This window comes from Clarias gariepinus, chromosome 9 (genome assembly GCF_024256425.1).
Source record: "Clarias gariepinus isolate MV-2021 ecotype Netherlands chromosome 9, CGAR_prim_01v2, whole genome shotgun sequence".
In the NCBI taxonomy this organism is placed as follows: Eukaryota; Metazoa; Chordata; class Actinopteri; order Siluriformes; family Clariidae; genus Clarias; species Clarias gariepinus.
In genome coordinates this window covers 3,615,771-3,673,931 of record NC_071108.1, presented here as the reverse complement: position 1 = coordinate 3,673,931, position 58,161 = coordinate 3,615,771, and the positions used below count along the sequence as shown (strand labels likewise).

Genomic DNA, 58,161 nt, shown 5'->3' with positions numbered 1-58,161 from the left:
AACTGTGAGGGTGCAAATAATTTTGAAACAAGTGTTTCACAAGTTAATAAAAGAGAGAGAGAAAGAGAAAGAGAGAGAGAGACTATAACTCATAAATGAATGAATAAACCTGACCATTGTTGTGCATATTAACATAAGATATAATATGATATATTATTTTAAAAAAAGTTCTATTTAATCACCTTACATGTATGTATATTACTGTTGTATTACAATCCTGTTAAGACTACTCTATACACCACAGACTGTATAAGCAAAGGTTACATCACAAATACCTCCTTGTTAATTAGTTATGGCACTAAATATGGAGCACAGAATTTCATTTTCAGTATAATTAAGGGTACAGAGGTAGGGAATACGAATCTATTTGAGATCGAGCCGTAACCAAGAATCCGGGCCAACCCTTGCCAAATACCGGTTACTGAGTAGGGAAGTCCCGCCTCCTAAATCTTTTGATTGGCTTAAGTTCAAAGATGCTTCGTTCTGATTGGTTTGACGCGCTGTCGTTTAGTCGCGTGCGAGTCAGGAGTGAAGGAAAGTGGGTGAAAAGGGGGGAGGGAAGAAAAATGGCCGTGCCTGCTTCCGGTTTTTCTTTCTTTTCTTTTTTTTTCGGGGGGCTGAAACTGACACAATGAGTCGGGAGGAACAACGGCCTGAGATAACACACGGCTTCTGTAGATAAACACAGGGATCAGGGGCGAGCCGGGGAACATGGAGGATCAGGTAATGACTAGCGGGGGTTTGCGTTTTCTCCACTTTTACAAAAGGTTTGTTTGGGAGTCTACAGTCGGGGCTGGGTGTAATGTAATGGGTGAAAACGAGTCTCTTTCCTACACTCTCTCTCTCTCTCACTCACTCACTCACTCACACACACACACACACACACCCTGCAGCCAACCGTGCCTGTTCAGCATTAACACTCGCTCGCGCACAATATCGTAAACCTGATGTAAACACAGACGTGCATGTTGTTTTTTTTGGCCTGGCCTCTAAAAGCCGAGACATGAATGTGTTTAAGTGTGTGTGTGTGAGAGAGAGAGAGAGAGAGTATATGTGTGTAAAACAGAGGGAGGCATGCGTAGGGTTGCAAAGACTTTTATTTTGTACATAAACAATACTTAAATACATAATAATAGTGATAATAAATCGGTTCTAACCGACGTGCGGAGTGCCAAACGCCTCGTTATCCAATGTGTAGTGCACTACTCAGTGCGCTTACGTCATTATCCCGCGCGCGATGCAGTGCGCATCCTCGTGCGCCGTTGACGCGGATTGGAACGCGCCCCATTGCCTGCTGCGTTTTTCCCTCGGTGCGTCCCAATCCGACTGCACACTATAGCGCTGAGCACCCAGGTTAGCAGGAGATTTGTATTTGTTCACACCTTGTCTTTCTTTTCTTTTAATTGAACCTCCTTTACAAATTTTCCCCTCCTGACACTGTCGCCTTGCACGTCCAGGGTCGAGGGTTCGATTCGGTGCACGTTCTCTCCTTGCTTGGTGGGTTTCCTTCAGGTACTCCGGTTTCCTCCCATAGTTCAAAGACATGCAGATCAGTCTAATTGGCGTTCCCAGATTGCCCCCGCGGTGTGTGAATGCGCATGTGAATGTTGACTGGAGGTCACGCCACGGTCGTAAAAATGGGAATAAATACAATGGTAATCACCACTGGACTCCACGGCCCCTAGTTGGCCTACAGAGGTTCCTACGTAAATGGATGGATGGATGGATGAGTACATTTTGCATCTTAAATAAAAGCAACAATGATTGGGCCCAAGCACCAGCACTATTGCCACCCGAGCGCACCAAAAAGACAGTGGCCACATGCATTTAAAGGGGAAATACCGATACCATTATAACATAATGTATAACTCTATAATTATATATAACTAAGGAAGTTATTAGCCACTTTTCGCCATAGGTTTAAAGCCTCACCCTGGCTAAATTGTTTGAGAGATCATTGATACCCTCAATGTCTTGAGAGCGTATTGGAACTAGTTTAGTGGCAATCGTATAAATCCCCTAGGAGGAGTATATCAAATTCCATTGTGTGCATTTAGCAAACAACCCAAAATAACTGACTTCCTGTTGAGTAGAGCCCATGACATGCATAGCGAAAGTTGTTCAAATCAACTAGATCTAAATGTGTACCAGGTATTACATGTATACATTCAAGTGTGTATGAGCTATACAGCAAAACTTCCTATGAACGCTCAGGTGTCTCAATGGCAGCAGATTCCAAACTGTTGATTCAGCCAGGGTGAGGCTTTTTTGAGACCTCCCAAAAAAAAAAAAAAAGAATCATAAGAACAAGAGGGACCTTTGCACACTGTCAAAGCACTTGGGTCCTTTTAATTCTTACACTATGATTGATATAATTTGGCGTCAAAAGCGTCCTGCGTCTTGAGTCTTCTGTATTCTTTGCTAGCCATTTTATTTAATTCACACTTTAATACCTGACAAAATTTTCAGGTCAATGTATAAACAGTTGTCAGGATTTTGGGTTGAAAAAACAACAACAAAAATGATGTGGTTTCAGGACGTTACTGTGTACCATCAGATGATTACAGAACATTCTTTCTCTTGTGGTACTTGTTCGGTTTGACTTTAACTCCTGAAAACTTTGCAAAACGCTCAGAAACGAGCTTCATTTCTCTGCATGGTTGCACGAAACACCTTTCGGCATTATCCTTAAAAACAAGTTTCATCTGCTTTCGCTTACGGCATCGCTAAATCAAACTGGTTCGGATCACTAAACAAAAATGTTTTAAGGATTGCAACAAAATCGGGAGGAAATTTTACTGTCATAACAGGATATTTATAAATAAAATGGAATCGACGCGTGGGTTTTGTGATAATATAGATCTAGAGTGATCTCTGGTGTCTAATCAACATTTCATACTTTTACGTGATTCTTTTTTCAGTTGATGATAGCAATGTGATGTACGCCGGTGGGGAGCTTTTTATGTTAATTTTGTTAGCCAAAAAAAGATCAATTAACGGGTTTAATTCTTTATTTAGTTTTTTTTTTTAACATACGATTTAAGACAAATTGTGCTGTACAGTTAATCACGTAAAAATTTTAATTGCGATATGAAGTTGTAATTTTTTTAAATACTTTTCAGGTCATTAAATGAATATTGGCAAATATCCTCTTAATAAGATAATTTATATAATATGATATGTATACCTATATGCCTTGATATATATACGTTTAAATACAAAATGGTCCATTTTAAGTTTCAGTCGCAATGTGTGTGAGAATTATCACAGTGTCATGTGTTTGATCAAATTATGCAACCCTACAAAAAGGGGAAATGTAACTTTAAATATTAATAATTTGTAAATAAGCCATACATTTAGGATTAAAAAAATATAAATTTCTTTATATTTTCACCCTGGACTTTTTCTTTGGACTTTGGTGATGCTTTTAGATCCCCAAAGGTTGCTGGTGTTTAGCTCGGGGTTTTATTCAGAGCACGATTCCTGGTTGAGTAAGAACATGTTGTGTCAAACATTTTGATTTGCGTCACAATTTCTTTAAATGACGAAAAGTAAAACACGAGCAGTCAACAATTTTTATACTTTTTTTTTTACTTATTCGTTTTTTAAAAAACAAATAAAAACATGTTTATTTTTTAATCATAATGTTTATCATGAACATTCAGGTAGCCAATGGGAAAGGGTTGCTATATTATATACTATGTGTAATGTGCTTTAGAATTTTTAAAAACAAACAAAAGGAAAAATATAAATATATGAAAATTTAAAGTGATCTTTATGTTAATTGGACTAACTCGCTATAAATATAGTGTGCATGTTTAAATGCGACTTGCTTAATACGCCGTAACTGTTCGCCTATTAGGTCTCGCCACCTGCTTCACTGCACACATGGCTGATCTTACACGACAGGTTTTAATTAGGAGGAGATGACACCAGGGACAGACAGGTATGTGGGAACATCAACAGATACGAATATCTTGTCAATGTGATGTGAGGACCCAACACCATCTCATCAAAGACTTAATAATATGATGGTTTAAATAATCAGAACAAAGGATTCACTTCAGCCTGCGCGTAAGACGATTCTGAACACGTGGAACTTTAACTACATAAATATTGATGCAACCACCTTTCTTGCATCATAGCATATTTGGCTGCACAATCTGAGAAAAAAAATTACATTGTGATTTTCGACAAACATTGCGATTGCGATTTGAACTGCGATAGATAAGTATTAGATTTGCCATTTTGTGTTTATTAAGCCTAACAATTAAACAATTAAAGGGACAAATGATTCCCAGTAAGAGGATGTTTGCCAATTTTTATGTCATCAAATGTAAATTATTTAAAAAGTAATATAAATGCTTAAATTATGGACAAACTCTACATGAGTTCCTAGCACACTAATAACATGGGTGAAAGCATTTGTCCTCTCACAACTTTAACAAATTGAAAAAATGATGCTAAGCCATGTTTTAAACAGAACCCCACAGCTCAACAAAATTATCATCAAGAGAGCAAATATACCGTGCTACGCAATTATTATTATTATATACCTTTTCAAAGAATAGTGATTAAAGATCACCCAATATGATATCACGATATTCAAGTGCTGATTCGATCTGTATTGCGCTTCTGAAAATCGACCCCACAAAGTCGTGGTTCAGAGTTCGTGGTCTCAGTCATTTGTGGATTTGTTTATTTATATATATTTTTAGAACTTTACTAATAACTGTCCACAGAAACCTCCACAATTTCTTGGAAACCGCAAATATTTTCTGCAATTCTTTTCTGGCTTTTTTCATAAATATATTTTTACGTATAGTATATAATATATTTAATATTTACACATAGTTAAATAAAAAAAAATTAAATTATATTGTTACTTATATTATATTGTAACTTAATAGATTTTACAAATTTTGTAATATAAATATTAATGTGAATTCAGCAAAATTTCCATATAAAATATAATACTGTATAAATTTTTTTAGTATTGTAAAGAGAACACAAACGCAGCTTGTGATGGTGAATTATTATCATATTTACTCTACAAAAAACGTGCTTGCATGAATTACAGTACATATAGAGTGGTAACATCTGTATTTTACATTCTAGCACTGCAGGAGACACAACAGTACTGTACAGTACACGGGTTTATCTTTACATTCTGTTTTTTTAAGGGTAATGTATTCAGCCAAGTTTGAAATGAATTTAAAGTGTTTTTGGAGAATATTCAGGGTTTAGACTATTAAAACAGGCATTTATAGACTTTATTTATTTATTTGTTTTTGACCTCATCCAAAATTTGTTCATGGTGCTCTAGGAACGTGATCCCCGGAAACTTCTGGGGTCAAATGTATCACGATTTTGGTGTTAATATTTAAAAATTCCTCCAATTTTTTTTGTTTCAGTTTGCAAAAATCATTCGCTCCTACCAAGTTGAACGCAGTGCTTTCTGCCAACATGTGACTAGTTTATAGGTTTATAGAGGAACTGCAACATTTTACCACCACAAATGCGAAAATAAATAAATTAGGAAATAATACATTAAGTCATTGTAGAGGTGTATGCATTTTCACACAAAAGAATCATGATGCATAACTGAACCACCCCTCCCCTTTTCAATCTCTGGTATTAATACGCCATACGTAGCTAACTAGCTGATGCTATGTTACTATTTCGTGCTAATTTGTCATATTTAGACTCACTTTTAGGTTTCCCAGTAATAAAACGCCGGACTGAAGCGTTTTTTAAACCACAGTCGGCACCTAGGTATCGTGACATTGTATCAGGTGGTCTCAAATTAATATTCTAAAAAATATATTATTATTTCGCTCCTGTAAAGAAAGAACAGTACTTGTCCAAAAATGTTGGAAGATGAAAAAAAAAAACGATAGCCTGTGATTTATCTTTTTTTTTTGTCTTGTTTTTTGATGCAATCAGAAACGCTCTAGTTTATTACCCCCAACAGCCACGTTTTCGAGGAAAGTCTCTGGGTTGCGAAAGCTGCCTTCTTCAGATCTCTTTGATTGTAGTGAAGATGAGACAAAGACAGAGAGGTACGAATCGCATATTTTTAAGAAAGAACTTCTGAGGAAACTCAACATGCTTTGATGTTTGGGGAAGAAAAAAAAACGTTCGGCGTTCGTCACATCAGCTTGCGGTGTGTCGTGGGTTAATCTGTTGTCACACACCTGCGTTAAAGAAGATAATCAGAAGGAAAAAAAAAGCAAACTGCACACTTTCCATGGCGTATCGGTTACAACACGCAGCTCTGTCACAAGAGCAGTGCTTAGAGTTTAAGATTAGATTCGATTCCTCAATGCAACATGTTTGTTTATTTGCATTATCTGAGATGTGAGGAAGTCAGTGATTACATTTTAAAGAAATAGCAGTATACAGAGCCATCGAATAAAGCACTTCGTTATAAGGAGCATGTTGTCATAGGAAAGTAATAAACGTGTTACAGCTGTTTCTATTATTGAAGAGTCATTGTTATTCGTTTATAGCAGGGTGATGGTGCCCAAAACTTTCTGACCATTTGTCAACTACAGATTAAAATTCTTCACATCCCCTACAGCTTTACTGACCTCACTCCGAGCCATTTTCACATGTTAAAGGAGTTCCTGGGAGGCTAGGGTTTCAGGCATGAAGCAGGCAGTCTGTTGGATCATGGCTCTGGCGTACGTTCATGGTGAGAGAACTTTCTACCTTAATGGAATCTATGGATAAGTGCATTAGTGTAGCATGGGATTAGAAAAGCAAAGGAAGGTTTTATCTATAAAAATATAATAGTTTACGGGTATCACCTTGGAAATGTTTTTTAACTATGAGAATATAAGCCCTATAGTTTAAACACTGGTAGCTTAATAGCTAATGCTTTTATTATTATTTTTTACCCGTAGTTTTTAAGCGTTCATGGTCAAGCCATAAGTCAGGTGTGAACTCAACCATGCACATCAATAGAAACACACAAATGATTCAAGAAACTCTTTTCATCACCCTAAAAGTTGATGATAATAGTAGCACGGATTTGTGGGCGTGGCGTTAAAGTAGTGAAATGTGATGTATTTGTTTGTAATGCGCTTGGGTAGGACAAATTTACAGACGAATGATGCGACTGATACTGGAGACTCCTTCCATAGACTTTACCATTACTGTCTCACTACGGGAACCATCATCGTGAAGTTCTCGCTCGACAGGCGCCTACGGTCTCTCATCGTTCTCACGCTGTCCTCGTGTCCGCGCTGTCTCGTTTCACTTTTCACTTCCTGATCTTTCATCTCCTGGATTAGCGAGGTCACATTAGCGATTCAGCACTAATCCACAGAGAAGAGAAAAGAAACCTGATGGGATTTTTAATAAACATTATTCAATACAAGCAAATGAAAATTAATTTTGTTGACTTGCTTGACAAAATAAAAAAACAAACACAAAAATTATTTAATATCTGAAACTGCACAATTGTTAATATATATATATTTTTTTCAGGCACTGTTTTTAATCAAGAAAATTTTTACAAAATAATTTAGACATTGGTCATTTTTCCCCCAGATATTACAACAAATTGCATGTCAGTAGTCTTTGATATTTTAGACATGGTTATGGGAGAGTGTGTGTTTGCGCGCGCACAGTAGACGCTAATTAGGTTTATTTCCGTCCTTGTATCATTTTGAGATTATCGTTAACATGATAGCTCCACAACGAGAGCTTGATTAGTTTGGAGTTGTTATCCTAATTGGCAGGTGAACTGATCCAATTTTGGGAATTATTGAAACATTGTCAAGGTCACAGCAAGGTCAAATGCCCGAAATTTTTGTTTGTTTGTTTGTTTTTTTGAAGAAGTTTTTTTTTCTTAAAAAAATTTGAGGGTACAAGCAAATGACAACCATGATTTTGTATATTTTTCCTCCTTTTTAAAGTTTTAAGGGAAGTAATTGTGTGTAAAGGTGATTGGTGCTTGGGCCCGGCTATATGCGATTATAATAATAATATTGGGATTAATTATGTCGCAGTATGTTTTTCTAAAATATCGTGATAGCTTATGCTTTTCTTTTTTTATAAGGAAAAACACACAAATTAGCTATATTCTTCTCAGTCGCGTGTCCTTTTTCCTACTTATCTCACTCTGCGGCTCTTCACACTTTAGTTTGCTTAGCCACGCCCCTTCATCACAGACTCGATCTGAACATCTTAAAGCTTTAATTAATAATAATAATTTTATTGCTGTGATGTTGCATTTCCTTGGATTTTCATTGGGGAAGTTCATTAAAAGATGTATTTAATTGTTAGTTACAACTTTTTAGCTAAATATAAAAGCTGATCGCAAAATAAGAGCTGTTAAGTAAATCTGCAATCCGTTTAATTGTTTTAACAATCGATAAATTAATCAATTATTAATTATCAATAATTGATTATCGGAATAATCAATAGTTGCAGCCCAACCAGGCAGAGTTAGTTTAAAATATAAACAAGTACAGTGTCCTTGCAAAAATATTCACCCCCTTAATTTTTTTTTTACACATTTTGGTGCGTGCGTGCGTGCGTGCGTGCGTGCGTGCGTGCGTGCGTGTGTGTGTGTGTATATATATATATATATATATATATATATATATATATATATATATATATAAATATTTTTTTTTTTTATTAATTTTTTTTTTTATGGGGATTTTATGTGACAGACCAACACAAAGTGGCACATAATTGGGAAGTGGATAAAAATAAAAAAGTAAATAAATGAGACAATCCTTTTGCATAACCACTTTTCACTACAATTACAGCTGCAGGTCTTTTTGGGGTGAATTAGGTGGGGTGTGTCTCTACAAACTTTGCACATTTAGAGAGTGAAATTTTTACCTATTTTTCCTTGATTCAAAATAGCTCAAACTCGGTCAGATTGAATCGTAAGCGTCTGTAAACAGCATTTTTCAAGTTTCGCCACAGATTCTCAGTTGGATTCAGGTCTGGACTTTGACTGGGCCGTTCTAACACATGGAAGTGCTTTGATCTAAACCATTCCATTGTAGCTTTTAAATACTTAAAGAGTATTTGCACTTTTTATTTTTTGTTTATATTTGTCACACTTCAGTGATTGAGGTCATCAAACAGTTTTTAATCTTAGATAACCAGAGTAAAAAAAAATGAGCAGTTTTAAATGATCATTTCATTTATGAAGGTTCAAACCTACTTGTCCTATGTGGTAAAAGTAATTGCCCTATTGCTAATTCTTGAATGAACTTGGATGAACCACTTTTTTTTTTTTTTTTTTTTTGGAAAGCTGAGTTAAATTTCACTTGCCACGCCCAGGCAAAATTGCTGCAAGACCTGTTGAATCAGGAAATCAGTTAAATAGACCCTGTCTGACAAAGTGAAGTATGCTTAAAGATCTTAAAAAGCAGCACGATCTAAAGAAATTTAAGAAAATTTTAATCACGCCATACATATTATATATACTTATATTTTTAATCTAACATAATAAGTTAAAAAAGTGTTTAAAAAGTAACAATATTAACTATATGATACACTATAACAGTAATTTTATATATATATATATATATATATATATATATATATATATATATATATATATATATGATTTTATTTTATAATTTTTTTTTTTACTGTTGCTGTGCTTTTTTTTTTTTTATTCGGCACATGGTTATCACTGAATGTAAACATGTTTGTACAAAAAATTTTTATTGTGCAGATCACATTCAATCTTTTAACGGCTTGACTTTGTGTGTGTGTGTGTGTGTGCAGTGCACAGTACAGGTGAAGCTGGAACTGGGCCACCGCGCTCAGCTGCGGAAAAAGGCCACGTCCGAAGGCTTCACGCACGACTGGATGGTGTTTGTGCGAGGGCCCGAAAACAGCGACATCCAGCACTTCGTAGACAAAGTCATCTTCCGCCTGCACGATAGCTTCCCCAAACCCAAGAGAGGTGCGTGTGTCCGCTCGCAACGCCTCATCATGTCTCCCAGAGCTTTTTTCATCTTTCAGTTTGGAGATATTCCTTTTAACATCAGTAGTGTGTTGTATATTAGAAGATTGAGAGCTGAATTCAAAAAGAAAGGGGGCGTGGCCTCTAGCACTGTAACCGGACTTTGATCTCAAAGAAGTGGGCGGAGTCAAACATTCTCTCTAGCCACTGTGAGAGCCTGAGTAATTCCAGAAATGACAAGGATTTGATATTACATACATTTCCACATTTTCCCTTCGATTTGGTCCAAATTTTTAATGTTTTAAGAATAATTTTCAAGAATAATTAAATCTCACCCGTTCCTTTTAACATTCGTTTTCTCACTAAGCGTAGCATTTAAACAATACTACCTGACTTAATATACAAGATTTTAACATTTAACTTCATATTAAATTAAACAAAAAGTTAACATTTATAAAAGTTACACAGGTTTGTGTCAAACTTAGCAAATACCAGACTTAGCACTTAGCAAAACTTAGCACTCCTACCACAAAAATGTGTAAATATTTCAGTCGGATTATACAGAAACAGCGACGTTTTAACACTTCAGACGCCTCCAAAGTCGCAAAACTCAATTCGACAGCGAGCACGCAAATTGAGCCGCTTCCAACACGGCCACACAGTATTGGAATAATTATCGCTCGCGGTGTTTTGAGACCGGTGTAAGTGTGTGTGTAATGAGTGGGTTTGAGACTAATTCGCTCACACAGAAACAAGGGGGGAAAAAGCTAATCGGTTGATTTAACACGTGAGGTATTTTGATAACGTAGCGCCATTAAAAATGCGTTTCTTTTGCGCCACTCGGTAGCTTCTGCTCTTTCGGTTATACATATCGGTTATACATATCGGTTATACGGTTTGCGTCAAATTATACAGTACTGAAACTCGCGCGCCTCGGACGTGCATTTGCGTTTGGCGACAGAGCATATCTCCAGACGCACGTGCTCCCAGTAATGGAAAGGAAGTTGTGTTGTCCAGTTGGTCATGGGTCTCTCGATGGGAGTAAAAGTATTATTTCCGCTCATACGGAAGCGGTCGTGAACAGACGGGTTTAGAAAAGGTGACCGAGCTCATTTCTTCCCGTACCCGTCTCATTCCTCCGATCCTACACCACCTGAAGCCTGCTTGTGAAGCCTGCCACTGTCCTCTTGACCGGTTCATCCCTATTATAAATATACAACTTTGTTTTGTTTGGGTTTTTTTTTTTGGTTTTTTTAATCTATTTTGGAGTGAATTGCCACGGAAAGTCATGATTCATAACTAAATCTTTGTCTTTTTTCCCCCCTCATCTCTAGTGCTTAATGGTCTAGTGTTGATGACAGTGTTGTAGTAAATGGAGTAGTATGTGTAACAGTAGTAGGGGGCAAAGGTGACGGTACTCGTTAATGTGGGTGACAGTACTCGGTAGTATAGTTAACAGTACTGGTAATGGTTAGCGGTAGTGAGTAGCATAGGTGACGGTACTCGCTAGTATGGGTGACGGTGATTCAGGTTAATCAGGTGGTGATTCATTTTCAGTACATTGCAGTTCAGTACCTAAAACTAACCAAAGAGTTTATGATATTACACACAAGCTGCTTCTGGGGATCCTACTGCCTTTAGTTTCTAATCGTAATATTAATGTGCACACACACACACATGTACTGTATTCATCATTGTCAGACCTCAGCGGTGTGTGAATATTTGAGTCAGGTGTGTTAGATTGTAAGTTGTAACTAAACTCAGTAGGACAGACGAGTTTGAAGGCTCGGGGCAAAGGTGAGCTGTGTCGACCTGTGACATGGAAAACAGCAGACTAATTATGTGTGTGTGTGTGTGTGTGGGTGTGTGCTTTGATTGCAGTGTGTAAGGAGCCTCCGTATAAAGTAGAAGAGTCGGGATATGCAGGATTTCTAATGCCTATAGAAGTCTACTTTAAAAACAAGGTGAGTGCACATGGTCTGGATCTACTTCATTCTCTCTCTCTCTCTCTCTCTCTCTCTCTCTCTCTCTCTCTCTCTCCCCCCCCTCCCTGCCTTCCCTCCCCCTCTCTCTCTGTCTCTCTCTCTCTGTCTCTCTCTCCCTTTGTTGCTTCCCATCCCCCTCTCTGTCTCTTGCTATCTCTCTCTCTCTCTCTCTCTCTCTCTCTCTCTCTCTCTCTCTCTCTCTCTCTCTTACTCTCTCTCACATACACACACTCGCACACCCACCCACACATCTGTTTCACACAGTTTCCCCTCCTTTCAGGGTCATAGGTTCTTCCTTTTGCCCACATATTGAAGTATTTTATCTCCAGCAGTGTGTATAGAGAGCTCATTGAGATGACACACACACACACACACCGCACATGTACTCACAGGGTGTGTTTGAGTAGAGAGATGAGATGTAAGCGGCTGATAAACACTGGCCTGAAACACAGTTGTACAGGCCACGTGGTCTCTCTCGCTCTGTGTGTCTCTCTCTCTCTCTGTATCTGTGTGTGTCTCTCTCTCGCGCGCGCGCGCTCTCTCTCCCTCCAGCACTTCTTATCTGCAACACTTCCTTCCGGACCGTATCACTTACAGCAGCTTGAGAAAGAGAACTTTGTTAAATTATTATTAAAAAGCTCCGGTGGTCAGTTTCCCGTTGTGCTCGGACAAAAGCGTCTGGAGCGACTCATTTCACCCAGAGCGCCTTCCCTTTGTCTAAACATTCACCCTTTTTTTTTTTTTTTTTTAAACCCCTACAGACTTCCTTTCTTTCTTCATCACTGTGACATGTAGAACTCCCTCCTTCCAAATTTCTTTCCTCACGTTTTCAAACTTGTCCTGTGCCTTTTTCTTACAAACGTCCACCTCTTTTCCCTTCAGACTTTTATCTCCTAATCCGACTTTCCTCCTTTCTATCAAACGGCCTTCTTCCAGATTTCTCTCCATCCTTACTTCCAAACTCTCATCCTCCTTTCATGTTTCTATTTATCACATCCTTTATTTCAGCTTTTTCGTCCCAAACCATCTTCCTCTAATCCAAACTTTTTTTCTGTCAGTTCCTCCATTTCTTTTTTTTTTCTTTCCTTTTCTCTCCCTCTATTTTCTCCCTATTTTAGTCTTTTTCAATTCCCACCCGCTCCCACGTTAAGCGCTAAGTGTTTCCCATTTTACCAATCAAGAGCGGGGCCAATCACCTCTCACCCGGGAATCAAACTAGCGATCTCCTGATGATAGGGCGAGCACTTTACCACTGCGCCCTTTTTTCCAAACTCCCTCATTTTCGTCTGTTTTATTTCTAAAACCACCACTGTTCTCCTAAACTTCTTACCTTCAGTTTAAATCAGCATCTCACCACCATAATAATTTATTTCCTCCTGTTATCCGACACTTCCATCCTTACGAATGTTCCTCCTTCCTCTTTGCTCTCTCTTCCTTGCATACCACTCACTTTATCCCTTTCTCTCTCCCCTTACTTTTTTATACATAATGTCCTGTCTACTGTCCCCTCGTCCTTCCTTGCTTCTAAACTCACTTTTTTATTTCCAATTTTTTCCCGTACTTTTTTCTCTCTTCCTTACAGAATGTCAGAACTTCCTATTTTCCGTTTAAACTTTCCTGTTATATTTTCAAACCTCCATCCTCTTTTTTTTTCCTGCTTTTCAAACCTCTTTCATTCCGAACCTTGTTCGTTTTTGCCTGCAACCTTTTTTTGTCCCCTTCCACTTTCCGTACTTTCTTCCTCTGTTCCGTACTTTCTCGTGAACTTCCCAAGCGCATTACATTCGAACGCACTTTCTCCTTATAGATTTTAAAGGATTTATTCTTTTTCTAAACATTTATCTTCACCTTCCTCTGTTCTCTCCAAGCATTCTTTCTCATTTTCAAACTCTCTAACCTGCTGCAAAGTTGTTTGTGCAGTATGTGGTGGTGGTTGTTGTTTTCACGTATTTAGACTTCTTTCTCTCTTTTACTCGCTTTCCTTTTCCTCCTACAGTCATGTGTAAAAAGTTAAATCTGTTTTTTTTTTTTTGTGTTTTTGTGTGTTCTTTTAGGTCTTGTTTTTGTTAAATAAATAACAGTAACTTTTTTCACTTTGTCATTATTTATTTAACAAAAATGAGGTCTAAAACAACTAAAAAAAACACTGAAACAAACAGTAGCAGTGGACCAGTAGAAAGTCGTACTGATTTATTTTTTATTTTTGTTAAATAAATACTGGCACGGAGGAAAAAATATACACGTTGCTGGTTATCCAAAGTCATATTTTCCTAATACTAAGATCCGCTACGATGAGATAATTTTTATTATTTTTTCTCAATAAACGAGGGGGTACTAACTTTTACACGAGTGTAGGTCTTTTTCGTTTGTTTCTGTCTCCTACTTTTAGACATTACCAACTTTTTCTGTTAAAATTTAATATAATCTATGTTTTATCATCCTCGTGTGTGTGTATGTATATAAGTATATATGTGTGTGTGTGTGTGTATATATAAGCATGAATATCGTCCTGACCCTGAATCTAAATTCGTTGCAGGAGGAGCCGAAGAAGGTTCTCTTTAACTACGACCTCTTCCTGAACCTGGAGGGCAACCCGCCTGTCAATCACCTGCGCTGTGAGAAACTCACCTTCAACAACCCGACCCGAGACTTCCGCAAGAAACTGGTCAGAGCCGGAGGAGTGAGTAAAGGGCTGAGGGGGACCAACGACTTTATACATAGTGTAGAACTACATGTGACCATAAAGTGGTACATTTCAAATCATGGTATTATTACGAATCGTTAACGAATATGAAATAGTCGGCATGGTGGCGTAGTGGATGTCCACGCTTTTAATTGTGAGTAATTTTCTCGTTACAATGACATTATTTCCCTTTTCAGTTTTTGTTCTTTTACTTTTTTATACACTAAGGTGTATAAAAAAGTAAAAGAACAAAAACAAAGGTAAAAGTTCTACTGGTTCTGTGCTACCGTAATGAACTCCAAACATTCATTCATGCACCATTTTTGACCGAAATCGCATTCAAGCATTAGCTTAGCAGCTTGCTAGCTGGCTAATATTAGTTTTTTTTTTTTTTTAATAATTAAATCACAAAAATTACAGTTGCAATATTGAACATATTAAAGTAAAAGATTGAATTATATAAATATCTATCCGCAGTTAAATATAAGATGTATACGATATACGCAAACTTAACAGAAATATGCAAATAATTAATAACAGTACACAGAGTAAACTAACACATAAACAGGTAAACAAAATCACTAAAAAAAAGGAAAATAAAGAGCAGAAAGAAGGGCGGATAATATTAGTGATGACTCTAATGTCACATGTTTTGACGTCAGGGAAGGAATTGGTAGCTGGGGAGACTAGCTTGAGTCGAGGCGGCGTTTTTTTTTGTGTGTGTGTGGTTTTTACCAGCTGTAGGTGGGAAAGTTCAGGTTTCAGAATCACGTCAGATGAGGCATGACTTACTGGTTATTAACACTCACGGGGACTGACTCGGGTAAGTATTTTGGAAATGTGTATAAAAAGTTACTTTTATTTTAGTTTGTGCTTCAGTTAAAGAAATAAAAGCTTCGTAGCTTTTAATAGGGAGAGAAACATCGCTGGTTTTGGAATGATATTCATCGTTGTGCTATCAAAAAAATAAAATAAATAAATATATACTTTTCGGATTCTGCAAACGTCTTAAATACTAAACAGGAAAAGGCGCCAAGCTGAATGTAAAGGGTGTTTTTTCGAGGAACTCTCCTTATTCATGCTCTGCTTTCTTTCCCAGATCATCGTGTTGCCCGAGGGGGCGGAGTTAGTGTCCAGGCCGAGTCCAGACTACCCCATGCTTCCCACAATCCCCCTGTCTGCCTTCTCCGACCCCAAGAAGAGCAAAAGCTCCCAAGGCCCCAAGGTCCATCCCAGCCACACCTTCCTGCTTTGTTTTTATTATTTATTTATATAAAACTATTAAATGCAGAATTTTCACTTTCTCTCTCAGAATTTTCACCAAAACCACCAGCTAAGTTAAATCTCCCTCTCTCTTTCTCTCTCTCTCTCTCTGCAGGAGCTCACTAAAGATAACAGCGGCATTTCCAAAGCCCCAAAACCTCACAAGCTGGCCAAGGAGCACCGCGAGCGTCCACGGAAAGACTCGGAGAGCAAGAGCTCGTCCAAGGGAGACGCTGAACGAGACAGCAGCAGCAAAGGCGCCCGCGAGCCTTCGTCGTTCTCCTCGTCATCTTCCTCTTCGAAGAAGCCAGAGATCAAAGTAAAAGAAGAGAGCAAAGCTCCTCCCAAAGCTGCTTTCAAAGAGCCCAAGCTGACGCTCAAGGAGCCCAAGATGGAAGGAACGAGTCCTAAAGGAGGAGGTCCGGGTGGAGGAGGTGGTGGAGGAGGAGGAGGAGGTGGTGGTGGCGGCGTAGTGGGAGGGGGAGGGGCCGAGAGCAAATCGGCGAGCAAGCGCCCTTCGAACGCCGACTCGCCCAAATCCAGCATTAAGAAACCCAAAAAGGGAGGCGGAGAAAGTCAAAAAAGTTCGGGGGCCGGGGTTTTTCCAGGCACCTCCCCCCGGGTCTCGTCCTCTTCGTCCTCCTCGTCCATGGCTCCAGCTGCGGGTTTCGTAGACAAGAAGAGCTCGAAGCAAAGAGGGTGCTGGATGAAGGGCAAACCCGAGACCCCGGAGGTCAAAGAGCAGAAGAAGCCGCTCGAGTCGGACGAGTCGAACTCTGACGACGAGCTCTCGTCCAAGTCTGAGGTCAGAGCGAGATCAGCGCTGCAGATGGTGAAGACTGAGCGTTAAGACACGCACTTTCATTTATAAACCGTTCACATTCGCATTAATTGTCCACTTCTGTCTTTTGCATGAAGCGAACAAGTTTCATATCGATCGTTATCGATCAAGAGTCATTAACTCTCTCTCTCTTTCTCTCTCTCTCCCTCCCCTCACCCCCCCACTCCACCCCACCCGTACCTACAGCAGTCGGCTCCCTCCAGTCCGTCGAACTCCAGCTCCAGTTCGGAGTCCAGCTCTGACTCAGACTTTGAGCCGAAACAGAAACAAGGCCAAGGTGAGAAACTGGGTGTGGCAGTCAGTCAGGAGATACACACGGGGCCGATTAATGGTTTTTGCGTTTAATGTAACGTTGTTATATAATTTGAACGTTTTTAACTTTCTGACTTTTTTTTTCTCTCTCTCTCAGTTCAGTGTATAAATGTTAACAAAAATATTATATTGTTTTAAAAGCAATTATAAATCATTAATAAACATATGTAAACATTATAAACATATTAGATATAAAAGAATATCATAGTAGGTACACAACAGTAACAAAAAAACTAAAAGATGTACAATGTCAATATTAATAACAATAACTACAGCTATTTGAACAGTAGTGATATTAAATAGTAGTTAGTTAGGGTTATTTAAGGTGTGTGTACGCTGTCTCTCTCTCTTTCTCTCTATCTGCCTGCTCATCATCCTTCCTGATGCTCATACACTCTCTCTCCCTTTTTACTTCCCATGCTATTTATTTCTCTGTTTTTTTTTATCTCCCTCACTAGACTTCTCTCTCTCTGTTTATTTTTTCTCATGCTTATACACTCTCGCTCTCTCTTTCCCTTACATTTTATTTCTCCCTCACTCTTATGCTATCATTGTTTTCTCTCTCTGTCTCGCACACTTTTTCTGTCTCACTTTCATTTCCATCTTTTGCTTTCAAGATTCAAAGCTGCTTTATTGGCATGACAAATATTTATAATATAAAGCAAAAAAAAAAATCGGGTCCCAATCTATTTCTCTTTCTCTCTCTCTCTCTCTCTCTCTCTCTCTCTCTCTCTCCCTTGTTTTTTAATTCCTTCTTGTGGTGTCCCTCAGGACCTTTGCGCTCCATGGTGGAGGACATGCAGTCTGAGGAGTCTGACGAAGACGACAGCAGCTCGGATGACGAGACGCCGGTGAAGAACAACCCCCCTAACCGTGACGCCAGGTCTCTTTTACTCCATATCTGTTTTTCCTTCTCTCTCTCTTTCTCTGAGAGTCACTGAGTTGATCTGTAAGCCCCACTATTGCACAGGGAAGAGATACAGAAAAGATTTGTTTGCTTAGTGTAAACATTGACCCGAGTGATCTGATCACCGCTCCTCGTGTCGCAATGCGTAGCGGCGGTTACACATTCCTCAGCTGATCTCGCGCCGCTAACCTGCGGCAACACTGTGACCGAGACGAGCTATGATCATACAGTTGACCTTTGACCTCTTTCCATCTTTAGGCTAAGTTTAGACAGCGAGAGCGACAGCAGTGACGGACCTCATCGACCCAGCAGAGACCCGCCGCCCCCTGCGCCCAAACACACCCCCGCCTCCAATAATAACAACAACAACAAGGTGAATCAATCAGTCGAGGGCCAATCAGTGAGCTCCGTTTATGAGACACTCTGGCATTGTGGGAAATTTAACTAAACGTGTATCCATCTGTTCCTGTCTGGGTCTTTCCTCTGCGGATGCGTAGATGGATGAGGGTTGGATGTGTAGATGGATGGATGAATGGATGGGTGGGTGGGTGGGTGGATGGGTGGGTGGGTGGTTGGGTGAATGGATATTTCATTGATCATGGAAAAAATTGCAATTACTTTCTCTCAGTTTGTTTTTCTCTCTCTGGTCATATTCTTTCTCATCTTCCTCTTAACTCTGATTTTATTTTACTTTCTCTCACCTGATAATCCACTATCTGCTTTCCTTTTTTTTCCCCAGAACCTCTCTCTTTCTTTCGGTCTCTCTCTTTCTCTTTATTGATTTTAATTCCTCTAATTTTTAGCACAATGTTGGATTACTAAATCCCCTCTTACACATAACACACGTACAACAATATATTTGTATTATTTTTAAAAGCTCTGTCTGTTGTTTAGGTAACCGGGAGGAAAAGTCCCGACCCGTGTTTGAGGCAGGAGAAGGTTCTGAAGAAGGGATACGACAAGGTAGGAAGGGTAAATCCACATTTTCATTCTGCACTTTACACTTTTTACGCACTGTTTACGATCACAGGACGTTTTACATCACACGCAGGGCCTCATTTGTGTATTATTTGCATCCTGTCCGGTGATTGGTCAGGAGTGTCAATTCGCATAGAGCACAAGCTCAAGGGCAAACCAGTCTCCTTGATTTGGTTAGATTAAAAAAAATCTCAACAACAACAAAATGTTTGTTTTTTGGGACTTTAAAATAAATCTTTATAAAACACCATTCTGTGTAAATCCTGAACACAAACATCCGTATAATGAAGTGATTTCATTTTAAACCTTGACTTTCAACCTCTACAGTACAATTTCATCTCGGAGTAAAAACCATGAATCATAAAACATTTCTTAATTAGAACTGATCTTTAATTATTTTTTCCTTTTGTATGCAGCAGGCTGTACGCATCCCGAGGACGGAACGCAAGTTTCATTTCATTTCATTCAGTCGTTATCATAAAAAAATATATATATTAATCATAGATCTGCGCCTGGTGGGTGGAGGAAGCTGAAATTTGGTGTACTTTTTTTTTCTTTCTAAAAACTATTTTGCATTGCTGGCTTGAAATATGATCTGGACCAATGAACAAACACGGCCGCCAGCAGTAAATCAGTATTTAGCAGCTTATGAATTTCCATCACTTATAAGCTTGGTGTTACTAGGCGTATTTTTAAGCCTCATTACATGAAAGGGAGTGCTGTTGTGCTGGATATCAGCACGGCTGTGATGCGGATATCCAGTACAACAGCATGGGCTCGAGTGTGATATCGCTTTTACACAACAGTTCAGCAAACACCATTTATTATGAACAGATTATAATTCGTTTGTTTGTTCAACCAGTTATTTTGTGGAACACGATTTACTTTATATTTCCACTTATTCAACTTTAGAATACCTGCCTCGTTAACTTATGGGTTCCGGGGATGAATCCCAAATAGAAAGCTAGCACACTATGTAGGGTGTACAGTCTCTTGTTCCACACTCCAAGTAGGAGTGATCTTACTTCCTAAAATCTGAATAAGAAAACTTTCTTATTTCTCAAATTTCTTTTGAAAATGGAGAGTGGAAACTGAGATATAAACGTTTTATATTGATATTTAATTAAAGAAAAAATGAATCAGCCTCGAATTTCATCAGTTTCTTTATTTTATGACTTCATAGTCCAGCATTAGAGATATGTAATAATCATTTAATTTTTAATGTACTATTATTTATTTATCTAATTGATAGGATTTTTTTTTGTCCCTTTTTATGGTGGCCAAAAAGTGCAAAACAAATTAACTAAATAACAAAACGGTAAACACAACGACATGTTCAGAAACAAAATGCCGAATGAGAAAACGATGACAAACGTTATCACATACGGAAGAAAACATTCTTACCACTGATTGGACGAGACATCTGTTGCAGCCTCACGGACAATTAAATGCAATTTCATTTGTGGATTCAGTTCAGTATTTGATGGTACTTCTTGTATGTCTTGAGTGAAGCATGTGTCTAAGAATTTTATCCGCAAGCTGCACCCATCCATTCTGGTTAGACTGAATTGTCTTTGTGTTTTCTCATTCAGTATTTTGTTGTTTCGTTGTGTTTTCTGATTTATGTTGTTGTTGTTTTTTTGGTTTTATTTTGTTTTTGAATTTATTTCGTTTTCGTTTTTATGTTTTTTTGGTTTTGTTTTTATTTAGTTTTTTTCGATTTTGTTTAAAAATATTTGTTTTTGAATTTATTGCCGGATGCAAGCCTTGTTGCATCCGGAAATGTTCACAAGCCGCCAGTAAACAACGACAAAGAAGAAGCATTTACGTCACCCACAAAGCGGAAGGAGACGCAAGCAGTTAGCTGTGTATTGATCTGAGGGAGCGTTCTGTTGCGGGCTGCAAAATGGAAGGGAGCGATAAAAATATATTCAGATTTATTTCAATGTGTGCCTTAGTTTTTTTGATACTTACTTCTTTAGTTTTTGCATCTGAGAAAGGCTTTAAAATAAGTATGTATGGCACTGTAATGCACTTAATTCATCTCAGTCAACTTTAAGCTATTTCTTGTATTGAGAATAATGACTGGTTATTAAAAAAAAAACATTAGTCTTTGTTTCTCTTATATATTTTACATGGCTGTTTAATTAAGCAAAAGTAAATTATATCCGATTACTCAATTAATCGATAACATTTTTGCCAAAATACTCGATTACTAAAATATTCGATGGCTACAGCCCTAGTTACACCTGCACATAAGGTGACCCTTTCGGTTAGCAAGCTGATTTAATCGGTGAAAGCTAATGTTGAAAACTCACTGATGGAGACATCTGGTTCACATCTCTCTCCGTCTCTCTTTCTCTGTCCCTCAGGCTTACACAGAAGAGTTAGTGGACCTCCATCGCAGACTAATGGCACTGAGAGAGCGTAATGTCCTACAGCAGGTGTGTGTGTGTGTGAGAGACAATGTTTGATAACCTGGTTAAGGGCTTGAGAGAGCAGTACTTATCCCCTTGCAGTGTGCGTGTTGTGGTGTGTGTGTGTGTGTTTGAAGCTGATGGGATTCTCTGTCCTCTGTCTCAGATCGTGAACCTGATTGAGGAAACGGGCCACTTCAATGTCACCAACACCACCTTCGACTTCGACCTGTTCTCGCTGGACGAGTCGACCGTGCGCAAACTGCAGAGCTACCTCGAGGCCACGGCCACGTGACAGGAAGCGGGGCGGGTCAGAGGGGGGAGGGGCGGAGCTTGCCCTCATTCTCCGCATTCGGGCTTGGGGGTAGGCTCGAAGGCGCGGCTGGAGGAAAAAAGAAAAGCGGTGGCGTGAACAGACTCCACAGCGACATGTCGTGAAGACGAAGCGGCACGGAGAGAGGATGAGGAGGAGGAGGAAGGGACGACGTGACGGCGTCGGAGCAGCGCTTCCTGTCGACGTGACGATCTCCTGGGAGCCGTGTGACGTAAAGCACGGTCGTCCTCCCTGCTTTTCAGTTTGCTCATCATGCAAACCACAGCCTGCTAAACAGTTACGAGTGTGTGAAGTGTCTGTGTGTGTGTGTGTGTGTGTCCTGTCCTTTTCATGCTTCCTTCTCTCTTCTTCCTCCAGCACTCGAGCATTCGTCCTGGAAGTAGCCATGCTCTCTCACATCCGGCTCTTTTTCTAATATTTTTTTATTTTTGTACGGAAGTATTTTTGACAGAGGGAGACGCGAACAAGACGTGAGAGTTGTACGTCGCGAATGTACGTTTTTGTCGCCTAGGGCTAGCGCTTAGTGCCTTCTACCACCAACCAGCCGACTGGAGCAGGATCGAAAGCGACGTGTGGCCCTCGGTGTTGCTAACGAAGCACACAAACACACACCTACACACACGTATACACGCAAACACACACACGCTTACACCTCCTTCCTTTTTTCACATCTGACACCTGCGAAACTAGTGTTTCCCTCCGACCGCGCCCTCATTAGACCCGGAGCATGGCGTCTCCAGGGTTTCCGCCAGTGAGTATTAACGACTGTGTCTGCCAAGTAGGCCTTTTTTAGAGACTCCTTGAATATTGTACATAGATGTGTGCAATGAGTGTGGAAGTATTCGGGGATCATTTTCTTTTTTCTATTTTTATTTTATTTGTTTTCATCTCGTCATGTCTGGATCGTGCTTAAACAAAAGAGAAAGAGACAGAATGATTGGACAAAGATGTGTGATGCGTAACGGTGAAGTGTGGGCGGATGTCCAGAGAGGCCGGGCGGTCCTGTGATATCATCTCGCTATCCAAAAGGAAAAAAAATAAATTTAAGAGAGCTAAATTTTGTTAATAATTAATAAATGAGTTCCAGCAAAGTGTTGGTGGGTGCCAAAACTTTTGCACCTTCAACTTTGAGCTGCTTGATGCATCCTTATTTAAATGAGATATTTGGAACAAAAAGAAGGAAAGAAAAAACTTTAGTATTTTACATAAGCATCCATTCATTTGTTTGTTTTTTGTTAAATTTTTAAAGTTTCTTATAATCTAATATTAATTAAATTAAGGCGAATTCCCCCCGCATCAGCAGAAAAGTCGACCATATAGTATATAATGTCATCGCTATGGTTACATCTCACCAGGACCTTTTTGATCCATGATATCGCTTTTACTTTTAGACTATAAATACTGTATGACGTCCTTTTTTGCAGCAGCAAAGCCTAAAAAAAAAAAAAAAAATACTGTTTGCTGATGTCGTCATGGTTACAACGTTCAAACGTGGTGCTGTGTTATACTAGACATCCATTTGTGTTTAAGGTGTTTTAAAAGACGACCCAGAAAGCTGATCAAAGGAGACGAGTGTTTTCCAACGTAAGCCGGCGTTGCTGTCTCACGAATCGCATCATGTGACCTAATAAAATATTTATTTTAACAGTTTTGACTGAGGCTTCATTAGCACTAGCGAGCAACTGCTGGTTTTCTGCGGACATCCGTAACAAGGAGCGGCTTTTTAGGGTTTTATGAAATTTTACAAAATGACAGTTAAACACAACAAAACCAAACGATTGGTTCAAACACTTCGCTGGATAATATGTCGTCTAAATATTGTACGCGTTAAGGTTTTTATGTCTATTTACTGTTTGTTTAATGTATCGAGGCGTTCCGAATGATATTCAATCATTTTTAGGAGAAATTCTCTCCGATGAGCATACATATCTACTAGCGTTAGCTAGCGTGCTTAATTTACTATAATTTGGCTTTAAACGCTGTATCTAACGTCACATATCATTCACATGGCTAGACAGGCACGCTACATCAGCAACAAGCCCCACCCCTTCTGTCCTGTCCAGCATTATGATGTCGTCCACTGTTTACATCCACACATACACACACTGTAGCCACATACACTGTGGCTACATTCACATTATTCTCACGCCACACTGTTCAATTCCAGATTAGTTTTTTTTTTTTTTACACATCTTTGATCAGATTTACAAGTCATGACGGTTCACGTTCATAATTACACGTTTGATGTTTTCGCAGCTGTTCTGCTGCCATGAAATCTCTGCATAAAGTCGTGTAAAATCTGATCTGCCCGTTCTGATTCAAGTCACATGACACACGTATGTAACTCCGATCCGATCTGGTGATGTAAACGTAGCCTTCTAAACTCTACCTTTATCTCTTACTGTACACCTGATAGTCTGTGTGTGTATGTATGTACGTGTGTGTGTGTGTGTAATGTATATAATATACTTTTGCACACACGCTTGTCTGGAAAGTGTGTGACTTTAAACACAGCTTGAGACTGATAAACGTTTTTTACGCGTCGAGCAGACGATAGCAGGTGGTTACATCATGATGTGAGGATAACGAGATAACGCAGCCTCTCTGGACGTCCACAGCGAAGCCGTTACGCTCACGTCTCCTTTAAGAGCAACGAGAAATCTTGAGTCAGGGTTTTTTTTTGTTTTGTTATTTTCTCTTCCTTCGTCGTAGCCGTCGTGTTTGTCTTCTTTATTCTCCATGCCCGGCGTCCGGCTTTCTGATGCTAATAGCTTTGGGAAGCTCGACAGACCCCCACGCCTTTTCCTTACCCCTGTGTGTGTGCGCGTGTGTGTGTGTGAATGTGTGTATGTATAAAGAGAGAGATTGCTTGTGTGTGTGTGTGTGTGCACAAATCATTCAGTCCTCTATTGTGCATGAACTTTTGACTCCCCCAAGTCCGAGTTCATGAACTCTTTAACTTTTGACCGGACGCTCTGAATCCTAAAAGGGGCTGGGTCGTGGGAGGGAGGGGGGGGTGTCAGAACTGGGCGGAGCTATGCACGGTTCAATCGACGTCCCCCCCACCCCTGTGTAAGAAGTGTGACCCGAGACCCGTCAGCGTGTTTTATGTCATGTTAAATATTAGGTTTTTTTTGTATACCTCTGCACTTTTTGGCTGTGGTGACTCGAGTACTTAATTATCTGAACTGTATTTTTAAAGAAAATTTATACGATATTTACATGCAATATGCTTTTTAATTTGTTTGTTTTGTTTTCCTCACTATTATTTCACCTCGGCATGTATGTGACTGCAGGTTAGGCCCTGAGACTGTTATTTTATTTTATTTTATTTTATTTTATTTGGTTTTTATGTTGGAATTCTTCCTGCGGCGCCTCAGAATCCACTACGAGCCTCGAAGAGCAAAACGTTTCCTCGAGTGACGGAGCGTAACGCCGCCACCGCCACACTGTGCACCACTCATCCATACCTACACGTGTGAAGGATGCTAAAGGAGCATTAAACACTAATCCTTTTTTTCTTCCCACATTCACCCGGACTTGACTCTTCTTAAGGATTCGCATCGTGGGATCTGAACTCGCGACCTTCTGATGTCACTCCGCTTCACGTTCCCATCTACATGTACTGTATATACAGTTAACATCCAGGACATCCTTATTCTACTCACCAATCAATAATCGTAACGGTTGCTCCTTCCTCTCCGAACGCTCTCGGTGCATTATGGGATAATAGAGACTGAGAGAGAGTTTTTATTTTATTTTATTTTATTATTTTTTTTATTTCTCGTGCCAGTCAGTGCTTGTATGTTTTTGTGTTTAAGGATTAAACACACTTGGACGATTTAATTTTATTTTATTTTTTAATAAAAATAAAACGGCCGCATGGAACAAAGTCGAAGCTTTGTGGGGGAATTTCAGTGCCACCATGTGGTCATTTAATGCAAGCGGGACACGCTAGGATGAACGAGGTTACCTTTGTAATGTTTTTATCGCATTAAAAAAAAAAGTCATATGAATAAACTCATGGAGTCGTATACTCGTTCAGTGTTTCCGCTCGTCCTGTTCACACACTCCCTCGTGTACGTGGTGGATTTAAAGGTACAATAAATAATTTTTTTCCGAGTTTAAGGTGTCTATCACTGGCTTGCGTTGGTAGAATTTTATTTTTTTATTTTTTTTATATATATTACTGACGAGCCAATATGATTAGTGTTGGTGTTGCATCATCGTAAACAGAGGTGGGAAAAGTACACAAATCCTGCACTTGAGTAAATGTAGAGATTCTCTAGAGCAAATGTTACTCGGGTGAAAGTAAAAGTTCTCCATTTATTGGAATAAAATGTACACTTGAGAAAAAGTTTAAAAAATAGTATATATATATATATATATATATATATATATATATGTATATATATATATATATATATATATATATATATACTGACATTAGCTCACAGTAGGGTTTTTTACAATAAACTTTCTTGGAGGACGTAGTGGAATAAAATAAATATCCTTTAATAAATCTACTCAAGTAAAGTACAGATAAATAAAATATGGAAAGAAGTCAAACTTATCTAAAACATTGTTAGTGTGGGATTTTTTAACATTTTTTTAATATTAAAACAGTAAATGAAATGCTGAATGAAAACAACTGATAAGATATATTAAAAATATTTATAAAAACAGTGATTTTACAAATATCTGTTCTTATTAATTTTTATTTTTTATTATCATTTTTAACTCATCAGTGCTTAATTTTTGCAGTTTCAATACAGTCTTTGTTTATCTTGTTAACTAAATCATTTATCAAGATGCATATCGTGCACGGATACTTCCGTGATATATTTTCATCATAGCACTGAGCCCTGTTTTAAATCGCATTAGACACACCATTCTCCATTTCAGTAGAAAACAAAACCTTGCATTAGACCCAGTTGGGAGGCGTGGCCTGTCCTCTGAAGCAGAGACAAACCCATGATAGTCAAATCTCTCTCAGTATTTGCACTGTGGAAATTTTCACCTTTAAAAGTTTGAAGGTGTGTCCATGCCTTGGACTCCGAGTGTGTAGCGTTGATTTGATTCTCTCAGTAATTTTAAATAAAATGATGCTTATCATTACAAAAATAATTGAAGCACCAAATTTACTAAAGTGTAAAAAAAAACACTTTCCAGCAACGTCCGCGTCTGAAAAGTGAGAAAACTATTTGTTGGTGGGAAAAGTGGTTTGCTGGGGAGCATATAGTTTGGACGTTGGAGCAATGGGCAAAGGTCGTGTGACTCATCTGAAGAGTCCAGGGATGAAGCGATGCTCCCATCATGCATAGTGTCCACTGTACAGTACAAGCTTCTGGACACACTGTTACGATCTGGGGTTGATCAGTTGCTCAGGTCTAGACTCAGTAACGTTATGTGGCAATAAAATGAAGTCAGCTGACGACCTGAATGAGCAGGTTATCACATCTATGGAAACTGTTGGATAAAAATTAATGCACCTCTGGCTGGCATTATACATCATGTTTAACAAATCTCTGGACATTAAAGTGATCTGAAAAGAGTCTGTACTGATCTATCTCGTGCTGTACACTGAGCACAGTGGGATCTGACAAAACCTCTAAACAGGAAAACCAAAGCAACTGTCGTGCTACTGTTTTTGGAGCCATTTCTCAGCATGCAAAAAGGGTTTCTTTTCCCCCATGCTTAAAAAAATCTTTCCTAATTAAAATATATTTTCTGTAGTGCACATGTTTTAAACCCTAATTATTTATAAATTAATGTACTTAGGATGGCTAGTTTTAATAAAATAAACTAGAAGTATATTCGACTTCATGTATGAATTTTTGTGCGGATAAAATTGCCTTTAGTGCGGATGAACGAACATCATGTGAGCGCCCAGTTCACCGGTGTTGTTCTCTGCCTCACAAACTTCAAATCTGACCTTCTGATCAGGTGTGGGTCTCCTAATGAGCGCCCGATGTGCTTCCTTCACTTGATTTGAACCATGCATGCAGATGTTTAAAATCTCTGAATAAAAACATGTGGCCTGTTAGTAACAGCTGAACCTCTATGGTATTTAACCAATTTTGAAATACAGTACCAATCAAAAGTTTGGACACAAGAGTTAGAAGGCGGGATTTATTTTTTTCCATTCTTTAACCAGAGCTGGAGATTTTTCCTTTTGTTTAATTTAACTTTACTCTGTATACTAACAGTACACACACACACACACTGTTTTTTCGAGGTAAGGTTTAAGTTAAAAGTTTAAAGTTAAAAGTGTGAAGTTGTGCATTTTCCTGTTATTACCTTCTGCGGCCATGTTGGATTGATGTCACTTGCTAAAATACAAGTGTGTTCCTGAGTATGGCATTTCGCATTAAGGGTGAATTACTTTAGTTTATCAAAATACAAAATTTCTAGTAAGGAAGTAGAGGAACTGCTACTCATAAATAATAATTTTTAAAAAACGGGTTCTGGGTGCACATCTGGATACAAGAACAAAAGAAATTGTCCTCTTATGTAATGATGTGTGCAAACATGTTTTGCGTCATCTTTTTGTGGTACATACCAACACAAATATGAAATCTTTGTTCAAGCGCAATGTGTGTTTGTGTTGGTTCACATCATAAATACTAATAATCTCACGAGTTGGATTAAACTCGCTCTTTCTACACCAACAAGACAAAAACATCAAAGAAAAGCTTCAATATGCAAAATGTTTATTTCTTCGTACTGTACACACTTATTTAATTATTTTATATCTCACACTGCTAAAGAACACATGCCGAATTATCAAAAGCCGAATCGTATCATTTACGAGTTTGATTTCTTGAAGCCGATAATTAAACGTCACGAGAGCAGCTGTTTAATCTGCTCACATGACGAGAGGAAAAAACAAACAAACCACAAGACAAATCAAGCGATAAGTATTTACAATATGTAACAAATACACAGCAATCTGTTAGATATTATATTATAATATAACAATAATATTAACACAAATCAGAACTGCATATGAACAATTTAACATTTCAACAATGAATATGGCTGAAATGAAAAGAAAAAAAAAACAAAAGTTAAAAAAAAAAAAACATTCATGGCTTAACCGTGTAACTTCTTGCCTTTTCTATCTGCAGCTGGAAAAAAAAAAATCAACGAAACCAGACCAGCGCATGAGAGAGGCGACAAATAGTGCAAAAAAATAAAAAATAAAGCATCAGCTGACCTGAAAATCCTTGCTGCTGATTTCACTGGCATGAGCTCAGAGAACCAGAATGCTTTTCGTTCTCTACGCTGCTCTCAATGCCTTCACGTTCACTAGAACCTCTTCACCGTCTTCAAACAGGGAGGAAGCAGAACGACAATCATTAGGATTAAAGTGACGATGGTTTGGGTTCTTTGTGTTAAAAACGTCCTGTTTTGATTTACTCGTCACGCTGAGCTTTAAGGAGGACGACGACAAGTTCCTCGTGGGTTCTTTGGTTCGTTCCTTCTTCCTTTTTTTTTGTTTTCTACAAGGAACACTTTCACACCAGAAATTCAACTAATTCAGAACGTTTCTAAAGAGAACCCCTACAACCCTGCAGAACCCTAATCCTACACTAAACCTGGTCCCTTCCTCAACGGTTCATACAAGGTTCTTTGGATCGCTAATGATGTCAGCTTTCTAACTGGTTCCTACCTGGAACCTTTCTTTCAAAGTTTTCTCCTTTCTGAAAATATGGTCTGAATTCGGTTCTACTTGAAACAATTCTTAAACTCAGTTATAAACTGTCTTCCCTTTCAAAAATTGTCAGAGTTGAAGCCTACACTCAAGGGTTCCTCAAAGGGCTCTTAGGATTGGACACGGTTCTAGCTTCCTCCAAAATCATCCAAAGTTTAACCCAAAGCAATTCTATAGAAGCACAAAGTGCTTTTTTTCCCCTTTTTGGTAAAGAACACAAAAGGTTCCCGTTTTGTAGTGTGGGGTTCATCTGGGAACTTTTCTGAAAGTCCATACATCATCTACAGAACCCTTAACCAAAGTTTCCTCAAGGGTTATTTGGATTTGTCAGTTTGTATCTTCCTAAATGAGTCTTTGGAACCTACATTTGTGTAAGGCTTTATAGAAATGTCCTAGGTTCTCCAAGAAGTGCAAACCGATGAACCCTTTTAGGGTGCTAGATCGAAGATTGGAATGTCTTCGAGAACCTCAGCATCTCAGGTCTGGTTTTCTTTAAATCTAGAACGTTGAATTATTCCAAACTTCGCGGCAACGAGAGCACACGGAGACTGAAAAACACTCCAGCTACAAACTTTTACAAACTCTTTTTTTTTTTTCTTCTTCTTCTCCCGTTTCAATTCTCATGCTTTGGCACGAACACAGAAAACATAAATAAGCAATTTATAAATAGATCCATCGGGTAAACACGAGCAGCTCTTATTCCTGAAGGTTCCTGATGTATCGGCACTAAGACTACGGCGTTCCTACTGAACTTCTTCACAAGTCGGAAATAAATAAAGAACCGACACTACGCTCGAGCAGAACTTCATGACGCTGTTTGTGGCAAAAGTCACTCAGATTTTTCTTCATCACTGAGCTTGAAAATGTAAACAATAGCAAAAAGCACAATGAAAAAAGGAAACAAAATTACAAACAGAGGAGAGAATTAGCTGGAAACTAACAACCCTCCCACCCCCCGTGCGCGCGCGCACACACACACCCATACACACAGTTGTTTACATGACAAGTGACAGATACAGATAAAAGGATTGTGTGTGTGCGTGTGTGTCTTTGCCCTTTGGTATGGATCTTATTTAGGAGGCAGCGGGTTCTCAGGGTTACTCGGGGTCACGGCATCTTTGTAGAAGTTCTCGATTTGCTCTTTGTACATCTTCATCACCACCGGCCTCTTCAGCTTCATTGTGGGACCTGAGAGTGAGACAGCCAAAGAGTGAGACAGAAAGAGAGAAGACATTCTTAATTAGCCCATGCCTCGTGATTCATATTTATTCTTCTGCAACAATCACTAAAAAGAAATGACTTTATTTAGTGGTGAAATGCTGCCATCTGGTGAACTGCAAAGGTAGTGCGGAAAAGAAAGAAAAATCTTTTAAATGAATTCCTATAAATTGCAGAGCTAAAAACATAAATAATAATAATGAAAATAATAATAAGGTATAACATGTAAATCTGGTTCAAAGGTCGAGCGGTGCTCAGGTTCCTGTCTGTGCTGTTACTTCCACCTCTCCTAAACATGCCTGTACCTGGAAAGATTATTCTAGGTATGTGGTATATGTTATATGTTATAATGCAATGACATATCGAGTACAGGAACCGTCTCACTGGATCACTGCAACTGGTCATGTATGAGTTTATTTACATTTTTATACAATGCTTTATTATTTAAAAGCATGGGGAAGAAAAGTAGAACAACATTACTGAGGGTAGAGTGGCAAGAGCAGCAGCTTGAATAGGAAAGGGAATAGTCTTCACACACACACACACACACACACACACACACACGTATTACACACACACACAGAGACACTGACCGAGCTCTCCTCCGGAGATGGAGAAGTCTTTCTCGAGCACGGTGAACTTCTGGATGCGCTGGGCGTTGGACGTCGCCCTCTCGTTCACTCTGTTAATCCCATCCTGGATGGCGGAGTGGACGAGACGGTCGCGTCCCCCGCAGATCTCCGACACACGCGTGGACGAGCTGCCCAACTTCCTGCACCACTCCACAGCCTCGGGGGTGAGTTCGTCCTCCGGGGCGCCTGTCTCACCGTTTACCTGGCTCTGAGAGAGAGATAAGAAAGAGAAAGACAAGGACACAAGGGAAAACAAAAGAAAGGAAAAAGAGACAGACAGACAGAAATGTTAGACATGATCGCTTTAATGACAAACCACAAACCTTACAACAGATTTATATTTATACCTAATATATCTGTTTTAGGGCGTCAAAACTTTCAGTCTTCCTGTAATGTAGTGTTTATGTAGTCGAAAACTTTTAAACTGCAAAGTCTACAGGATTACCTTAACCCAAATATGCGTTATATTTTAAAAAAATTAAAAAGGTATGTTTTTTAAAAAAAATTAACACACTATTAGATTTAATAAGTCTTAGGACAAAGACAAATGTCTATTAATAATAAATAATAAATTATTTTAAGTAAACTGAGATGAAGTGAAGGCATTCCCAGTCTTTATAAGGAAAATGCAGTTCCTAAAATCCACCAGCAGGTGGAGACACATCACAGACACTGTGTAGATTTGAGGCTTTACAGCGTAACTTTTTAAAAAATATACTTTTCGGTTTAATTAATCACTATGCAGGACACATTTTCATCTCCAATACAAAGATCTCATTTAATAAATCATATCATAAGACAGAAATCACAGACGCTGTAAAGTTCATCAGCTTCTCTCATATCGACAGCAGGAGATTTTATGGCCGCCCTAATGGCTGTAATGACCGTCCATACAGATGAGATAAGTGCACAGTATTACAGTTCTCATTAGGTTTATTGAAGCGCCATAAAGCTTTGGGGTAAACAGATTTTTTTTGCCGTATCAGGAGCTTGAAAAATTGAGCGAGGACATCCGGAGCAGGGACGACTTACATTGAAAACACAGACACACATGGAGAGGATGTGCTTTGAGGAAATGAATGAAAATGAATCAACTTTCTTTTTATGAAACACATTCAGAACCGTGACCAGATGGCGCCCTGGAAACGCTGTTCTTCTGGTTCTACAAATAAACGTCGTTCGTTCGCTGTTCTTCTGGTTCTACAGCGGTTGCCGTCCAATAATTTGCTTCACCAACACCTTCTGATCTTAATCTCGCTCGTCTTCCTTTAAGGTTAAATCCTCTTTTCCCAACTTCCTATACCTTTCACAGTGTACTCAACCTTTCCAAATCCCCATTGCCCCTCCCCTGAAGGACAGAGCTGACAAACGAATGTCTTCTTCCTCTTCTTCTTGACCGGAGGGACATTAAGAGACAGCAACTCATGCTTTTATAACCTCAGGACTGGACTATTGTAATGCTTTGTATTATGGCATCAGTCAGTCCTCCCCCTCCATCGCATTTAACTCATCTTTTCTCCAGGCTTTTACTGGATTCACTGTTGTCCAATTTTACAGTTTTTCTTCTGGCTCAAACTGACGGTTGTTGTTTTTGTGCTTGATGAATAGTTTTGAAGTTGAAGTTCTTCATCATTGCTTAAAAGAGGCTGAAACCAGCAAATTGGATTCCCACCGGCCGAAAGTTAAAAGAGCATCACTAACTAACATTCCCATCAACTGTAGGTCTTCCCTGTCTCTTACAGACGATTACTTTGTCTAGCCTTCCTTAAACAATGTTAAATGCTTCCTTTCCTGATCTTGTCTGGTTTTGTTCCCGAACTCTCCGTCTGCTTTTATCGGGCACGTCCACACACTCGTCTTCTTGCTTTGGTTGGAATCCTGTAGGTTTTAGATCTCGCGCTCCCTCAACTTCCCCGTCCTTTACAGCCGACTTCACGTCTTCTTGTTTTTACGACGGTTGGCGTCCAGCTAGTCGCATTACCGGCACTTTAGTAAACTTCACTCAACCTCTGTTTCCTGTTTCGTTTATTCCAAAATGCTCCGTTACCATGACGACCACCATGGACCGTCACTTTATACAGTAAGTATACAGTAAATTACACACACACACTGTATATAAGGCGAAACATCAGAGCAGCGTGAGGAGCGGCAGCGAGTTGACCGCGCACTCATTTTTTAGTCACTTAAGTCTTCAGCATGGGACACTTCACGCTTCAGTTTTATCAAGGAGTGGGTGTTTACTGTGGGGAACGGGAACTAACAGCCTGTTCCTGAGCAGTGTGTGTGTGTGTGTGTGTGTGTGTGTGTACGTACCTTGATGGTGAGAAGCATGGACAGGAACTTGCGCTTGTCTCCGATCAGCATGGCATTGCTGATGATGGGCACGGCTTCCTTCACCGCGTCCTCGATGGGCACAGGCGGGATGTTCTCTCCTCCAGCAGTGATAATCAGCTCTGTTTCACACACACACACACACATTACTAACATGCTTCACATTTATAAACATACATCTGTAAATAGAGGACTGGTTTTATATTTAGTGTTATAATACCATGTGTGTGTGTGTGTGTGTGCAGGCTACTGTACCTTTGATGCGTCCTGTAATGTAGAGAAAGTCGTCCTTGTCGTGTTTGCCCAGGTCTCCCGAGTGCAGCCAGCCGTCTGCGTCCAGCGCCTCCTCTGTCTTGTCCGGCATGTTCAGGTAACCCATGAAGACGTGGCGACCCCAGAAGCAGATCTCGCCGTTTTCTTCCGAGTCGGGGTTGAAGATCTTCGTCTGGCAACCTGCGATCACTTTACCACAGCTGGCGGGAAAAAGCGAAGTCCGGATTAGCAAGCAGTGGTGAATTACAAGTGTGTAATGATACGTTATCGTTTTTATAGTAACAGCTTATTCTATTTTGATTTTTTTTTTCTGTATTTAATATTGATGGAAGGAGTCTCCAGTTTCAGTTCAAAAGCAGTTAAATACAGACACAGGGGACACAATTTGAAGTTGCTGTAATACAGGTGAAAACGAGTTTATTTACACATAGATATAAATAAAGAGAAAAAAAAGAATGACCTGATAAATTTTTTATCAGGTTTTTTATAATTTTTTTAAATAATTATAATAATGTTTGGCAACTTGTAACGAGACCTAGACATAAAGTGCTTAAGATGAACAATGGATTGAGAGTGTGTATGTGTGTGTGTGTACCTGGTGAGTCTGAGGGCCTCGGCCTTGGACATGCTGTGTGGTCCGGTGCTCTCGCTCATGCCGTACAGCTCGTACAGCGGGATGTCCAGGCTGAAGAAGAACTCCAGCGTGTCCTTGGTGATGGGCGCGGCTCCCGTGAAGCAGAGCGTACAGCGGTCCAACCCCAGCGCCTTCCTGACTTTCCTGAACACTAAACGCTTCGCCAGGCGGTAGTTCAGCGGCCTGTGGGTCATCACGCCGTTCCTAAAACAGAGCAGGACAAAACTCTTCAACGTCATGAGTCAAAATACAAACAACAATAACGATAATAAGCACCTGTGCAATAACGGGCCCAAGCATCTGTGCAATCACCAACCAATGCACCAGGAAGACAGCGGGCACTCGCATTTAAAGGGGAAATGTATCATAATGTGACCTAAAAGTAGCCCATACCGTGAGCGTATCACAGGCGTTACTAACAACTTTAACGTTAGGCAGCGTCATCACCAATTTTTATATAACGACGGAAATTATTAGCCACTTTCCATCATAAGCTTAAGGCCTCACCACAGCTGAACCGTCTGAGATATCAAAACTCCCTTCGCAATTTTGCATCTTCCGTGTCTCAGGATTATACTGACCCGGTTTGGTGGCGATCGTATAAATCCCCTAGGAGGAGTATATCAAATTGCATTGGAAGCCATTTGCAAACAACCGAAAATACCCGACTACCTGTTGAGTAGAGCCAATGACATGCATAGCGAAAGTGAGGCCGCTCTGGTGTCCTAATGGTTGCAGATTTAAAACGTGTTGAAATTTTCAGGACTCTTTGTGCATGTTAAGACTTTCAAAAAGCTTAAGAAGTTAAAAGAAGAAAAAAAAGAACAATAATACGGCCCTTAGCTACTACGTAGTGCTTGGGCCCTAAATAACGAACATTAAATCGTTAGGTCAGGGGTAGCTCAGTGGTTAAGGCATTGGACTATGGTTCGGAAGATCCCAGGTTCAAACCCCACAACCGCCAAGTTGCCACTGTTGGGCCCTTGAGCAAGGCCCTTAACCCTCAACTGCTCAGATGTATAATGAGATAAAAATGTAAGTCGCTCTGGATAAGAGCGTCTGCCAAATGACTAAATGTAAATGTAAATCTATAAGTGTGCCCCCAATTTGTGTGTGTGTGTGTGTGTAGGTGTGTGTATATATACAGTATATTATATACATACTGCTCCATCTTGCTCATGTTGGTCTTCAGACCCACGTCTTTGGCCCAGGACGCCACTTTCCGGCGCACGGTGGACGACTTGGCTCCAACTGCCTTCATGCTCTCCTGCATTTTCTCCCAGACGCGGGGAACTCCCAGGAACGCCGTGGGACGCACCTCACGCAGGGTGTTCACCAACGAGCCCTGAGACAGCGACAGGATCGCGACACACGTCAGACATATCGGACATAACGCAAGACCTGCTGGAATTTCCAGATGTGTGCAGTTGTTGTTCTTATATGTATGTGTGTGCGAGCATTAACAAAAAGCACTTGATCTTTTTTTTAAATAAGCATTCTTAACGCAGTGACTCGCACACTTCAGACACACTAGCGCTGATGCACACACACCTTGAGGGCGTCAGGCTGGGCGAAGTACGCGGCTCCTCCGACCCTCATGGTGATCCAGATGTCGACCATCTGGGCGGCGATGTGGCTGAGGGGCAGGTAGCTCACCACCACCTGTTGAGTCTCTTCTGTTAGGTTGAGGGTGCGAGCTGTCGCAAACGCCGTCCATGTCAACTGGAACGAGAGCAAAAGTTTTAGCGCCCTGCACCGAAACCACCACTTTATATTGATATTAATATTAAAATAGAAAAGTGTGTGTGTAAGTGTGATGAGTCAGCTCACGTTATCATGGCTCAGCATGACCCCTTTCGGCTGCCCGGTAGTTCCGGAGGTGTAGATCAGCGTGCAGCACTGATTGGGTTTCTGGGACGTGATGATGTCATCGAGTGGCGCATCTGGCTCGTTGCGGCCCAGTTCCATAAACTCCTCCCACTTTAAAAAGCACATAATAAAATTTTGTTGGTTGGAACCAACAATCATCTTAAAAGTGTGTGTGTGTGTGTGTGTGTCTGTGTGTGTGTGTTGTTAGTACTGTGTAAAGATTCGGCTTCTTCTCCTTCAGGGCGCCTTTGTACTGGATGATGGCTTTCAGGTGAGGCAGCTGGTCCTGGACCTGAAACACACACACACACACACACACACACACACACACACAGAGAAAATGATATACATCACGTCTCATGAAACAGGCACAAGCACACACTTAATTATCCATTAGTGTGTGGGTGTGTAATTAGCAGAATTACAGTACTGCTGTGCTTTGCAAAAGTTTTCACCCCCCAGTGGTTCTTGTTTCCTATGATTTTATGTAAAAAAAAAAAAAAAAAAAAAAAGAATTTAAAACCTGTGTTGAAAGTAACGCTGTGCGATACGAGCGTTGATTCAGGAATCATAATATACAGGGGCCGTTCAAGTCAAAGCGAGACTTTTGATTGTACAGAATAACAGAACACAGTTATGAGAGTAAAAACTCTCTCCCGTTATTTCTCTATATAATCTGCTGATACACTAATGCGCTCATGGCAGTGTTTCACTAGTGCTTGGACGCCGTCCAGGTAGAAAGATTTCTCAGTGTGCTTGAGACATGATCTGACTTCCTGCTTCATGTCTGAAACCCCGGCCTCCCGAGATTTAACTCCCTTTAATGCCCCAAACATGTGTAAACGTCAGGACTAGGGATTTGTTGCGATAACTCATCAAAGGTTTCGATAAATGATTGTGTTTACAGTTCACACAGACAGACGATGATTTTCAAGGAGGGGGTGTCTCATTTGCTAAATGTTTCAGAGAAAAATAAATAAAGAAATAAAATGCAGTGAGCTCCAGGCAACCTCGGCCGAGATGGTCGTTCACAGACATGCGGCCTTCTTTAAAAGGTTTGCACCGTTCAGATGTTTTACTGCCGCTAAGGGTCTCATCACCGCAGCGTGCTTAAAGTCTTCCGTAAATGTTAAATCGCATTTATGCCTTGATTGACCAAAAAGTTCATCAGAGGTCCCTCCATGTCGTAGTATAAATAAAGTGCGGAGACCGAAAAACAAGTTTGCATGTAAGACTATTACACGGAGCGAGATAAATGATGTGATGCACTTTGATATGACACGGTTCTGTTGCTGGTTAAACCAAAAAAAAAAAAAAAAAGAAAAAAAAAAACTTATCACTATAATAAAAACAAAACGTGGTACTAATGAAAAGGTCGATGAACTAACAAATACGCTTCAGTGTAGACGGACCCGATGATGATGATGATGATGATGATGTGTGTAAAGTAAAGTCAACCAACGCAGCTTGAGATTGTACCAGGCTTTACCTTCAGGATCTTCTCCAGCTGTTTGTGGTTCTCCACCACCAGGATGTTGGCTTGGCAGTTCTCAGCCACGTATTGACACGCCTCCGGGGAGTTGGTGGTGTAGATGCCCACAGCGAAACCTCTGTAAGATCAACACGAGGCTGCGTGAGTAACTCTCTTCAGGAAATACAAGGTTCATAAAAGGCACTTTTGTTTTTGTTCAAAAGATAGCAGACCACATACTCCTATGTACATAAACAAACAAACAAACTAATAAATAAATATCCCTTCAATTGTCTAAAATAAACATGAGCAACATTTGAGGGGGAAGATCGAAAAATCTGTTTTGACCAACAGAAAAATCAATCTAATTTACCACTACAGTATTATTATTATTATTATTATTTATCATTAGTACTAATAGTAATAATAGGAGCAATATTGGGGAGATGCTGTTACAGGAAAAAAATCACCAACAGAGTGGTGGTGATCCGAGCTACTATTACCCCCTGTGGATGATTGTTTTCCTGAAACAGCGCGTCCTGCAGCGTTTTATTCATTTTATTTATTCATAAAAAATTTCTTCATAGCTGAGCGACATCTTGTTCTCTTGCACCATATTTTGTGAAATACTGAGATGCATTAGAGCATAATTATATAAACTAATTAATTCATTAACTAACCCAGCCAAAATGGCTCCGATGTCGGAGATGAACCACTCGACGGAGTTGAAGCCCAGGATGCCGACTCCATGGTAGCGCTGAAGCCCGAGCTGTAAAAACAAACAAAGCACAAATTAGCACATGCTCGCGCTCACACACACACACACAATTTAAAACGTGTATTGGTTTCATTAGAGTCTGTGATTGACAATTAAACATTAGACGGAGCTCGAGTGAAGACTGGAGCGTTCTAAGTTTACGCGACTCCGCGTGTGTGTGTGTGTGTGAAGCAGCTGAGCGGAAAAGCGAACGTGTAAAGTACATCCTTTGAGGCCACGTTTTTAATACACACTCGACATCTCTGAGGTTTCCTCTCGAAGCATGACCCGATGGGTTCACACACACAAAAATGGAACGATATGTAAAGACACAAGCTACAAAAAGCGCTGACACTGAAGACTCCAATTCATTAAACCACATCAACACGTTTTTTTTTTTCTTTTTGAATGTGTGTGAATATAAAGCGCAGTGGTGTAAACAACAGGCAGGGCTTAAACGCTGTTGCACTTCTCGTTCTCGTTGCCTCGGCTTTACTCCTCAGTGTACTCGAGGTCAACGTCCTATAATAGCCTTAAAAGGAGCAATAAACCCATATCGCTTTGATAAATCATCCACAGAGTCGCGGCTGCTTTCCATCAGAATTAAAAGGCTCTTGCTCTAGCGAGCTGCATGGGGTTCAGATAAGATAACGGATGAAACACGAGCGGGTTGCAGATGTATCCAGAGACGCGTCAATAGCGTACGCTCAAGTGTGTTAGTGATGAGTTCAAAATTAAATCCTCCAGCTAGGGTTTCATTCCAACTTTTTTTTTTTTTTTTTCAAAGCAAGATCATACAGTATACACCCCTCACCTTGAGGAAGCCCTTAGCGGCGATGCGACAGTCTCTGTAATAATCGTTGTAGCTGAGTTTCCTGAACTGCTCCCCCTCCTTCCATCCGAGCGCCGTACGTTTGCCGAATCGATCCACGGCGCGCGCCAACAGCTGGTTCACGGTGAGAGGAGCTTCGGCCTCCGTTCCGGACTCGCCCATCCTCAGCTTCACCTCGCCGTCCCTCAGCGTCGTCCACAGTCCCGAGCCCGGGGCCGAGGGTACGGGAGCTGGGGGTCAGAGGTCAGAGAATCAGACATGGTGTATATAACATGTGGTTTAGGAAAGGATCACGATCCGGATTATACTAAAATTAAAACCCTCTTGCCGCTTCATACAGGTTTCAGTACTTTGATAAGAATTAGATTATTATTACACAGGATGATGTACAAGTGCATCATGGGTAACGCACACGGCCCCTCTGGGTACTTTAGTTCAATAAGTCGAAAGGAATATCCGTAACATCAGTAAAATATACTTAAACATAAACTCAGCTACTTGTTTGGTCAGTGTTATGAATGAATGCAAAAGTTTGTGCCCCCTATGTGGAAAGAAATGTAGGTGTTTTTTTAGTGTTTGTTTTTTTTAACACACTAAAATAATTCTCTAAAAAAGTATTACTCCCACCCTTACCTCTAAATCTCACTTTGTTTTGGATTTAAAGAGTTTAAATATTGGCGCCCCTCTCATCTTTATATATTCTTATACTACACTCCTCCTGACATCTGTCTTGAGCGCAAGTATTGTGTATAAAAGCCACAAAACTAACCCTGTCTCCAGGCCTTATTAGGATTATATCATACATCTGCACAGACCTTGATATTAAACCATTATATATAGTTTATATAAAAGTTGTGATTGTGCATGTTTATATAAAGTTTATATTAACCTTTATATAAAAAGTGGAGGGGGGGCACAAACTTATGCACCAAACCTTATACTACCCTATAATACTTCCGACAGTTTGTCACATCAGTGAGGCCTGGGAGAATAAAAAAAAAAAAAGTTTTAACCTACAGAAAGAAAAAGAAAAAAAGGTGATATTAAATATTCTTTCATTAAAATTTGAGTCGTCAGAGAATAAAAGTTTTTTTCCCTCTAAAACAAGAAAACAACAAGTTTGTGTAACAGACGCTTTTAGGAATGAAGCCAGCAGAGAGACACTGACCCCAGAGAGACAAAGAGACACACACACACCAATTAGCGCTGTGTTTATTCCTGGTAAATCATAGTTCGTTTCCCTTCTATAAACACTGTGACTTGAGGTCCGTCTCCGGGAGTCAACTTTATTTTTATATCCTGTCGTACGAGAGACACTGAAACATGACCCTCAACTAACAGCAGCTCGATCCAAACACTGAGACGCAACAAAATCAGCCAAACACGAACGATTAAAATACAGACGCATCAGCGGCGGGTTTATGGCGAACTCGAGAGCACGAGACTCGCAGATCTTATTAATTACTGCATCTGTAGCTGCTGCCGAGCCTCTGTTTAGGTTCATGGAGGACTTAAGAGGACGAGAGAGAGAGAGAGAGAGAGAGCAGCTGAAGAATGTTACACTTTATATAAATAATCTAAATCAGTAGATGGACAGGATGAACAAACAGACAAAAAACAACAGATTCAAAGAAAAGCATAAATAAAGAAATCAAGAATTCAAAGAGAGAGACCAAGAAAGTGAGAGAGAGAGAGGAGAAAGTAAATAGGACAAGGAACAGCAAAAAAGAAAGCAAAATCAGTGGAAAGAAACCATTAAAATATTAATATGAATAAAGTAGAAAAAAGACAAAATGAAATCAAGAAAGAAAAAAAAATAACTATAGAAACAAAAAGAAAAGAAATACATTGCAAATAAAAAAAATCTAAGAAACCGGTAAGGATGGGAAGAAATGAAGAGGGCAACAAAACAGAAAAAATAATAAAGAAGCGAAAACAGCAAATAAAATCAGAGGCAGGAAAAAGAGGAAAGACAAAGAATGAATAAAACAAGGAATGAATGAAAAGAGTGACGGAGATAAACTGACAAAACCATGAAAAAAAAAACAAAGAAGAAAAATAGCGAGAATATATAAATAAAAACAAAATCTGAAAAAAAAAGGAAAGTAAAGGCAAAGCAAGAAAAGGCCTGAATATTAAACAGAATCTGGAGAAAAATAAAGAATTGAAAGAATTTTCTTGGGAATTGAACCAACAACAGACAGAAAGAAGCAAAACAAGAACATGAAGAGGATAAAATAAAGAGAAGAAAAATCAAAGAAAAAAAATCAGAAGTGAAAGAGCAAGAAATACAAAAATGATGAAAGACAGAAGTAGAGAGATGATTGTAAATATACAAAGAACAGGATGCTGGACTTCCCCCCTCACCCCCCCTTCCTTTTTATCTAAAAATAGTTTAATCCTTAACTTTTTATTTAAATAAAAAAAAAAGGAGCAGTTGCTCATGACCTCATGAATTTAACAAACAGGTCATGTGACTCATGGGGACACGATGACCAGGTCAAGCAGGTTATCTCTGATCCCCAGTGTGGCGTGAGATGGGCGGAGACTCGCGTGTTCCACTCTTACGGCGCGGTGTTCAGACTCGTACGCAAATAAGGTACGAGAGACATGTGGGGGTGTGTGTGGGGGGAAGGGCGGATTAAACAGCCCAGAGGTCTTCGTAACATTTAATTAATCGAAAGGGTAGAAAGGTCACACACACACACACACACACACACACACACACACACACACACACACTGAGCGGTCGGTCAGTTCCCCTTTCACTCTGTGATGAACCAGAGTTACTGGAAATTGTAAAACAGAAAAGTGTGCGCAAGTGTGTGTGTGTGTGTGTGTGTGTGTGTGTGTGTGTGTGTGTGTGCTTATGCTGATTTCCTTCTCACACACACTTCCTCCCCAGAGGGACACACTGATCTCACGGACCTGGAATTTTCCAACACCGCTCTTATGCAAGTGGGTCAAATTTCATTAAAGAAAAACTGAAATTAGAAAATCCAGATTTTGGAGTTTTTTTTCTTGGTAGCTCTGTGCATTTTTGCATCCCTGAACACCCAGTGTATAATCAAGCCATATTTCGCTTACCTGGGTGACATCAATAAAAAATATCCAATAGAAATGAACATTTATGGGGAGACTAACAATCTGATTTGATTTTCAATCTCGATTCCACAGCTCTAATGTTTATTGTCTAATAAGCTCCATTTCTGACAGGATTTGAAGTATTAAAACCTTTAAAGTTGTAACAACTTGTGTTGATTGTTTAAATGTCACGTCTCGTGCAAAGCCATAATCTTTTTTTCCTGTCAATCTCCTGCTCCGCACTCCAGGCCAGTAGATGGCGGTATGGCACAAACTCAAGATGAGAAGAAGAAGAAGAAGAAGAAAAGGCAGCGATTCTCTTCCACAACGAGGGGATTTAGCAGAAGATGGAAGCAGTTTGTCGTTCCTGCAGGAGCTCAAGTATCATTTTTGAGGATTTTGATAAAAGAGAAAGAAACGATGTAACAAGTGTGAATCGATTCCGAGTGAAAGAGCGAAGGTCCGTTTAGAGGAGCAACTCGTTCAGGAAAAGTTCAAACAAACCGCACATTATGTGTTTATTGTTATGTTTATTTGATTTCTTCTTAAACACATGAACCGGTGTGTGTGTGTGTGTGTGTGTGTGTGTGTGTGTGTGATATCTCACCAGGCTCTGAGAGTGTGTCGATGCTGTGGCTCTCCTCCTCTCTCTCACAGGGAGACTCCTCCTCTGATGATTCACTGCAAAGGAATGAAATCAACCGAGTCAGGCAACAGCCGCAGCATGTGAGCGTCACACACACACACACACATACTCGGTCACACACATACTCGGTCACACACACACACACCAAAAACACACACACACCAAAAACACACACACACCAAAAACACACACACACCAAAAACACACACCAAAAACACACACACACACACACACCAAAAACACACACACACACACACACCAAAAACACACACACACACACACACACCAAAAACACACACACACACACACACACCAAAAACACACACACACACACACACACACACACACACACACACACACACACCAAAAACACACACACACACACACACACCAAAAACACACACACACACACACACCAAAAACACACACACACACACACACACCAAAAACACACACACACACACACACACCAAAAACACACACACACACACACACACCAAAAACACACACACACACACACACACCAAAAACACACACACACACACACACACCAAAAACACACACACACACACACACACCAAAAACACACACACACACACACACACCAAAAACACACACACACACACACACCAAAAACACACACACACACACACACCAAAAACACACACACACACACACACACCAAAAACACACACACACACACACACCAAAAACACACACACACACACACCAAAAACACACACACACACACACCAAAAACACACACACACACACACCAAAAACACACACACACACACACCAAAAACACACACACACACACACCAAAAACACACACACACACACACCAAAAACACACACACACACACACCAAAAACACACACACACACACACCAAAAACACACACACACACACACCAAAAACACACACACACACACACCAAAAACACACACACACACACCAAAAACACGCACACACCAAAAACACGCACACGCACACACACCAAAAACACGCACACGCACACACACCAAAAACACGCACACGCACACACACCAAAAACACGCACACGCACACACCAAAAACACGCACACGCACACACCAAAAACACACAGTCACACACACTCGCACACATACACACTCACACTGTGAAGATGCACTAACAACTATAGGAATGTATGGCACGTTCAGGTTGTGAAAGTGGGAACATAATTAACTGACAAGCTGAAAGACGTGTGTGTGTGTGTATGTGTGTGTGTGTGGTTGTACATGTGCACGTGTACACGCGAGTGCTGCGTTACACACTTGGCTGTGGACTCTGCCATGTGGTCCTCCAGAGAAGCGACACTGTCTTCTTTAGCGCAGGACTGCAGGACGCTCACGTCTTCTACCGTCTCCATCACTCCTCCTGCAGACAGGGCTGAGGGCTCACACACGGTCACTGTAGAAAACACACACACACACGCGGGCAAACGTTAACACTCCACTACAGCTCCTTCTACAGGTCAGATTTATAGATGGTCTTCAAAGACGTGTTATGTCTGTCGTCAGACGTTTGATTCTTTACTTCAATACTTTGATTATATAACACTAATGTATCTCATTTAACGGGTAAAACACACACACACAAGTTTACAAGAGAAGTGTGTGTGTGTGTGTGTGTTTCTCCTCAGTCAGAGACGTAAGGCAATCACATGAAGTATGTTAGGTCAAGTGTCAAACACGTGTGTGTGTGTGTGTGTGTCATAAGATCATTGCTTTCATAAAGTAAACACATCATAGGGCAATAAACTACATACTTCAAATTCACCTCAGAAAAAACCTGAAAGATACGTAGAATATGATTAAAAAAAAAAATTAAAAAAAAAGTCACACCTTTAGCTAAGGGATATTTAATTTGTGTCGGCCGTATTCTACACCCTGCTGGCTGACGAGGATCCTTTGGAGCTTTGTGAACATGAGCGGGAATCATTTAAACATCAAACACGGCTTTTTTTGGAAGGAAAGCGCTATCCACCCACTTCTGCCTGAGCGGCTCACAGACGTCCATGTTTGACCAGATCACACACTGTAATGTCCGTGTACTTCTCCACAAAGACTGTCCTGGACTCGGCTGATGCAGACAGCTGTTCTCTGAGGACTGGTGACTTTAGTCGCTCGATAGTTCAGGGCTGGAGTTTCCTACAGTCTACCTGAGCCTCTAATAACGAACTGGACTCCAAACTAACTTACACACATCTCCTGTTATACTGAACTTCCAGTCTCACACAGTATGATGCAGATCGATCCCTGCTGTCCGTTTCACCCAGATGAGGACGGGTATCCTGATTGAGTCTGGTTCCTCTCAAGGTTTCTTCCTATTATCATCTCACAGACGCCGTCTTCCTTAACTTGCTCATTAGGGACAATCTGATTATTTTGACTCCTACACATTCACATTCCATACAAACTTAAATAATTCTTTGGATTGTGTAAAGCTGCTTTGCGACAATGACAATTTTTCGCCTTGCACCTACAGGGTCCGGGTTCGATTCCTGGCCCACCTCCAGGTCCCAGAGACCCTGAATACAGGATAAAGCGTTGTAGAAGCTGAGTGAGTATAGAGCTGAAAGAAACCTAATCTCCTTCCAATAGGGCTCTGGACAGTCATTTACCTGATAATGATATTAAAATGCCCATCTGTTCCCCCATAATGGAAAAAAAAAGATAATGTTACAGTTAGCTTGATTCTAACATAACCCTAAAATCTTATAGCTACATTAGCAAATAAAAAAAAGAGAATTGGCCATCATAGCACCAAAGGTCTCATCTTTGTGAAGGCTTTTTGATAAACATGGAGATGGAGGTAAATATTCTCTTGGCTTGGAAGCAGCAGTTGTTGTTTTCTTTTTAAACCCTCGTACCATGTCAAGGTGACAAGTCAAGCTGACTGTCAAATACACTGGAAATGTCAAATACACATAACCAAAAAAAAAAAAAAACCCCGCCAACACACACGACTACTCATTTACAATCTATCCAGTAAATCAGGAACCGAATGAAACCACACCTAAACAACCTAAACATTCCCGGTGACCCACAGGCGTCATGGCCGTGTATTATGTTTTCCACATCATGCTCCGTCATGTCCCGTTTCCTGCTCTCCTGAGGTCAAATCCAGCAGGAAGGGGGTCATTTCCAAGCAGGAAACTCGTCGGTGTGTTCCTGAGTGATATCAGCATCACACAGCTTGGAGCTCTGAACCTCAACGCTGACGTTTTGATTACTTCAATGGGAAAGCCTGTAAATTTGGAGGTTAGCATGGCGTGAAATTGATGCTGGAGAGCAAGGACGGATTTAAAGAAAAAAAAAAAAAAAAATCTATAAAGCTTTGGTAATTAGCAGTTATTCATGTTTTTGTACTCACTTAATAATAAAGTTATAAATAAATATATTATATACAGTAGGTCCCCAACATATGAACGAGTCCAATTTGTTCGTAAGTCCAATAAACATCGTTTCACCCTTCTCTATTCTCTCAATTATTTTCACTTTGATACTCCTAAGAAGCAGCAACCTTTTTTTATTTCCAGCTTCAGCGCCACTGCTTTTACGCTTGCTTCCGGACATTACAGTGGCCCAGAAATGTAAAAATCAAAACAACAAATCAGAAAAAAAAAGAAAAAGAACCACAATGACAAATTCGGAAACACCGGATAATAAATAGCAATTCAAAACACAACAACAAATTCAGACAACTGGAAAGGGTAGGTATAATTTGCACATAAAAGTCTTACAGCCAACTGGTACGAGCAGAAGTTTACAGATGGTTCAGAGCTCCATCACACACACCACGGCTTCAACCTTCCCCGTCATTGGTTCGTCATTAGTTTTCCTGAGAGATGTGAAGATTCCTGAGGGTAGAATTAAAACGTCTGCCTCGTTAAGAACCTGTTCCAAGTGCTTGCTGAAGAGACGTCGCACAGCCGGTTTCACCAGTTCAACGTTCCTTCACGTGGCAGATTCGATCAGGGCAGGTTCTTTCTCTAAAAGTCCCAGGATTTGAACTCGCATCTTTTTTTTTATAGTCAGGAGGGTAGAACCTTCCCAGGAAAAGCGCCGCCCAGGTGATGGATCACAGGTGTCCTGATGCATGTCTCGAGACCGAGGGGTCTCGGAGTGTTGAAGGAGCACAGCTGCAGCTTTCCCATGAGGCCTGTCAAACCCCCTTCTTCCTGCTTCCGAGGATGTTAAGGTTACGTTATTGACGAGTAGTAATGATGGTCTTTCTTGCACCCGAAAGAGACGTATTCAGGCTTAGCAAGGTGATTAAGACACACACACACACACACATCCCTTGTGGCTTGTGATTGAGCTCATAATGATTCCAACAGGAGCTCTGGTTTGTTTTTCCATTCACCTCTCTAGACCGCAGAGGGACTTTGAAATAGGCTGAATCCAAACTGTGCACGCGATAGGATTTTCCATAACCACACACACACACACACCTACCTCCCTTAGGTTCTTCTTCTCATCCACGCACCTCTGCATGTGCAAATTACTGTGGTAAAGTCGTGCATATGAAAGCCTACGTAAATACAAATGAACTTCTGAACTCACACACACACACACACACACACACACACACACACACACACATCCTCAACATTGATCAAATCACACAATCTTAATGCTTTAACTCACATCCACACAGCGCACTGCCGATGCTGATACGTGTGTGATTTATCTCGACCGTAGTCCGAAATCATGGTGCAATATTAATCTTTTGGATTTACTCTTGTGAAAGAACAAACATCGGCTGGGATTGCGCATCGTCTGCGTTAGACATGCGACCTGCACCCACGCTGATGCTCCTTTTATCCAAGCTTTCTTTCGGAGACGTTTCTGTCGCTACACCAGTTTACAGCAGGCTGATATTTACGGTAAACTTAAACAAAACCTGGGTCATAAAACATTTTTACTCTTTTTTTTTTTAAAAGTAAACAGGAACTAATCGTTGTGTCGGAGCTCGCAGCGTGCGCGATCAGTCAGAGGAGCCGCTCGTTTGGATTTGCTAGTTTGTCATGTCCTACCTACTTTGCATAAATTTGAGAACATCTCTGGTCAGGCGCTGCTCGCTGCTGAAACTTCAGCTCAACCTCTCAGCAACAAAGAGACACTGTTTTTGTCAGGTAACAAATCACAAGGTTAAACAAAGCTTAAAAGAAACAAATCAAAAACAAATCTACCAGAAAAAAAAAAACGAAGTTGACAAATGATTGCAGATTGCCGCGTCCAACTGATTGACGATCCGTGATGCTTTAGCTCCGCCCACAAATCCAAATTCCTCACTACAAGTATTGCAACACAAGTATTCCTGCTTAGATAATCATTTATGTAATAAGGACACAAACATGAAATGGAACAGTGCGTTAAAACCTTACAACGCAGCGTCCGAACCTGTTGTCCGAACGTCTCCTAGTCCTCACACCGGAGTGAATTAGGTGCCATTCGAGAACCTGCTGACATTGTGAGAATCTGACAACTTCACCCCTGAGAAGTCAGGAACGTGCATTTCAAGACTTTTCTAGCTGATGAGGTTTTTTTCCCCAGGCATCCTATAAAAAGCCTGAAAAACCAGCTAGCGCGTCTCTACCCCCTGGGGTTTCCGGCTACGAGAACGTTTCTGCTCCTGACACAATTTGAGTGAATTTTTTGTCTATTTTTAAATGTTCGTGCGCCTGTTATAGGAGATACTGATTTACAAAAAGTAAAAATTAGTAGCACAGTATTTGATATGCGGAGGGTGTTCAAGTGAAAGTCTCGCTTTATTTCTCTATATAATCCCCGGCTACACTAATGCACTAACCCAGTGCACGGAGCCGTGATCGGACTGCCTGCTTCACGTCTAAAAACGCTGGCCTCCCAGGAACTCCATTAATGACCCAAGCAAATGCACTGTACAGGGAATGTGGCAATAATTCCCAATGAGTTCCTGTAATGTGCGAGTGGTGCCGGTTGAATGATTGTGCTGAATCTCGTTGGATGTTCACGTAAACGACTGCAGTGGGCTCCGAGCCACCTCGGCCAGGATCGACGCTCAAAAATGTACGGCCTTCTTTAAAACGTTTGCACCGTTCAGATGTTATACTACGATTAAGAGTCTCTTCACCGCACTGTGACTGAAATCTTCGTTTGTTTGTTTTTTTTTTACATCTTCATTCACCAGAAAAAGTCCACACGTTTGACTCGTGGTATAAATAAATCTAATAAATAAACAAACAGTATTAGATATCCGTAGAAGAAAAGCAATGTTAATGTGCGATCAATTTAAAGGAGATGTTCATTTAACGTATATGTTACTCCATCGCGCCAACTGTTGTTGTTTTTTTTTACATCGATCATACACAAAAATATTTGAGGAGTTTTCTTCAGAATGAATTAAGAATTAAAATCATGGCATCCATCAAGTCTTTAAATAACCTGTTTGAGCGTCTGTTTGGATTAGTTAAATGGAAGCTTGACAGAAATTATTAGGTATAACTTGTTTAATCATGCTGATAAGTCGCCTGCGTACTTTATAGTTAACCGTTTACTCATTTTTATACATCATCCATATAAAAAAAATGGCAAAAGATAAATAAGGAAAACCATTAAGAACAACTGGCCACGTTTCTTTTGATGTTGAGAGTCGACACGAAAACGGCGTGAAATTTCAAGTCGTAAAGAAGAAACTGTAAAAAATTTAACTCGCTGTTTTCTCATGGGCAAAAAAATATTTAATGATTTTTTTTTTAATGTTCTTTTATTATTTATTAAATTTATTATTATTACTACTTTCTATTCACTATTAAATGAATGCAACACTTTCTAAGTGATACACCACGGCTGCTTGAGTCCGGTCGTCAAACCCCTAAGATGCCATGTTCGGACAATTAAAAAAAAAATTTTTTTTTAGAAGGGTAGTATTTAAAAAATGTTATCACGTAAACAAAACTCACATCACTATAAGTGGGGATATTGGTGGGGATTCAAACGAAACCAAGACACACCCTGACACTCCTATAGCAAGTGTCCACTGCTTACTGACGCCCCCCCCCCCCCCCCCCCAACCCCCACCCACCAAAAACCAAAACTAACAGGGGGGATTAACACCCTGGGGTTGACTGTTAAAACGAGTGGACGTGTGTGTGTGTGTGTGTGTGTGTGTGTGTGTGTGTGTGTGTGTGTTTGCAGTAGTGGGCTTCCAGCCTCCATAATAAAACCCACCATCTGGAGCTCTGCATGAGGAAGCACAGCCGCTCCCTTAACACACACACACACACACCTTACAGTCGGTCTGTATTGTACGACACGTCCAACCAGGATGTGCTCATTCATATTATTATAATACACAAAAAAAATTTAATAAAACCAAAAACACAACATACTGACACACCACAATGGGATTTTTACAACACACACACACACTGATCTGTTGCTCCACACGAGTCAATGAGTCACACCCAACCATCCACAAGGCAACGTGTTCAAACATACACACTCACACACACAGCTTTAAACAAAGACTTACACTGCATCGTTCTTGTCTCTTTGATCTGTTGCGATGTATCTAATTTTCTTCTCTTTTGTAAACTCTCCTCCTTTCCCTCGCTCCGCGCTTCAGCAGAATGCCGGTATGAATCTCTTCCGCCTGCCTCACAAACCGCCCCAACACATCATTCATTTCAAACCGCCCCCATCCTGCCCCGCCCCTCCTGTCACTCCTCCCTCCTTCGCTGCTCAACACACACTCTGTGCCTCCTGATTGGCTGAAACGTCTCACACCACACTCACAGCGCTCAGCCTTGACGAATGTTCCTCCACCACACACACACACACACACACAGAGTGTATTATGATGTGCCGGGGTTACTATAGGGGAAATCTGCATCAGGAGAGAATCAAGCAGCTGCAGTGACATCAGCGCAAATTCCTCTCAATCACACACACACACACACACACACACACACACACACACACACTTACTCATATCCATTAAAATAAATATGAATAAATAGAAATGGAAAAAAAAAAGTGTAATATTATCTCATGAAATATTTTTTCTTATACGGATCCTTTAATTTACTCTATTTTTTTTTAGCTCGGCATTTTCTAAATCCGTAGTTAGCGACACCCTGTAATTCATGAAACTCCATAATTACACCCCGAGGGGTTCAACAAGTCCCGGTTTAAAAATACTACAGACAGAGACAAATACTACAAATATACAGTTTTACACTGAGGAAATACAGAGAGAAAAAATCTATTTATCCATCCATCCATACCGCAGAGACGCTACCGACTCGGCCAGAGGCACAGACTCGCCTGGAGACGGTACCGACCCGCTTAGAGACGCTACAGTATTGCCCGGACGCTACCGACTCGGCCAGAGACGCTACCGACTCGGCCAGAGACGCTACCGACTCGGCCAGAGACGCTACCGACTCGGCCAGAGACGCTACCGACTCGGCCAGAGACGCTACCGACTCGGCCAGAGACGCTACCGACTCGGCCAGAGACGCTACCGACTCGGCCAGAGACGCTACCGACTCGGCCAGAGGCACAGACTCGCCTGGAGACGGTACCGACCCGCTTAGAGACGCTACAGTATTGCCCGGACGCTACCAACTCGCTCAGAGACACAGACTCGCCCAGAGACGCAACCGACTCGCCCAGAGACACAGACTCGCCCAGACGCTACCGACTCGCTCAGAGCCACAGACTCCCCCAGACGCTACCGACTCGCTCAGAGCCACAGACTCCCCCAGACGCTACAGACTCGGGCACTGCAGACTCGGGCACATCTCTATCTTTCTCTCTCTCTCTTTTAAACCCTCCCCTGTTGTCATGATCTGCAGCTTAAACGGAAACCAGTGACTTTATTTACAGATGAAGAATTCCCAGAAGACTAGTGAGCAAAAAGGGAAGCTTCGTGGGTTTAAAGCCTTAACGAAAGACTGGAACTTTACAATTTAAAAAGCAGATGTTTACTGAAACAACTCTGAGCAGAAGCAGATGTGATAAATGCCGAATCATGAAACAGTCCTACCCAGAGAGAAACCCGAGCCGCCAGAGAGGACTTCATCAGAAGCACCAGGGGACGAGCGTCCATTAGATGAAGACACACTGTTGATGTTGTAGGTGCAGTGAAGAACGCACTCATGAAACCCTGGGAGTGAAAGCTGAGCACCGTACACGTGCTGACTCAGAGGGAAAGAACACAAGTCGTGAATTTCCAGTTTGTGTAGCTTGAAAATGCTCGTGTGACTCGAGTTCACGACCTTTTTATAGAACCTGCTCATGCAAGGAGGTTGAGATGGAAACTTACGGTATTTTTTGGCTTTTTGTCCTACTTTGCAACAGATTGTTTGTTTGTGTGTGTGTGTGTGTGTGTATATGTATGTGTGCGCACCAACAATAACTACAGTAACAATTATAACATTTCCGCACAACTGTTATAGGAAAATAATCAATATGAATGACGAAAAAAAATGACGAAGTGTGATCAACAGAGTTACTCTCGCCATCTTGATATTATGAACAACAGAACCTGATAAGTTAGTTCTTCTAGAAATTACAGGAGTTTTCCGTATTAAATGCATATTAAGTTCAAAAGATGCAATTCGTCATGTTACCAAGAAACCACACAAAGCACGAAGGAACTTCATCCGTCCTGTAGCTCAATGTCTGAAAACACCTACGATGCACAAAGACACAAAGCCGCGGACTCCTTCCATAAACGTTTAATACATTTCCCCTTTCAGTAAACATCACCATGGCAACAATTCAATTGAAAAAATTAGTGTATCGTTCACCATCTCTTGTTACTATAGAAACGATGACGTACAATCAACACCTTCTAACTGATCACAATTAAAAATGAACATTGCTGTGATATAAATAAATATTTCTGTGTTAGGTGAATATAACCCCATAATATACAGAGCGTTCAAGTCAAACTGGGACTTGTGATGAAATTTCCCACGTACAGTTCTGACCTCACTCCAAGCCATTTACGGGTTTGTTTTTAACATTAAAAGGAGTTCCTGGGAGGCCAGCATTTCAGCCATGAAGCAGACACCTTCCACATACTGAGAAAACTTCCTACCTTGATGGTATCCAAGCACTAGATTATACAGAGAAATAAAAAAGCGATCAAAAGTCCTGGATTGACTTGAATGCCCTTGTAGTAGGAGTAGCAGTAATAATAATCATTATTATTATTATTATTATTATTATTATTATAAATATTGCTAAGTTTTTTGTTAGAATAAGTAAGAATACTGCAAGTTATAAGTACATTTTCAGAATTCTGTCATTTTCGAAAGCTTTGGCACTTACACTCTGTAAACACAGGCACACCTTTGTGGAAAGAGCCATGCGAGTGTGATGAGTGGCCTTCTGACCCCCAGGTCAGTTTAAACAAACTGAGAAGTGAGTCTCCTAAGCAAGGAGAGAGTCCCCGCTTCCTCCGCAATAAACGTTACAAACAGCAGACTTGCGCAATGCAGTCTGGTTCTGGTATTGTGGAATATAAGTACCTCTAGAACCCTCAGTCTGTCCGGTTATCTCAGAAATAGAAAGATTAGACACAAGGCTGAATGCAATATTGACATAGCCATGACACACTGACAAATCATGATGCATCATTTAGCTAATTAGCTACTAGCAGGAAGTAAAAAGTACCTAAAAATACATTCATCAACCTTATCGGTACTTCACGACGATTCACGTCACAGCAGCTCGACCAATCCCAATAAGGAATCCTGTCCGCATGGATCACAGGGTAGTGTTTAACACAAGATAGAGGGTTTTTTTGTTGTTGTTTTTTTTACTTAAGGACACAATTTGTTATGAAATAAGATTCCAGGGTGTGCCAATACTAAATATTAACATTAATATTTACATTAATATTTACTGGGGATCACAGCAAACTTCCACGCCTAAGCATTAGGGCACTAGATAGTAGAGATGGGGAAAGAAAAAAATTGATCCAGTTTATGAATTGTGATTCTTTTGTGTGCTGATTGATGTATCTTTTTAAACAATCATTTAAATATATTTATATCTGAGCTGCACCGGTCGATCAGCCCGTGACCCAAAGTGACTGTTTTTTCAATTCGTTCAGTCTTGATCGATCACATGGTACATAACCTCTCCTCTACCATGTGCACGAGTTTTCCTTGGTCTTGCAACAGAAACGTATTTTTATAGTGTTATCAAAAGTCGTGCACGTTAAAAAGCTTCACGTTCTACAAACCCTGTGAGCGGTTAGTCTCAAACCCACTCGTTACACACGCTTACTGTACATCAGTCTCAAAAGGACCACATGGACAATTTATTCTCAAAACACAAGTGTTAGAAGCTGCACACACCGGACCGCGTGCTCATCCCTGCTCAAGACGCGCTCAAGACTTTAAAACGTCATAAAAACCTAAAACGTCACTGTTTCTTAATAATCCTGCAGGTGGCGCTCTAAACTACTCACACACAGGCATCCCTCGTGGTAAAAGTGAATCGTTTGCTACGTTTATTTAAAAAAATAAAGTTTAATTTAACGCCGTTAAACATTGATAGGAATGTGCGGTTATTATTTTATTTATTTATTCTTAGCCATTTTGTGTTTGCAAAAATGTTAAGACATCCCCTCCACAAGCAACACAAAATTCCCACTTCCTTTTTTTTTTTTTTAAACCCCACATTTCCATCATTGTCTAAACACAACACACACACATTTCTCTCCAACTATAATCTAATCAGTAACAATACCTTCTGTTCGTCAGTCATTCTGCGCGGCAGTTCCACCTGCCTCTGTTTGCTCTCGACTTCCTGACGTTTGTTTAATTATTTCGTACAAGAGCTGCTACCCCGACAACCGACCAGTCACACTAACGAAACACAGAGTGTATTTTTAAATGTGTGGTAGAAAAGACACATAGCTATATAGAAGAAGAAATGTCAGTTCAGTCATAGTTATATATTATATGATGGTTTAATCTGATGATTCTCTGTGTGTTCTCTATGTTTTAAACTAAAACACACACACACAGGTGTTCTAAAGGCAGATGATATATGATATATGAGTATCATGTCCTTCACAGGAACTGAATTCAGGTTATCATTCTAAATCACATGATTGTAGGAACACGACCGGTACAGCAGGTACATCCAAATTTAATAAAAACAAAACAAAAAAACATTATACAACAAGAAATATCTGTTGATCCGGAGATATTTATCAAAAGGTTAAAAAAGGAGCCTCGAGTTTTGTGCCACAAACTACTGCCAAAAAAAGAACCTCTCTAGTTAGATCGTACCAGCCAAACGGCCCTGACCCGTCGGGACAAGACCTCTGAAGGTGTGATGTGGTATCTAGCACCAAGACGTTCCTTCAGGTTGTGTAAATTGCGAGAAGGAGCTGCTGAATATTTCACAAACCGTTCCTAAGTAACATTTGTATTAAGACTAGGGAACATTATCTTGCTGAGAGAATCCACTGCCTGTTTATTGGGTAGTAATGCCAACATGCAGGGGGTGTACTTGGCCAGCAACAATGTTTAGATAGGTGGAATGTGTCATGGTCACATCAACATGAATGACAGGATCCAAGGTTTCCCAGTAGAACATCCCATGCCCAGACCATCACAATGCCCTCACTGGCTCACTGGTACCATCTTTGCCCTGAGAAACAGATGCATGCACCTAACTATCCGCTTTATCAGACCATCATTACTCTGTAGTCCAGTTCTGATACTCACATGGCCACTGAAAAAATTTTCGGTGGTGGATATAGTTGTTAACTTTTTCAGAAATTTGTTCTACAGTACCTCTGTTCCGTGGGATCGAACCAGACGGGCCAAGGTTCACTTTTCATAAGCTTCTATTAGGTTACCCTAATGCCAGTTTACCGATTGTCCATCCTCGGGGCACTTTTGGTATGTACCAACCACTTATTTAATGAAATTATTTTATTACCCCCCCCCCCCCCACGACTGCTCGTCAAATTTTCTATTATGATTAGAATTATATTACTATTATAATGAGTCCTAGTCAATTGGTGGTTTATTGGTGTATAATATTTCTTTTTAGGCCCATTTTATTTTGCAGTGCTTTATCAGGTAATACAAAAAAAATATCTTTTTAAATTTTATCATTTTAACACTTTATATATGAACTATGATGAGATTTTGATTTTTATTATAATATGTTTATTTTATGTATATGAAAACAATTGCATAAACATTTGACTTTAATTTTTTTTTTTTTTTTTTTTACACATTTAGTTAATTCATTTTTTTAATCAGAGAGATCAGTTCAAACTAAATGTGCCAAAAAATGCATTTAATATGCCAATATTTCATTTAATATTTTACAAATATTTGTACTCGTTAGAACACTAATATAATATTTGATCATAATAAAGATGTATAAGTATGTTGTAATGTACAAGTATGCTGTAAAACCTGAAACACCACAAAAGAGGTGCAGTTTTGGATACACTCTGACCGACCTGATTTGGCAATTGTAACAATTGCCCATTTTTTCACTGACTCTTCCTCCCTTTACATGCTGCCTGGATACACTGTCTCTCCTTCAAAGGCTTTGATGTTATAAGTGATATAAGTGTGTATTGATCTAAAACTTAAAAAGAACCTTCAGTGCACTAATTGTGTTGTATTTACACACACACACACACACACAGATATTAAAAGATACACTATTAAAAGATAAATAAAAACATGTAGATAAAAACACATTTTTGATAGATAGAATATTCTGTGATATTTCTATTAAACAAAAAAACAACTAATGAGCCAATCTAACAGCTTTACACCTGCTCATACAATCAATCACTTACCTGATTAGAGATAAGTCGCTTATTAAGTTAATGTTAAAATTTATATTATTATTATTATTCTTTGACAGTGTCAGACACGTGCGCAGTATAATTTCCTCATCACCGAAGGGAATTAGAAACTCGTTTACTCACCACCTTCCTTAAACTCGCACACGTGGTAATAAACCAACGCGCTTCTCCCACGGTGTGTCTGTGTGCGGGGGTTTGTGGCGTTTTGTTAAGGGAGGATGATGAAGTGTGAGCGCGCGGCGGCCGAAACCAAACGGACAGTTTAGAAAAGCAGAAATAAACGCGCGTGCCGCCAAGGAAATGAAGCCGGGAATAATAAAACGACAACAACACCAGCTACCGGTCAGAGTGTGTATTACAGCGAGCGATCAGGGAGGCTGCTGGGGAAATGAGCTCGCGATCGTTTATACGTAATAGTAGCGCTGTTACGTATAAAGCCAGTCACGTGCGGAAGGGGCGGGTCCAAATTAAAGCACGGTGTGTTCAGATGATTGTGACGTCACCCAATAAGACGTCAGCATACAGTTAACATTTAATATACTGTATGTAATATATGGATATGTATTAGATAGATAGATAGATAGATAGATAGATACGTACATAGATAGATAGATAGATAGATAGATAGATACATACATACATATACATACATACATACATACAGTACAGATATACATTTAAATACATACATACTGTAGATACATGGAAGATAGATAGATAGATAGATAGAGTACATACATACATACATATATACATAATGTACATACATGGAAGATAGATAGATAGAGTACATACATACATATATACATACATACTGTAGATACATACATACATAAATACATACATACATACATACATACATACATACATACATGGATGATGATAGATAGATAGATGGATGGATAGATAGATAGATAGAGTACATACATACATATATACATACATACTGTAGATACATACATACATAAATACATACATACATACATACATACATACATACATACATACATGGATGATGATAGATAGATAGATGGATGGATAGATAGATAGATAGATAGATAGATAGATAGATAGATACTGTAGATACATAATGTACATACATGGAAGATAGATAGATAGATAGATAGATAGATAGATAGATAGATAGAT

General features: G+C 40.0%; 2 protein-coding genes across 11 annotated transcripts; one reads left to right on the top strand and one right to left on the bottom strand.

The window, feature by feature from the left end:
- The first annotated feature begins 571 nt into the window (after positions 1-571).
- On the top strand, positions 572-25,558 carry mllt1a (MLLT1 super elongation complex subunit a). Of its 6 annotated transcripts, none has more exons than XM_053504026.1 (12): positions 572-723; positions 9,766-9,946; positions 11,828-11,910; positions 14,468-14,611; positions 15,714-15,839; positions 15,993-16,682; positions 16,908-16,995; positions 17,802-17,913; positions 18,196-18,310; positions 18,832-18,900; positions 21,288-21,359; positions 21,499-25,558. In XM_053504026.1, exons 1-12 carry the CDS (start codon positions 712-714, stop codon positions 21,625-21,627), a joined length of 1,821 nt encoding a protein of 606 aa, XP_053360001.1. In that variant the 5' UTR covers positions 572-711; the 3' UTR covers positions 21,628-25,558. The 6 variants fall into 6 exon arrangements, with proteins under 6 accessions (XP_053360001.1, XP_053360000.1, XP_053359997.1 ...); XM_053504025.1 differs by having other exon boundaries at positions 18,832-18,909; XM_053504022.1 differs by having other exon boundaries at positions 15,993-16,709; positions 18,832-18,909.
- A 2,804-nt stretch (positions 25,559-28,362) lies between these two features.
- acsbg2 (acyl-CoA synthetase bubblegum family member 2) lies at positions 28,363-57,307 on the bottom strand. Of its 5 annotated transcripts, none has more exons than XM_053504017.1 (15): positions 57,136-57,307; positions 44,430-44,565; positions 43,092-43,165; positions 39,383-39,630; positions 38,492-38,580; positions 37,830-37,950; positions 36,552-36,632; positions 36,302-36,451; positions 36,023-36,193; positions 35,635-35,816; positions 34,433-34,675; positions 33,820-34,037; positions 33,547-33,686; positions 31,195-31,441; positions 28,363-30,571 (listed from the first exon to the last, which is right to left on the bottom strand). In XM_053504017.1, the coding sequence occupies exons 2-15, from the start codon at positions 44,522-44,524 to the stop codon at positions 30,453-30,455; spliced, it is 2,178 nt and encodes a 725-aa protein (XP_053359992.1). In that variant the 5' UTR covers positions 44,525-44,565; positions 57,136-57,307; the 3' UTR covers positions 28,363-30,452. The 5 variants fall into 5 exon arrangements, with proteins under 5 accessions (XP_053359992.1, XP_053359994.1, XP_053359991.1 ...); XM_053504019.1 differs by lacking the exon at positions 57,136-57,307 and adding an exon at positions 52,195-52,433; XM_053504016.1 differs by lacking the exon at positions 57,136-57,307 and adding an exon at positions 50,677-50,825.
- Positions 57,308-58,161: the final 854 nt, after the last annotated feature.

Excerpts from the sequence above, each read along its gene's own strand:
- acsbg2 (XM_053504015.1), bottom strand. The coding sequence starts at position 45,096 with ATGATTCCCGCTCATGTTCACAAAGCTCCAAAGGATCCTCGTCAGCCA. Across the intron at positions 35,817-36,022 it reads CCCAGCCTGACGCCCTCAAG|GGCTCGTTGGTGAACACCCT; the intron begins GTGTGTGTGCAT and ends TCGCTGTCTCAG. Across the intron at positions 31,442-33,546 it reads CCATGCTTCTCACCATCAAG|AGCCAGGTAAACGGTGAGAC; the intron begins GTACGTACACAC and ends TCTCTCTCTCAG.
- mllt1a (XM_053504021.1), top strand. Across the intron at positions 11,911-14,467 it reads AAGTCTACTTTAAAAACAAG|GAGGAGCCGAAGAAGGTTCT; the intron begins GTGAGTGCACAT and ends AATTCGTTGCAG. Across the intron at positions 18,311-18,831 it reads ATAATAACAACAACAACAAG|GTAACCGGGAGGAAAAGTCC; the intron begins GTGAATCAATCA and ends TCTGTTGTTTAG.